At 31.8% G+C, this 70574-nt stretch overlaps 9 protein-coding genes across 12 annotated transcripts in view; 2 read left to right on the forward strand and 7 right to left on the reverse strand.

The window, feature by feature from the left end:
- LOC137828948 (NAC domain-containing protein 30) overlaps nt 1-4137 on the reverse strand; it is a 4677-nt gene extending 540 nt beyond the window's left edge. The window contains exons 1-4 of one of the 2 annotated variants that reach the window (XM_068635717.1): nt 3920-4137; nt 2491-2662; nt 1964-2235; nt 1-371 (exon numbers count right to left, since the gene is read on the reverse strand). The exon at nt 1-371 is cut by the window's left edge and continues 540 nt beyond it. In XM_068635717.1, coding sequence (XP_068491818.1) covers nt 1-371; nt 1964-2235; nt 2491-2662; nt 3920-3940 — 836 coding nt within the window. In that variant the 5' untranslated portion in view covers nt 3941-4137. Of the gene's footprint in view, nt 372-1959; nt 2236-2490; nt 2663-3919 lie in introns of both variants that reach the window. The other variant, XM_068635718.1, reaches the window with a different exon arrangement.
- A 12690-nt stretch (nt 4138-16827) lies between these two features.
- LOC137827788 (uncharacterized) lies at nt 16828-26359 on the reverse strand. Of its 2 annotated transcripts, XR_011083776.1 has the most exons (12): nt 25875-26359; nt 25378-25709; nt 25225-25302; nt 25022-25124; nt 24351-24439; nt 23702-23813; nt 22572-22625; nt 22454-22502; nt 21683-21783; nt 17800-17915; nt 17240-17686; nt 16828-17140 (listed from the first exon to the last, which is right to left on the reverse strand). XR_011083776.1 is itself a non-coding variant. In XM_068634108.1 (11 exons), the coding sequence occupies exons 1-11, from the start codon at nt 26196-26198 to the stop codon at nt 17338-17340; spliced, it is 1707 nt and encodes a 568-aa protein (XP_068490209.1). In that variant the 5' UTR covers nt 26199-26315; the 3' UTR covers nt 17236-17337. The 2 variants fall into 2 exon arrangements, 1 of the variants encoding a protein (XP_068490209.1); XM_068634108.1 differs by lacking the exon at nt 16828-17140 and having other exon boundaries at nt 17236-17686; nt 25875-26315.
- Nucleotides 26360-33302: 6943 nt separating this feature from the next.
- On the reverse strand, nt 33303-34606 carry LOC137827640 (gibberellin-regulated protein 2-like). Its single transcript, XM_068633853.1, has 3 exons — nt 34481-34606; nt 33851-33899; nt 33303-33663 (listed from the first exon to the last, which is right to left on the reverse strand). The coding sequence occupies exons 1-3, from the start codon at nt 34538-34540 to the stop codon at nt 33482-33484; spliced, it is 291 nt and encodes a 96-aa protein (XP_068489954.1). The 5' UTR covers nt 34541-34606; the 3' UTR covers nt 33303-33481.
- A 2625-nt stretch (nt 34607-37231) lies between these two features.
- LOC137827641 (uncharacterized) lies at nt 37232-40198 on the reverse strand. Of its 2 annotated transcripts, none has more exons than XM_068633854.1 (3): nt 39999-40198; nt 39610-39680; nt 37232-37903 (listed from the first exon to the last, which is right to left on the reverse strand). In XM_068633854.1, the coding sequence occupies exons 1-3, from the start codon at nt 40048-40050 to the stop codon at nt 37334-37336; spliced, it is 693 nt and encodes a 230-aa protein (XP_068489955.1). In that variant the 5' UTR covers nt 40051-40198; the 3' UTR covers nt 37232-37333. The 2 variants fall into 2 exon arrangements, with proteins under 2 accessions (XP_068489955.1, XP_068489956.1); XM_068633855.1 differs by having other exon boundaries at nt 39804-40007.
- Nucleotides 40199-40902: 704 nt separating this feature from the next.
- LOC137827857 (uncharacterized) lies at nt 40903-48835 on the forward strand. Its single transcript, XM_068634211.1, has 7 exons — nt 40903-41744; nt 42124-42897; nt 45838-46190; nt 46576-46787; nt 47581-47837; nt 47923-48101; nt 48218-48835. The coding sequence occupies exons 1-7, from the start codon at nt 41492-41494 to the stop codon at nt 48284-48286; spliced, it is 2097 nt and encodes a 698-aa protein (XP_068490312.1). The 5' UTR covers nt 40903-41491; the 3' UTR covers nt 48287-48835.
- An 880-nt stretch (nt 48836-49715) lies between these two features.
- LOC137827859 (isoliquiritigenin 2'-O-methyltransferase-like) lies at nt 49716-51790 on the reverse strand. The gene is made up of 4 exons (XM_068634212.1): nt 51311-51790; nt 50550-50863; nt 50377-50441; nt 49716-50269 (listed from the first exon to the last, which is right to left on the reverse strand). Exons 1-4 carry the CDS (start codon nt 51733-51735, stop codon nt 49973-49975), a joined length of 1101 nt encoding a protein of 366 aa, XP_068490313.1. The 5' UTR covers nt 51736-51790; the 3' UTR covers nt 49716-49972.
- Nucleotides 51791-58876: 7086 nt separating this feature from the next.
- On the reverse strand, nt 58877-59580 carry LOC137828435 (uncharacterized). Its single transcript, XM_068635014.1, has one exon. It carries the CDS (start codon nt 59473-59475, stop codon nt 59014-59016), a length of 462 nt encoding a protein of 153 aa, XP_068491115.1. The 5' UTR covers nt 59476-59580; the 3' UTR covers nt 58877-59013.
- Nucleotides 59581-63672: 4092 nt separating this feature from the next.
- LOC137827853 (dihydrolipoyllysine-residue acetyltransferase component 5 of pyruvate dehydrogenase complex, chloroplastic) lies at nt 63673-69246 on the reverse strand. The gene is made up of 7 exons (XM_068634207.1): nt 68406-69246; nt 67603-67875; nt 66578-66769; nt 66391-66478; nt 64482-64552; nt 64290-64373; nt 63673-64169 (listed from the first exon to the last, which is right to left on the reverse strand). The coding sequence occupies exons 1-7, from the start codon at nt 68973-68975 to the stop codon at nt 64065-64067; spliced, it is 1383 nt and encodes a 460-aa protein (XP_068490308.1). The 5' UTR covers nt 68976-69246; the 3' UTR covers nt 63673-64064.
- A 1119-nt stretch (nt 69247-70365) lies between these two features.
- LOC137828033 (tetratricopeptide repeat domain-containing protein PYG7, chloroplastic) overlaps nt 70366-70574 on the forward strand; it is a 3771-nt gene continuing 3562 nt past the window's right edge. Inside the window, exon 1 of the mRNA XM_068634432.1 lies at nt 70366-70574. This exon is cut by the window's right edge and continues 96 nt beyond it. Coding sequence (XP_068490533.1) covers nt 70522-70574 — 53 coding nt within the window. The 5' untranslated portion in view covers nt 70366-70521.

Consider the following 70574-nt stretch of genomic DNA (forward strand, 5'->3'; position numbering starts at 1 on the left):
TCATCACTACAATATTCCTCATTTGTGAGGCCATTGTGGTGTTGTTGGTTACATTCCTTCATTGCAAAACTTGCAGTTGGACTGTCTAGCTGAGGAAGCTCAATCAGCTGTTTGTCCATAACAGTTTGGTTTGGCAGAATAAAGGGTTGCTGATCTGAGCCAAAAGGAAGACTAAAACTTGGAGCTTCAGCAGGGTGATGATGATGAGGCACATTTGTTTCATTCAAAATATCAGCAATTGATAAGGGTCTTGCAAAGCTTTGATCTCTGAGAAACTGTTGATGGCTACTACTACTGCACCATGCCTCATAACCTTGCCTGTGACTTGGACTAGGCTTCCGAAATGCTCGGCACACAACCCATCCTTCTTCCTGAAACAGGAATTATAAACTGTCACTTTCACCTTTTCTCATCAATCCTCAGATATGCTTCTTCTGTATTACTGTTATTATTATTAACATAATATAGAGTACAAGCGTGTCCTAATTTGCCTCTCACTCTTTGAGCTTTATAAAAGACAAAGTACCTTTGGAGAAAGTGAATATCTTTTCATTACATGTTTGAAATTGTTGGTTTCATGTACCATCTATTGATTCCTAAAGTTGCATGTATATATATTCAAAATTTTACACTCACTTACTTGTGGATGGACAGAAAGAAAAAAAGAGAGAATAATATAGAATTTGGAGTGTGAGAAAACAGTATTCCCTTTTTCTCCAAAAGTATATATTATTAAAATGTGATTGAAAGTAAGAAAGAAAAGGAGAATTCAGTGAAAAGACATTTTATTTACATAATATTTTTATACTCTTTCACATTTTTACAAACAAATGTCACAGATAAGTAAAAAAATAAATTACGTTCACAAATAAAAAAGTCTCTTACAAAAACTGTCCTTTTGTTTTGTGTCATAGAAATAGTAGTGAATTTAAAGAAATGCTATATATTTTTATACATCAATTATCAAATCACGGCGTGTGCATTTTTTAAAAGGTTAAATACCTTTTAATAAGATCAATATGTTATAAAATCAAAAGAAAACTAGCACATCGTTGTTAGATTAAAAATTCCATAACAATGGTATGAAAACTTTGTTGGGCATTGTCTTTAAAAAGTTCATAAGCATGCTTTTGTCATTTAAGGCAAAGGTTTAACTAGTGCAACTACGATAATGATTAAGTAAAATTAAAAAAGATTTACTAAAAGTAGAAGCATTAATTATATTTAAAATAAAAACATTAATTACACACTACAGAATAAAAATATTAATTTATTCAAAATACTAAATGTCTTTAATACTCGCTTAAAGAATCCTTTAATATTCATTAAAAAGTTTACTTACTGAAATCCCCCTGAAAAAGGCAAAAAATTGAAGTGTTATAATTTAAAAAATAAAGTAACTTTATCGACAATTAAAAGTTATCACAGGAAAAGAATAAAAAAAGTCATATAGAAAAAAGAAAAGAAGACTGAGCTTTTACATAATATAAATATAAAACAGTTTTTTTTACCAAAATAAAAAACAGTTAGTAACGTTTTTGTCTAATACTGTGTTTATATAATTGGATTATATATTCACGCAACTTATTTAAGAAGAAGTGAAAATCATATAATTTATGAGAATAATTTCAAACCATCCTAACAAAAAATGCTTTAGAAAGTGGCATATAATGGTGCAATTTGAAAAAAGAGTGTGTATGTTTGAAAATGAAAAGTATGAAACAGGAAAAGTACTGTTTGGAGTAGTGAAGAACAGTGTTGAGGACCCTATTTGCTCAAAATGACATGTTTGCCTTCTCCTTAACTTCATGCATACAAGTGTTTTTTTTTCTTCACAACATTATTAGATTAAGAAAGTATTGGAAGCAACCATTGAATTATAATTTTCACTGTTATAGTTGATTATAGATTACTTCATATTTGATCACAGTGGTTGATATGATTGAAGTGAGAAGAAACTTGCCTGTGGAGGACCATGTTCAGAGGTTTGATGCCTATATTCATGCATAATCCAGTCTGTTTTCCTTCCATTAGGGGCACGTCCCTTGTAGAAGACCAAGGTCTTCCTCATTCCTATGATTCTATTTTTGGACATGACAGCCTTGTCCCTTCCAGTTGCTTTCCAGAATCCAGCAGCAGTGGCCCTGTTAGTTCTTGTTCCTGTAGGATACTTCTTATCTTTATGGCTGAAAAAGTACCATTCATTTTGTTGCTCATATCCTAGCTTGCACCTATCTGCATAATTTCAATTAAGCACATCAACAACTTTCTAACTATATATAATGTCATAAATTGCTCAATAATGTTATGATATGGATATAGTTAACAGATGAAGTTTATCAAGTTTCTGAAGTTGACTTTTGTTTTGAATTATAATTCCTTAAAGATTATTTATGTCCCTTTAATTTAAGAAAATGGTGTGATGTGAAGATTAGTTGCATTGTGGAAATGATATATAACTATCTAATTACTATATTTATATATATATACCTTGTATGTCCCATGGTTCCATTTTGTACAGATCAATCTCAACAATAACATCAAGATCGATTTTCAGGGAGTTTATCTTCCTCTTGAGATAGTAGCCCACAAGCTCCTCTTCCGTTGGATGAAATCTAAACCCTGGAGGCACGCATGATTCCATATCAACTGATGATCTCTCCTGAAAGAAGCAAAGGAAAAGGAGTCATTATGAAAGATCAATTTGACCATTTATGTTTCCGTTTTAATTTGAATATTATGCATAAGGGTTTGTCTTGTTCTCTTTTACGTGCATCAAGAGAAAAACAAATGATTATGAAACGAAAAATAAGATGCTCAAATTCTTTTTGCAAATTTTTCCTGATGGTAAGGGCAGCATTGGAAGATAAAGGAAAAAAAAATGAATGGCCATTGGCTCCGCGTTGCACTTCATCAAAGTCATAATAGTTTACAACCTTATAGCTCTAAAAACCTCTAGGGATGAGAGATATTTTGAAGTAATGATGATGATGATGATGTATAACTTTGGTATTGGACCCAACAATTGTGCAGCATGTGCAATGACAAAATTGGCAGACCATGTGTGGAACCCACCATAATAAAACAAATTAACTAACAAAATAGGCCTATGATTAATCCTAAGAAGCTCTTTTTGTGCCTTTATTTGCATGACATGGAGTTGGCAAAAGTATATTGAACACAAAAGTTGGCCGAAAAGCTTGACTTTGCTGTCACAAGCATGTCACATTTCTTTGAGTGCAGTGCACTCCCAACGCCTGCTGGTGGTGGAGAAAGACCTGCCCTATTGAAAATGTCGTGATCACAATTCACGACCACCAGGCACACATGTAGCCACCATATATGCTACAGATAAAGTTCCACTCATCAGCTTAAGCTAATTTTCAGAATTTTCCAAGGACACAATCACTACCTATACATGGTTTTCTTAAACCTGGACAAACCAGCTAGCCCTAACTAATTAATACTAATGGATTTAATATTCATCTCTTGCTAATGGGGAGACTGTTTCATTGATGCTTTGAAAATTTTCAAATTAATCATATCTCTCTCTTTTTCTACTGTTAAGATCATGATATTCACACGCTCTCAGTTGACAAAAACCAAGATATATCATTCTTGGATTGGTGTCATTCGTGTAAGAAAACCAAAATGTGAAAGAAAAGCAAGCTATAGATCCATTTAACATTTTCAGGCTTGTAGATGGACATGGATATAATATAATAAACCCCAGAAAGCTGTAGTTTCCCTTTGCAAAATAAATTTGAAAAAGCTGGTTCTCTTCAGATAAACCCTCCTAGAGATCATTACCAAAATAGACTCAAGGTGGTTTCAGACTTCTCTTGACACGCTGTTGAGAAAGGAGAAAAGAAACAATCGTCACATTTATGGACACAATAAATATATACACAATACTCACAGGAATTTGGGTTAATGTCATCTTCTTCTTGAGTTTGCTAGTTACAGGCACTGAGATAAGACTAAGGGAGAGGATGGAGAGAGAGAGAGAGAGGGAGAGAGAGATGTGTGTTGAAGTAAGGTGAAGGTGAATGTTTGTCTAAAGAGAGGTAGGAGAGTTATATATATGTATTTGCAAGAGCATGTATCGAAAGGGATGAGAGAATGTTGTAGAGAAAAGAAGCAGAAGAATAATATATATATAAATATATAGACATATAGAAACATATTGTAGATGAGGTTATTGATTGCGCGTGGGGTGGCAGATAGATGGAAAGGTCTTTGTTTGGACGGCGTGACACCGAGTTTTCACGCCACCCCCCTTCCACCGCTATATTGTACCCTAAGCCTTTTCCATTCCACCACTTTAAACAACAATGCTAGCTACTGTACAGTGCTCACTTAGTTTTAACCAAATATATTACTCTTGTTCTTATTATTATTATTATATGTAATGGATCATTCATTCATTCATAGCTTTCATAAACTTGTATTATACTTGGCTAATGTCCTAGATCAGAGGCTCTTCCACTAATTAACAACAGACACAAATAGTGAGTACATGCATGTCACATTCTCCTCTTCCATCCTTCACAATTGAGGTTTCACAATTGTCTGTTTGGTGCGCCGTCCCTCTACATTTGGCACCATTGCTTTTCTTACATGTGGAAGCTATGTCAGACTCCTAAGCTGTCCATATCAATATGTTAATCATTTCTGTCTTCTCGCTTTAGTGTTTTCATATGCATACCATAAGCCCTCCACCATAGTTTATCCGATTGTTCTTTACCACGGTTCTCGTTTTTATTTTTCCATTCTCTGCATTCCATGATTCATCTTCTCATTCTGCAATCAATTTAGTATATCAGATAATCAAACCCATTGGTTTCAAAACATGTACTTTGTTAGTGCCATGCTGCCAAAATCATAATTTTAGTAAGTATAAAAGTTTACACTACCTATCAGCCTGTTAAATTTATAATACCATTATTTCATAACACTAAAACAGTCTCTTATATCACCAATAATTGGAAAATAATTTATAAATATTTTTAGAGATAAAAGTATATCAGTCCTCACTTTTTGTGTTAAAGAGAGTGTGTTAACTCTATCATAAATAGTTAATTTGCATAAATATATAATTCTATACACGAATTAAATATTTTAATATGAAAAAGTGTGTTGAAAAATCTACAATGGAGTAGAGATATTATGGTACACAAAACCACTTTCATTAGACTGAGTGTTGACGAACTTAAGATCTAATTAATGGATTACCGGGACAAAAAGAACAAACTTGGCAGTTGAAGTTAGAAGAGCAGCAGTTTTTGTCTTAAACATTGAAGTTCCAGCTAAATGACTTGATCATTGAGGAAGAATAGAGTTTTATATATTATCCCTTGCAAAAGTAAGAGTAACTGATAACAGGTTTCTTTGAGAACAATGCACTCTTTTGTATATATATTATAAAAAGGTAATGGATGTAGATTGAAAAGGCAATTTCGGGATTTGTATTATGTGTGTGTATATATGAATACTCAAAGGATTAAGTTTATTTGTTTTATACAAACACATAAAGCCTAGATAAACTGGGATTACCAACCTACCATTGTACTTTGCAAGGGTTTATTGTCTTATTCAGAGTAGAGCCATTAATTTAATAAATAAATAAATATGCTGCAAATCTAGTACAGAAAATGCATTTATTATATGAAAGAGCAGTGACCAAAAGCCGAAAGCTTCTATAGAAAGCTTACTATAACCATATTATACATGAGGGTACCCTTTACACCTACTGAATACAACCTTCTAGGGACTCTGTTGCCAGAACAGCAATATTTAACCACCAACTTGTCACCTCTAAATTAAATAATTAATGGTTTAACACTGACATTGACGTCATTTTGTCCCAACACTTGCTTACATATGCTTCTTCTTTTTTTATTAATATCAGTTCACTATGCAGTTTTTATTAATACTCTACTCAAACATTCATTTCTTTATTTACATACTCCTTTTAAATTCACACTGGGATGAGTGGACCATGGTTTGCTGTTTCTGTGTGCCCTTGGATCTCTGTTACAACCCTCATTCAACCCCAGTTCACAAATTTTCTTTAGAATATATTCAACTTCGTGTGAACGCAATCCAAATATGCTGCCTATCTAGTTTTTCAGTTATGATAGTACTAGTGTGTATCATTTTGATTGATTTTAAACCTTGGAATTGCTTGTTTAAAGATTTTTCTTTTGTTTTGTAGTGCTGTTTGCTGTATGAAAACTTCTTAGTTGTCCATCTGATGGAAACCTACCTAAAGCTACACCAAATCTATTCATTGCTTGTATACATTTGTATAAATTTGCTTTTATTGTATTTTATATGCTTATGTGGTTGTGTTGTGTCCCACTATTTTATTAAAAACATGAAAGGTTATAAATTGTAGTAATAGGTTAATTATTATCATAATTAACCGCAATGAAATAACAATCATTAGTGACTAACAAAAGCAGAACTTAGACTTTTGTTTTCACTAATGAGGGATGAAGATTAAGCTCTCTTAAGTGTGTCCTTAATCAACTTGCTGGAACTTCAACTCAAAAACCTTAATTTGCAAAATCAGATTTTAATTTATAATTAAAAATTCAATTCTAATTTTCTAGGAAAATAATATTTTGTATGTGTTTATGCTGATAGCAACACGATTTTAAAGAAGCCACCGAAATATATGTGATCATTTTATTAGCGTTTCAATTATAGTTGTATGATATAATATTATTTTATTTTGACCTAGACTTAGAAGAATGGTGTACATATTAGACCAAATTATTGTGTCTAAACTCTAATGCAATTAATTTGTCATTTGCTTTATATTAGGGCTATAATAGACCCGTGGCTTGATCATATACGCTATTTAACATCTAGGTATTCCAATATGAGGAAAAAGAAGTCTACATAAAGTGACAGAATCAAAGAAAATTAATTTTGAGCACAGAAGAAAAGAAGAACTAAGAAGAAGATCACAGAAACAAACTTATAAGTTTAATTCACATGTATAAACCTCATTTTAGGTTTACATATAATGAAACAAGCTTAGGTTACAGTTTTGTTTGAATGTAGTTTTCTGAAGTGTATATTATATGCTCCACTTCAACAGAAAGGCACTAGGAAGAAGAAGTTAAACAAATATGGAAACATTCTTTGCTTCTAAATACATCTCTTGTATATTTTATGTAGTGGTGTGGAACAGATTGCTTGTGTATGAGCCCTGAAATGCTGTGAATTCGTTTATTAGCTTGCAAACAACTGCACTACAAGCTTTAAAGCCTGGAATATTAGGAACGGTGCGAATTGGTTCATTCTAGAATCAAATTTTGGCTTATTTTGTTTCATCTTTGGTTAATTTAGTTTGAGAAGATGAAGCAGAGGGAAATCAGTAAAAAGAATGTAGAATTGATGATTGTTTAGGCCCCAGACGTGAACTTTTAGAGGACCCACTTAGGGGTTAAAAAGTTCCTATTTGGGAGCCCACCTCCAACTCTCAATGATCCATGATAAAGAAGAAACAAGAATGGAAGAAGGTTTAATAAGATAGATTGGGAATGGAGGAATGTTTTGTTCCCATTGGAAAATCATACCTCATCGATCGGTTTTCATACTCACAATTTTTTATATTATCTATAGAATTTAATAGTTATGCATTAGTCTAAAAAGTTTATGTTCATATAGAATTTAATGGAATAGGGATTAAAAGTTTTTGGTATACTTTTTATTAATATTTTTTAAGATAATATTTTTATTCCAATATTTAATAAATATACTAATTTGATCCGTATAATAACTATCGAATTAACCACGGGTTAATTTATCAAAAGTTTAAATACCATTTTAGTCCTATATTAATGATAAAAAGTCAATTTATTTACCAGATTTTTTAAATTTTTTTTAATCAGCATTTTTAAAATTTTTAATATGATCTCAAATTTTGTTAAAATGATTCAATGTGTTTTGTTAATTGTCCTCATTAAAATAGATTTATCTAAGTGACTCTCACTACAAGAAAATCATAAATAAAAACCAATTTTAGAGACCACAAAATAATTAATTAGTTGCTATACTTACTAAATTAGAGACTAAAAGAATTTTTTGTTTCTATTATTGTTAAATGATTTCTAAATTGATATCTAATTAGTAATCAAGGTTTTTGCTACCAAATTTAGAATCTAAATAATTGGTAGTTAAAACCTTGGTAGCAAATTAGATACCAATGTAGAAACTATTTAACAATCATAAAAACTAATTTAGAAACCAATTATTTGTTTAGTTTCTGACATGGATCTTTAATTTAGTCACCATAGCAACTAATTATTTTTTGTTTCTAAAATTGGTTTCTATTCCATGATTTTCTTGTAGTGTTTGTTACTTCACATCTAGTTATATGTATTGTTAGCACACTCAATCGTTTTAAAAAACGACATTCAACACTAAAAAAAATCATTAAATAGAAATCAAATTTAAAAATAAAAAATAATTAGTTCATATAGTGACTAAATTAGAGATCATTTTATAGACTAAAAAAATTATTGGTTTCTAAATTAGTTTTTATTATTCACAATAGTTTTTAAATTGGTATCTAATTAGCTACTAATATTTTAATTACCAATTATTTAGATTCTAAATTTGGTAGCTAATTAGATACCAATTTAGAAATTATTTATTAATAATAGAAACTATTTATTAATAATAGAAACTAATTTAGAAATCAATATTTTTTTTTTGTCTCTAAAATGATCTCTAATTTAATCAATATATCAACTAATTATTTTTAATCTCTAAAATTATTTTTTATTTAATGATTTTTTTTGTGGAATTTTCTAAAAAGAATTAAGACCAAAGTTGAACTTTTTAAAAAAAGTTAAGACCAAGGTTGAACTTTTAAAAATATTGGAAATACATTGAGCTTTTAAAATTTGATGGATGAAATTGATTTTTGAGCCTAAAAACTGATAATTATAAAAAGTGACATCACACTATCAATGTAAAATTAATATATTTATGTTGATAATAAAAAATATCATTTATAAGGTGTCAATTTTAATATAAATTAATTTGAAAATATCAAAAACTTATTTAGTTAATGAATTAATTATACACTAATAATTCATGTTGATATATACTCTGTATTTTTTCTTAAATTTGGTAATATTGTTAATTTATATATATATATATATATATTTATATATATATATGTATAATTCTTAGTAATTTTGATATCCAAATAGAGTTCATGATAAATTTAATGTATGAACTCTTTTTTTTTAAGGTGAAATTTTAAATTTTTTATGGGATGCAAAGCTAGAAGTTAAATGAAAACTGATATTTTGTGAAATATTTTGGTCAGTTTGATTATTTGGATGAAAAATTTAAAACAATTTGAGAAGATTTTAGGTAGAAAATGAAAAAAAAAATTAGGATTTTCCGTACAAGAAAAGTTATGGCAAACCAAATTTGTTGAGAAACTTAATAAATTTTATATATTCAAGGCACTGAAATCCTACGTAATCAACTCAAACTACTAAAGCTATCATGAGTTTTTTGTAAAAAAAAAATATTCCTTTCTCTTTAGTTAATAATTACTGTCAAGTTTTCTCAAGAGTTGTTTTATTACCTATATTCATGCTTTTTACTTACATATTTTAGAAATTTGGTGGGTTCAAAATTTAGAGCAACTTACATGTTACGTTGCATATGGGTCAAAATTCTGGTTCACACCTTGTTTTCATGTATGACAAATGTCAACTGTAACTATTCATAGACATAGGTGATAAGAAGAAGCTAGACATAAACATTAACCACTACTTGTGGCAGTGATAAAGTGAAGGAGCTATATACAAGACGGTCATGCAGAGGTGGAAAAATGCTGCAACGACGTAGAAAAGAACTTGAGAAATGAGAATTGGTTTTGACATGGAAAGACCTTTAGACTAAGTCTATTCCTGTTATTTTTATTTTCATGATCTACAGACCTGTCACCAGACAAGACATTCATTCGCTAAACATGACGTAAACATCATGTTAATCTGCAATAGAAATAAAGTTAAAGATATGTGAAATGTACATGGAATCAAAGTGTTATGTCCACAAAACCTTTTACCACTTCCATAATTGTCAAATCAGTATCTTCAAATCTGATCGTCTTTCTCTTTTAAGATTAACCTATCCACATCTTCTTAGATAGTCGGTGCTCCATTTTCAACGAAACAAACAAAAGGTGAATCTAAAGTTCAGGAACTTCTATGACCCTATCAACCTTCTACTAGTTTTTAACTATGATATGAGATGAAATGAAACACTGCTTTAACTACCAAGACTATACCTTCTTTACTTGGTCTTCAATTTTAGGTTCACCCCCCAGAACAAAGAAGAAGAAAAAGACTAATAGAAGAAAAAACAGTGGGTCCCGTTTCAATTCTCATAGATCAGAGAAAATCATGAATCCAATCTGAAAAAATCATCACAAACAGATATGATCTACCGACTTTACGTTTTCAATGATATTTTAATGCTGTAATTATTGGCCAAGATATATTTTCCAATTCTAATTGGCTCTGCGTCTATCAAGTATGCCAATCTTTGATTAAGAACTAATGCTAAATGGGTTTGAAATTCAATTTTTGTCTTTAATTATTTCAGATAGGCAAGGATTGAATCAATTAGTACCAAGGTAGCAGCAAGTGAACAAAAAGAGTAATTATGTTGGACAATTAATAATCAACAGGAGCAAAACAAATGTCATTATTATTATGGGCGCGTGTGGTGGAGCTTAACATCTGCAGATCTTATGCTAGATACTGTTCTTGTTGTTGATTAACTTAAACTGTCTGAAAGTGACCTTAGCCCTCCATACCTCACCATCACAAAGTACCTCTGCTACCTATACCAATTGAGGTGGGGCAACCATTTCTTCTTCCAGATGAAGCCTCAAATACTATGATGCAGACACTGCATGTGCAGGACTATTATGTTTTTTCTACCAATACATGACCTTTTATATATATTATATATCTGTTTATAAATTTCAAGTCCATGGTAAAGATCAATTTGTGCCTGTGGAGTTAAAATTCTCAATTTTCATAACAAGCATTCTGGGCTTGTCAGAAAAAAAAGTAATATAATTCCATGCCATATGATCATATATTCATATGTATGTCTTAGTAATTATAGTTTATGTTGTCTCTTGTGGATTATGATGATTGTAGTCATCTCAATCTCTCAAGGGTATTTTGCAAAAGCAATTATCAGCAAAATGACCAACATGTGTCCACCAGGTCCACCACTTGATATTTTTTTGGTTTAATGAGTATAGTTATAATTTCAAGTTGGGGAGAAGGGAAAAGGAAAGAAAATCCGGAATCTAGTTTTCAGTGCAAGCACCATGAGACTTGCGTGTGAACAAGATACACAGTTCATTGGTTGAGAGAGAAAAGGCCCATTATTATTTTAGCATGCAACATAAGGAAGAAGGGATAATCATTGTGATATATATATGTATGCATCCTGTTCCCTGATTTTATTCATTATATGTAGTGTAACAACAAAAATATGTTACGTTTTCCCTTTTGTTATTTCTCTCTTCCACTTTTTCATAGACACAAGGATTCCTGCAATAAATTCAGTCATATATTGTGGCCAAAAGCATGTAACGTACTGTTCACACTAAACTGAAGAGCTGCAGTTTTTGTTGTAGTAAGCCAGCTAGGAGTAATTAAAGTCACACCAACTCAAAAGAGATGAGACATTAACTTTTATCTCAGTAACCACAAAATTCTAACCTAAGGTCAAAAGGGTGGAATAATAATTAAAACCCCATCTCTGTTCATATTTAGTCAACTTCAGACAGTAAACAAAAAATGTGGTTTGAGTCAAAATCCGTAGTAAGTGAGATTGATCATCAATTTGTCATTATCATGGCCGGTAACTAAGTTGTGTCTGTGGTGACCAGTGATATCTCACCAGAGTGGTCTAAATAGGAACTAGCAATAACCTTCCTTCAACTAAATTTGACTTTATTCATTTTGCTTGAAGTTGCTTATTTTGGGTAAAAATATCATGTTGGCAATGATGCTGCAGCTTGGTATGATTGTAGTCTCTAAAACATGGGGTTGGCATTAATTAGAAGTGGCACATAATATATATATTAGTTTCTCAACAACACTCAAGTTTAATTAGTTCTGCTGATATTGAGAACTTTGGTACAAGAAGAGCAGAAGTGATGAAAGAAATTGAAAGCTAAGGAGGTAATAGTTTTTAAAACTGAAGAAAGAGAATGATTCCCTTTGAGTTGTTGTGTTGAGAGTATTTTGAGGTCTGTATGAATGAAGGTGAGGAGGGGAATAGATTGTTGGAAAAGCAGCCGCAGAAAAGAAAGCATTGGAAGGTGAAATGGAGGATGATGCAGCCTACTAGATTAGAAGGCAAATGTCATGATTTTGATAAGGGGTGTGGTGGGGTTGCTTCATCAAAGAAAGAAATAGTGGAAATGAAGCAAGTTGAGAGAAGCATTTGGGGCGGTTTGTGGGACTGCAGAGGAGGTTGGGCTGCTCAGTCCCACATATACATTAAATGTATTTACAAAGCATACATTTTCAACTCTTCTCATTATCTCTCTCTCTCTCTCTCTCTCTGCTTTTCCTTTCATCTTATTTTCTTGCTTACACTATGTGTTCCTCTTTAACAGCAAACCTTCTAGAGACCAAATTTCAAGCTTAACCCAAGTTTGATAATGACATGCCTTGTGTCGCAACCTAACTTGTCTCCCTTTATAAATTTCTCCTAAGATTGTGTCAATACATCAATTCATCATTACTTCTCCTCATTATTCCTTTTGTCTTTTCCTCTAATTTTTTTATTTATATTGATATAGATTAATCATTGCTCAAAAATTAGGTTTGCTATTCTTAAAATGTTTAATAAATAAACTATGACATGTTTTTTTTTTAAATATGTTTTTTCTGTATTTTTTTAATGTGGGATTGATTTTGTCCATAGTTCAATCATTTTCTTCGTATAAATAGATTTAAAGTTTAGACTAAAAAAAATTAATTCAACTATCAATAAACTTAACAAGCTTCTTTGTAGATTATTTAGTATAAAATTAACTATGTTAACTATAAATATGAATTAAGTGATAAGATTGCTTTAGTTTAACCAATTATGAATTCGAATTTAAGAATGTACTTTATTTAAATATTTGAAAGAGGATTTGTTGTTCACAATAGTCTTACTCAATTAAAGTAAAGAAAATTGTTTAGAGTAAAAGATACATGTTGTATACATAAATAAAGTATTTAATAAATAGCTTGAGAAATATTTTATTTGGATTGCTGTATGGCCACCCAGCTCTACCTGAATTATGTTCTATATATGTTACTTCCAATTGCTGCTGACAAACAAATGACAAAGCACTTGCCCTTTACATTAATCAAAGAAAGGTTTTTTTGGAGAAAAATTCTACCCAAGTTTTTATCAAGAGAAAAAAAATCATAAGATAAAATGAATTTACATACAAATTAAAAATTAGATTTTAGAGAAGATAATAGGAAATAGTTCTATAAGTTAACTTATGAATAAGTTATTTTTAACTGATAAAAAAAACTTATTTTATTGTTTCTTCTTATTAAGTGTTTTCAAGAATTTTTTTCAAAATAAACCTAAAATTTCCTTTCAGTTTGCATTTCTAAGAGGCGAAAAAAAAAACACACCAAAGACTTAAGAGTAGACATTTACATATATTTTTTTGCCAAAGTTAATTTTTTTTATTGCAAGAATTCACATTCAATTCTTAGACAAAACTAAAATACAATATTATAGGTTTAGTAATATTACTTTCTAATCAAAATTAACTAATTAACTAATTATTACATTTATCTTAGTAATTTAAATGGCACCATCAACATTGCATTTGTGATTGGAATGTAGCAAAGGTTTTATGAGAGAAAAAGAAAAATGGATTATAAATCTCATCATCCCAGGTTAGGTAATCTTAATCATCATGGCATCAATTTTTAGACTTACTTCCAACTTTTTCTTTTCTATAGCTTTCACCATTTTTGGCACGTCACACTCAGATAGCTAACTTTTTGTTTTTTTATGAAAACCTCTCCTTCTTATACAAGACAAAGTTTTGTCAAAAAGACTTTTGATTTTGATCCTCCTTGCTTCCAGTATATGAATTCAATTCATTGAAAACTCAAATGAATCGAGCTTTAAGTTCTACAAGTTCAATATTAAGAGCCTACAAATAGTTAGAATTTTATTATATGTTATGTATTTTTCTTGTTTTTTTTTTTAATTCATTTATAGTGCAATTACCTGGAGTGAACATATAAGTAAGTATATTACGAAGTGGACTTTAAGCCTAACTCAACCCCATAAAACCGACTCAATGGGGTGAGGTTTGCACCCACTTATATACTATGAAAGGCTCTAATCTCTAGTCGATGTGGGATCTCCAACAAAGTACCTAGCTATTCAAAATTCTAACATCACCATACCCAACCGGTAAACACTCTGATTAATTTTAGGTTTAATTTCCTTTTTTTTTATTCATATAATATTTTTGTCAATATTCAATTCATTATAATGAATCAAATTAGTCCCAAAATGTTTTAAAAAGGTGCAATTTAATCTATTCTATCATGTCTCCACCAATGATGCCTAATGACATCATTTATTCATAGTATTGTGACATTATCTGATATAAAAATTTGTATTTTATATTTTAAGTTTTAGACAGAGTGAAATTGGGGGATTAGAGATTAAGGATTGAATTGAGAACACTACGGCAATTTTGATTTTACTGGGCTGAATTTTGGTGTTTTCATTGGAGTTTTGACGTTTACGATGCAGTTCGTGGTTATCTATTGTGTTTGTAAGGTTAATTGTTATTGATTTTTACTATGTGGGTTGAGAGAATCCTTGGTTTGAGGGTTTGTAGATTTAGGGTTTTTTGTGTGTTTCTGCTGGCGTTAACGGTTCAAGCTGACCTTGGCAGAGGTGCCATTGGAGATCAAGACCCTCTTCGAGAATTACTCTGAGAATGACATCATGACACCTTCGCATTTGAAAAGGTTCCTTGTTGAAGTGCAAAAGCAAGAGAAGGCCATTGAAGAAAAAGTGCAGGCCATCATCAACAATTTCAAAGTAAATTGAATATTGACAAAAATGTAGGGACCAAAAAGGTAATTAAACATTCATTTGAAAATGAGTTTATATACTTATGGAGGTAAAAATGAAGGCGTAATAGACCTTTTCAATGAATTGCTCTTTTGCTTATAATAATGAAAGTGACAGATTTTTTATTTTTTATACTAAATGGTACAATTCACATATATTATTACAAATTTGAACAATTTTTTATTATGCATTTGGTCAAGTCGTGCTAACATGACACGATTTCAAATCAAAAAATTGTACTAGAGCACACGACTTTTGTTCTAAGAGTGGTAAAAAATGAAATCGTGCCCTTGTCCCACGATTTCAATATAAAAGTTGTGTGTTGATTGAACGACTTTGATTAAGTGGATGTTTACGTTTAATTGAAGTTGTGTCAATGTAAGCAAACTAATATAACTGAAGTCGTATCAGGCAAAGGTGTAATAATTTTTTTTTTGTCCAAATAGATAATAACAAGGTGAATTGCCATTTATTTTAAAAAAGCGAAAGTGACATCATTTCCAAAAAAAAAATACATTCAGCTTAATAACAAGTTAAATAGAATAATAACAATTTATTGAGATGAAGAATGGATGTTGAAAGAGTAATCTAGCTTTTATGGGTGTGATATTTTGACAAGGTATAAGGACATGCAGGAAATTTATGGATTTCTATAGGTATAAAATATAGGTCAGAGCATTTTTGTTATTATTGAAGTGCACAAATGGTGACAATATTAATTATTTTTTGTATTAGACACGTATTCATTCCAAAAAAGTTCCTGTTTGAAAATAGAATTTGTCTCCGTCAGTTAATTACAAATTACAAGTTGTGGTACTTGTTGTTGCACACTGATATTATAAGTAATTTTAGGCTAAAGAAGATTGGTATGGGTATGATGTTTGGTTTTGGAATGGCAGTGGATAGTGGCTTTCATATTATCATTATGCAACCCGGGTGCTTATTAAAGGCCACGAAGCTGGTTATTGAAGTTTCATAATCCAAAACTGCATTTTAAATAATGCGCATAATACATGTTAATAGACAGTTGAATATGTGTTAATAGACAGTTGAATATGTTAACACATGCTTTTCAAAACCATGCCCTCTCTATTACCAGGACAGTTGTTTGTTTTATTCCCTACCTCTTTCTTCTCAAAAAACTCCTGCATTAAGGATGTTTCACTTACTATTTCTTCTTCCAATAATATAACATCCATTTTCCCCCCTAAGCCAGTTTTGGACTCTCTTACTATGAATAATAACATCAGATAGGTTGGTCGTCAATATTTTGCTCAAATTCAGTTCCTCATTGACTTTTAATAACTGCTCTCGCTAGTTTTGACCTTATTTAGAGTTTTCATATTCGTGTGTAGTTTAAAATTCTCTCAAGTTGGATTCACTAGCCTATTTAAACCTTTTTTTAAACACAAAGCTTACCAATTGATGCATAAATTAAAAAGAGTTTCATAAAAATTAACCTCGATTCATATAAAAATTGAATTTGATCAAAATGAGTTTTAATATCATTCCAATAATCTTATTCAGAATATCCCCCAAGCCACTGATTATTTGAGTAAAAAGTGAAAATTGTAAAGCTTCAGGTAGAAGATGATTAAAAAAAGGAAAACAAAAAAACTTTTAGTTCACACATAGCCATGATAAAACCTCGTTTTCAAAAGATGGCACTGCTAATGTAACTTGGATACATAAAAAAAAAAAATTAAACTTTTAGCAAGGATGCCGTTACACTAGCTCTACTATTTCTGAAGCTATAAGTACATGTGCCACAAACAGAGATGCTTCGGATAAGCATGCTTGATAGATAATTAAATATACACGGTTAGAAAAATACGCATAGGGCCATTTATTATACAAACTCCTTCGGATAAATTCGCCAGTGATGCAATTGCATAACTAGAATTCTCCGTAGCATTTGAAGCGCATGACTGTATTCAGCACCTACGGGCTACTGCATCATGCATTTGTAGAAAAGAGAATCAGTTAGCCTATGATAGAGTTGATCAAGAAAAGGAAATCAAAATAATTGTAAAATGACAGGAAAACTAACCATCACGAAAAAGAAAAATACAATTTCTCAAAGAAGCACATTGAACAGATGTTGTCCAGGTAAAAGAGGTCAGCAAATGAAACTCGAACTCGCTCAAATCAAAGGAAGTTCCTCTGAAAGTTTCCAGAAGAAAACCTTGAAGATAAATCCTTAGTCATGTTTTCTGAATCAAAATTTACAGTTTTCCTTCCAGCTGTCAGATCCTTTTCACGGTCCCATGGCTTCCATGGATGTTCACCCACCCACTCTTCCTTCCCTGGCTGTTGCTTCACTTGCTTGGACTTTTTCTTGGATTTGTTAGCAACCACTTCTTGATGTTTCTGCACCAATGTTTTTGACCGTTTTGCTTTGTTGTATTTGTCCACCAAGTCTGCATCCTCACTGGCCCTTTTCTTATCATCGTCATTTGAAGCTAGTGCAGTAGCTTCATTGTATGCCTCCAAATAACTGTCATATAAATATTGGTTATAAGGCTCTTGATCATGTGGCGGGCTATACATGTTGCAGGAAAGAGAAATTAACCAACCAAAGCACTCTGGAATAGAATGGAAGATACATACTTCATCTTTGCTTTCTGGGCCCTATCCGAAGGGGTGTCTGTCCAAGCACTAGTATCACCTCTACCTTCCTTTGGGCCCCGACTAAATTTGGTTGAGTGCATAGTCATACCACCAGGCTGAAACACAGATATTTCAATAAGTATGTTTAGCAAAATAACCGAGTTCTTCTTGATTAAATAACTTGCTCTAAAGGTTAAGCATATTTTAGTAAATTAGAATCAGATTTAATAGAGAGAATATTGTTGGAGATTTCACATCAACTAGAGATTTACACCAATTTACAGTATGTGGGAGCAATCCTCACCTTACAAGCTGGTTTTGTGAAGAATTAGATTTGTGAGATTCAACCAATGAAGATGTATTATGATAACCAAGCGGCTCTCCACATTACATTCAATCCAATGTTTCATGAGAGGACTAAACCATTGAAATTAATTGTCAACATCTTGAGGATAAGAACTACGGGTAGGTCGACTACCTTTGCGAATGACAATGGACCAACTTGTGTTATCATGATCAAGAGTTGTGGTATTAGGTGACGATTAAGAAGGACCTGTTGAAGAGGACTCACCTTGGGGTATGGACTAGCAATTTGGCTCCTGCATAGGTAATAAGAGGTAGTGACAATGGTTCAGGAGGATTTTGTATGGATTCTAGGTGTTGGGAGCAGAAGTAACGGAAAACTCAACTAAGGACGCAGGAAGAACATGTTGGAGGGAATTAGAATCCTATGTAGAAGGGAATTGGTTCAATAAAGGTAACATTGACAGACATATATTATTTCTTGGTCTCAAGAGAGTAACATCGATATCCTTTTTGAAGTCTAGAATAGCCCAGGAAGACACATTTTGATGGCTTTAATTGAGAGTTTATCTAATCCTGGGGATATATCATGAACAAAACATACACAACCAAAAACACGTGGAATGATATGAATGAGGAGTTCTTTTGGAAATAGAATGGAGTAGGGAACTTTACTTTCGAGTGAAGAAGAAGGCATTCTTTTAATGGGAAAAGAGGCAATTAGGATAGCATCACCCCAACAATGAACAGGCATATTTGCACCAAACAATAAGGTACGAGCAGTTTCAACTAGATGTCTATTTTTTCTTTCTACTATACCATTTTGCTGAGGTGTATGAGGGCAAGTAAACTGATGCAGAATGTTGTGTGAGCTGAAGAGTTTAGATGAATAAGAGAAAAAATATTATTTAGCATTATTGCTTCGTAAGACCTTGATTACTTTTTCCAACAGATTTCTAACTTCATTAAAGACGTAAAAATAGACAAAAGTTCATAATGATATTTCATTAGATAAATTCAAGTACATTTATAAAACTTATTAATGAACATGACAAAATATCTAAAACCAAAAGATGACACACGGTTTGGCCCCCAAATGTACGTGGATGATAGAAAAGGCAGAGTTACATCCAGACACAAGAATGTTTCGAAAAAGAAGACCTGACATATTTTCCTAATTGACATGATTCATTCCAAAGTTTGGAGACTACTAAGTTCAGGAACCTCTGTTTTTAATTGTCAAATGAGGATGTCCTAAGCATTCATGTAGCAGTTTAGGAGATGCAGATGCAACACAAGATCTAGATGAGCTAGTACCAAAGTAGGACTCTAGATTCATGTCCTTTGGCAATTATCGACCCATACCACGTTCCTGTAACAAAAGAATTGGCATCAAATCTTACTGAACAATTTAATGATTTAGTTAATTGTCTTAAAGAAATGAGACTAAAGGGACAGGTAGGTGCAGATTTTAGGTTTAAAGAGGGAGAAAGAGAAATTTGACCAGTTCGCTTAGAGGCTACTTTAGATCTGTTGGCTAGGTTTATAAAATGAAGTGTTTTAGGAAAGGAGAGACAATAGAACAAGATATTACCAGAAATATGATCACATGCACCTTAGTCAATTATCCATGGATTTTGACTCTCCACAGATTGTTAAATGCAAGTTGTTGACAAATTGGGAGTTATAGATGATTGGGCTAGGCTGCTGGATTTCAACCTTAAATATTCCTAATATTTTTCATTAGAGAACTTTGGCTCAAAACCTTCAAGTTTGGAAATATTGACTCTTGTCAGGAAAGCCACGTAAAGAGCAACAGTTCTCCAAGGTGTGTCCCATTCTCTTACAATATGTGCATTGAGGACCTCACTTACCACCACCCTCCTCTAGTTCCAAGAACAGAAACCATTGCAGAAGCCCAATCAACAGTGGAGGAATTGAAGATGTTCTTAGAACTTGACTCATTAGAAGAGATAAAAAAGAAGTTAGATCAGTTTTATATGGTTGTTTCTTTGTGCAAGGAATCCAGATTTTGATCATGTTAGAGATCAAATTTACTGTAGTCAAGCCCATAGATCAAAGTATATCCTTTAGCCTCCAATCGAGCTTTGATGCCATCAACATCATCATTAGGTCCAACCTTAATGGCATAGACCCAACTACAGCATAATGTCTTCTTTAGAGACAAAAAAGGAACTAACTCCCATGTTTTGTTATGTTCATGAGCCACATTTCAGTAATCATGGTTTGTCACCACCTAGAATAATCAAGTGCTTCTGTCACATTTTTAGGAATAGTAATAAAGAAAAGGAAGAAATAAAGGAATAATAGGAAGGAGACAACATGTGGTAGTAGCTAAGAAAATTGTAAATAGGATGAGGACTACTTTATGAAGATAAAGGGAATACCCAAATCTTTGGGTATTGTGACGTTGATTGGACTGGTTCTCCTATGGATAGCCGTTCTACAACAGGTTATTCTGTTTTGCTTGAGGAAATAATATTATCTTTTGGAAGGGCAAGAAACAAAATGTTGTTGCCCGATTAGCTGTTCAAGCTGTGTATAGAGCAATGGCTTCCCTCCCTTGTGAGCTTGTGGTATCAAAGTCTATCCTAGCAAAATTTGATGGACCTGTTGTGCCACCTGCTATCTGGCACTATCAAACCACTCACGAATATCTAGTCCAATGCACGAGATGTACATGCCTCGAGATTAGGCCACGTGGGGGTGTGTGCTAGAGATCCTACAATTTACAGTATATAAGTGGGAGCAACCCTCACCTTACAAGCCAGTTTTCCATGGATGAGTTAGCCTTAAACTCACTTCTTAATAAATATCAAAATAATGATGAAAGAATTATATCATTCTCATAAAACTAACAAAGAAAAGAAATAGTGTGGGTTGGAACAGAAGGACACTTTCTCCATGTTGATAATGCGCTCTCCTATTAAAGTTTAAGTAATTCTATTAATATCAACCAGATATGTTGATTCAAAAGCTAGAGGCTAGAAGATTTTATGCTTCTAATCACCTTGCGCCAAATGATTATGATTTGTTTTGAGTGTTTAATCTTGCTTTTGGTGTTGTAATTTTGAAGTTTGTTTTTATGTAAAGGGTTTGATCTAGCATATCACTGACTGAGGTTTTACTCAAACAAAATGAGATCCTAAGCACCAGACCTAATTCTTTAGGCATTACATGACCCAAAGAAAAGGGCATTACAGTTCCATTAAATGCTTAGAAATTCATTTCAAGGCTTTAGACCTGTCCTACTACCAATAACATCAATCAATTAAGAAAATCAAATATAAACACTACACCCAAATATAAGAAGCCAAGCAAGTTTACAATTTCTAGCTGGTATATACAAATTACATACCCAACCAAAATATGTCCTAGATCATTTATATAGAGAGCTAAAGTGACTCAATATTATAATTATATCAAAATCATAATTAAACCACATTTCAAAGTTACTATACATTATATCATATAAATGGATTACATTTTCTCAACGGTGTCCAATTGCACTTGTGTAGCTTGCACAAGTGTCCAATATCAAATGATTGACGATACTTACTTTCCTTTCCGGAGGCAGTGTTGTCATCCACTCATCCCTTTGTGGCTCCACTTTAACCTCTGTCTGTGCCAGAAGTTCTTCATCACCCTCCATGGAAATACCTGCCAAAGAATTCCTAGCAATAAGATAACAGTTCGCAGGTAATAATAGTACCCAAATATATGCTCTTTCCTTCCAAGAAAGACATGTATATGGGGTGGGGGTTTCCAACCTAAACAGTTACAAGACCAGCAAGAGGCAAAAGTACATCCCAAATACCACAAATTAAGCACACTATCACCAAATCAACAGGCACTGACACTTTATGTTGGTTTTCAGGAATATGAGTACAGTACCTTCTCCCAGTGATATGGTAGATCATAGCAATTAAGAAAATAAGAATAAAAAGAGGCCTCTAAAATGATTTTAATCATTATGTACAGTAAAACTAGAACATAAGGTAACTTTAAAGGTTGAAACAACCTGCAAATTTTCTCCTCTACTTCATTATAAATACAAAATATTAACAATTTTTCTTTGGCTTACATGAGAAATGATAATATGCTTTACAAACTTAGAAAATGTAATTCCCACACTAAGCTCATTTTGCTCTATATTTTCCTCCACGTCCCTTCCCACCACCTTTTCATGTTTTACATAGGCAATTGGTGCTACAATTATCTCTAACACAACTTAACCCTTTCAATTTCCCCACCCACCTTTCAAATTTTTACCTCAAAAAAGTGACCTCAAGAAACTAGACAAGAACCCTCTCTACATTGTGGAACTCACCTTGAGATCTTCTCCATAGCGCAGCCTCACGCATAGTTTTAAGTTGAGCCTGCAGTCACATGATGATATTAGGGCTTCAATCACTAATAGTATAGCCAGACAAATAAGTTCAAATTACCTTAAATTCCTCTTGTTCTTGCTTGAGTTTGATTTTCTCATCCATTGCTTTCCGCTGCAAAAAGCACACAACATCATCTTGTTAATAAAAAGAATTCAAATATATTACAAAAATATCTAATCTAGCATATGTCAAATGTGAGAACAAAACATCTCCTCAGAAAAAGAAATACATGCCAAAACAAAACAGCATTCTTAATAAACAAAATTCTATAGGGAAAAACCAAAGGAAAAGTTAAAGATACAAGAAATAAATTAAAAGGCCAGTGCTGAAATTTATATAATTACCAAGTTTCGTGTGAAACCACTAATTCATCTTACTAGTGGGCAAGATTGTTTGTTCTAGCTTCTTTTGGGGGATATATTACTCTTTTCAATAAATTTTCTCAAAAGCAGCAAAAAATATACTATTTACCCTAGAATAAGACAACCCAAACATACCTAATCAGCCCCCAATGATTGCTTATTCACTAGCAAACAACACAACACATGAATGTCAGCAATATCGTAGGTCAAATGCAAGAAATTGCTAACAGCTTTTGCTTTTTCAAATGACTTCTTCAGCCATGTCACACTAAATTATTCACTATTCAAGTTCCTTGAACAACAATTCTGCTTCACACACAAACTTTTTAAACACTTGATGATTTTTGACAGATCTGGAGTCCTTAAAGTGCAAAAAGAGCTTATCACTATTTTTCTTAGTTGAAAATAAACAAGTGCCTTCCCTGTTGCTGAATCCAAACAGAGGAAATAAATTCCCTCAAATCATAGGTAAGGATCTGAACTCAAATAAAAATCAATTGTAAATAAAATAAACCCAAATTGCCAAGAACTCTGCCGCTCATAGTGTTCCCACTACCCAACTCAAGAAGGATACATAACTATTCCCTGATTCACATCCTATCTTTTCTGTAAGAAAGGACTTTGTGCTATATTTTCTGTACAAGTTTAAAAAGCTAATATTTTTTACTTTCAAGTGAAACAATCAACCAATAAAACAAAAAGGCAAAAGAAAACCCATAGGTAAACCAATTAACCAAGTGTATACCTTAAAAAGAAAGAGTTGCAAGCATATAGCATGAAAAAAACTTTAACTTCAATAATAAACCACCCTTCTAGCAGGATCACCTTTTCTGGATCTTGTAACTCTTTGAAAGCTTTATTTAACTTAATGAATGCCTGGTGGGCTTGCGGATGAGAGCATTTATCTGGATGAACCAATAGTGATATCTTCCAGTACCTAAATGGCATTAATCAAGACAACATTAGACAACCAAATGATCTTGATCATACGTAGTCATTTGATGGCCAAAGATTGGATTTTTTTGTTGTTATTGTATAGAATATAGAACTTAATATATTTTAGAGACATTTCCCTTTTAGTTCCCAGTATAGATATAGAATGTCTCCCTTTTAGTTCCCAGTATAGATATAGAATGCCTCCCTTTTAGTTCCCAGCATAGATATAGAATGTCTTGGGTACATGCTTATGTTTTTAGTACAGAACAGACTGTTATAGTCCACATTTTGTTTTTAACATGATAATACAATTATACAATGATTTGGATCATGATGATTTACAAACTTCTTTGGAGCAGTAAGGCAGCACAGTTGTACTAAATAATCACTCAGAGAACACCCATTTCCTAACTAACTCTGTTTAGGGTGGGGGCACAACACAGTTGAATCAGTTTTTAAAATAATTAATTCAAACACAAAATTAACCACAAATGCTTTCTTCTTTGATCAATTAAAAAAATCACATAAGAGAACTTACCTTTTCTTAACATTTCCATCGGACATATTATGATTGACTCCTAGAACATCATATGGACTATCAGCCTCAACTTCCATTATTCTGGTCACCTGAGAAATAAACAGACAATAACTTGTACCTCAGCATTCAATTAGAGATAAGTATCCAAAACCTAATTCAGAAATAAAGTAACAAGTAATCTGAGAATTAAAGAGTTTCTCCCCTGAAAGAAACTCTTTAAAAAAAGATAAAAATTACAAAACAGATATAACCAGTTGTAAAATCAAAAAGATTAAATGGAAAAATATAAAGATTCCTGCGTTCAAAGAGCCAAACTACCATCAACACCACCCCCAAAAAAATCTGAGAGATGAACAACTGGAGCTTCCCTGGAGACTCCATGATCAGAGAAAACCAAACTATCTTTATCCCATAACAAAGCAGACAGTTAAAGATTAACCCAGAAGTTCAAATACATCAAACGTTAATGGCTTGTCAAATTCAGATGACAGATTGTTCAGTTTAGCTGAAGGAATCCAAATTGAAGAAGTTATTTCTCATGTCCCCCAAATAAAATCCAATCTTATAAGTGGAAAACCAATACATCATATATCAATCATTAAATCTAAGTATTTTATTTTAATATTTGAAGAAAGAAAAAAATCCTGATTAATGACACTGGGATTAAATACCTCTTCAAAACGTTCTGCATCATTAGCTGATTCTGCTTCAGAAACCATAGCTGGTGGTGCAGGTCCAATAAATAGTTCACTATCATCATCCAATTCGGCCTCTCTAAAGACATTAGCATTAAAAATCATCCACCATCATCAGACGTAAATTGACTCCATTGAGACAGGAAACATAATCAATAGGAACTTAAATGGGTTGGCACCTGAGCTCAGTCTGCGCCTCTGTTAATTTGGCAGCAGCAGCCAGTAATTCAGCTGATGGCATTGCAGGGCCAATCATCCTGCACAGTAAAGTAAGCAATAACTTCAAATAAATAAATAAATAATGTCAACAAAATGACAAAAAGAATTGTCACCTTTTCCTAGGACCTGCAGAATGATCATCTGGAGATGCGAGCACATGGTCATCCACCATCTGTTCCTTTTCAACATCCACTGGAACTGAACCGGATTCAGGCACCGGTGCAGAAGCCTCAGCTTGCTCATTTATTATGGGATTTGTGTAGGAGAGAATGAGAGGGCCAAGAACATCCAAAGTAGGGCGAGCTTTAGAAGGCAGCAAGAAAACCCCATCTCCGTTCTCCTTAAGGTTTAATGAAAGAAACAGCTTCTTCAAATGCTTCGCCAAAGATCGTTCTGATATACCCTTTATGTCAACAGCTTGTCCATCATCAATCATTTGCAAAAGCTAAACACAACCACAACAACAAAAAGACCAGTAAGAACCAAGCATATATTGTGAAATATGCAATATAATATAACCAATTTCAATTTAAAACACTAATCTAGTGTTCACAAAAAAAACACTATCAATGAAATTGGCAAAGCATGGGAAGAGAAATGAAAGTGAAACCTGCTTCAAATCGTTGCCGACGTTGGGGAACTCTATCATCATATCGGTTATCACAGTTTCAGGCAGAACCCTAGGTTGTTTGTCTTCATCCTCCGAAGAGTTGGAGGAGTCATCGGAATCATGGAGCCTCTTCCTCTTTTTCTTCTCTCTGTCTCTCCTCTTTCTCCTTCGCTCCTCCTTCTCCTCGCTCCTTCTGCGCCGCTCCTTTTCGCGTCGCCGCCGCCGCCGCCGCGAAGAGCGGTCAGAGTCCGACGAGGACGACGGAGAGGATGAGGACGTAGACGAGTCATGTAGACGACGCTTCTTCTTTCTTCTGTCACCCATTTTGGGAATTCACCGATTCGCACCAAAAATCTGAATATGAATTATCACAAACAACGAATCAATCATTACTCTTGTATTTTACCGCTTTCTGCACTTATTTTTTCCAAACTTTTTTTAAATGTACTCATACATAAATGCCAAGAAAACAAAAGTAAAAATGTGTTAAGAAATATTTGCTATGGATATTTAATTTATTTTATTTTAATTTATTTCTTTCTATTAAATCTTGTTTATGTATTAATCCTTATATGATTTAAAATAATTAAAATAAATAGTTTAATATTCAATATAACATACTTTTTTTAATAAAAGCGTCCACCATCAAATGTAATAATATAATTACATCTTTAGGAAGTTGTGTTAATAATTTGAAGTTGTTGTTTTATTAAATAAACAAAAAATAGTATCTGGTGATATTATTATTAAAAAAACAAACACTCACTTTTTATAAAAAAAAAAAAGTAGGTTAACAAGTTATAATTTTAATTTTGTAAAATTATATAATTTGTAACTTCTTAAAATATTTTCTAAGAGTATTAACTAATAAAGGTTTTTTAGCATGCTATAATTTACATATTACATGTGTTAACTATTATTAGTGTAAAATGTAAGATATTCCAATATTACCAAAAATATTCAAGTTTTCATTTTTTTTATATTTATATAAATAACATGTGACTAGTATGTTCACTTTTTAAGCCAAGTTGTGATTCTTTATTAAAAAAATAGTAACTTCATTGTAAGTATTATTACTACAGCTATAGTAATACTATATATTGTATGCAATATATAGTGTAAATATGTTTGCCTACTTTTAAAATGTTTATGAATCCAAACATGCATGTATTCTTATTTATTTGTATTGTCCATGTTTCTAATATTTTAAACATATCGAACACATTACTGAAATCAATACTCTAAACACTAAGTATATTAACATTTGCTTGCAACTATAACAAATCCTATGATAGTTTGATTCATGAAAAGATCATTCTTATTATCCAGAGATGGCTTTATTTACTTCTAATATAAGAGTCAAAAATAGTATTGATAAGAACAAATTTCTAATACTTAAGTGTATAACACATGTAAGATGTAAACCATTTCATACATATTTTCTTTCTTTTTTTCTTGTTAGCAATTCTTTTTTATTTTTCTTGTTTTGTTTGAAAAACAAACACAATAAAGTGATGGTTGATTTTCCCTGTAACATATCAGTCTTGATCTTATCATAAGAAATTTTTTATTTACTCTTACTGATTTAAAAGACCTTTTAGAGTTTATTGAGCACATTTCATATCCATCACTTGAATCCTCGTACTTATGTATAGCGACGATGACACGCGAAGAAGAACTGTCGTTGGAGAAGAAAAGTGGTGGTTGTCTTGCTAGGATGGTTGTACTCATCAAAGAAGAATGTAAGTTTTTCGTGAACCTGTTGAACTTCGGATATGTATATCCGAAAGTGAATTTTGTTATGTAAGTCTTATGCGAATGTTGAAATTCAGAGGTTTCCCGGATGTTGTAATCTAGAAGCACAAAGTAGGAGTGATGACTTGTGGATTTGGATATTCGTAAATATTTTGGATACGATAATCCGGAAGCCAATGCTCAGTGATTTTTCTGGATGCATAAATCCATAAGTGTGTTTCAGATATGATAATCCAAAAGTAATTGTGTGTGTGTTTTTTTTTCATTTGAGGTCATTTTATGAAATGCTTAGGAACATGGTGAGGACTAGAGGAGGAAGATCTTCTAATGTGGATCGCATGCGACTAACTGCATCTGTGAGAAGAAAGTGTGGTGGTCCTAGTAATTCAGTTGCAAATGGGGACTTTGAATAGAATATTGAACAAGAAGAAGTGGAAATTGAAGACGAAGGCTATCCAGGAGGGTCAGTGGATAAGTCATTACTAATTAATTATGAAGATCATGTGGCGAGACAGTTATGAATGATTTGGTAAGTAATGAACATTTTATATGACTGGTTAATTGAGTGTGTTATGTATGTATTTGTTGATTATTGTAGGATCGTGGTGAGCTTAAGGTGGTTTCTCATGGGAGAAAGGTCAATAAGTTAGGAGCACCACACAAGAGCACAAAGGCTGCAGTAGATATGTCTGGCTTAGGTGGTTTCATTCATGCAAATTATGAGAATTTAGACAGAGGATTGTTTTGTGCATTCGTAGAGAGGTGGCATGTAGAGACAAACATATTTCATTTACTTATTGGGGAGATGATCATCATTATAGATGACATGTCAAATTTGTTGCATCTGGCCATTGTTGGACAATTTCATACGCACTAAACCTTAGATGCAAATAAGGCGAATGACTTGTTGTTAGAATCCTTATGTGTTGACCGTGGAGCTGCAATTGAAGAGACATGACACTAGCGAGATGACTCTAGTAACGTTGGGCCTATTTACGTTTTGTTTGCCCAAGCGAGCCCATTAGCGCCTAAGCGAAAAGTCACTTGAGTCCAAGCAAAATAGGTTAAATAAGAGGTTTTAGGCACAACCCTAATGTGCAAGATTGAGAGGAAAACACCATTGAGTGACTTGTGATCCAATTGGGATAATAGAAGGTGTTAGAAGATGTGTGGCTAATTCTACTCTTTAGGATTGAGAGTAATTTGCTCAAACTTTAATGTATTGAGATGATCTCTGAACATAATATTATGTTCTTGATTTATTATTGGTATTATTGTTTTGCATCTAATTCTTGTTTTTAAATTTGATTGGAAAGTATTTTTAGGGTTCTGACCTAAACAATAATAGTTAACATATTTGAGTGTTAGGAATAGACTTGAAATGTTAATTGTTATCAACGTATGATCTGAATTCTAAGTTGTTTTTATAAATATGCGAGAAATCAATATTTAAGAAGCATCTTAATAATTTTATATGCGAGGAATCGATATAAATGATTTTTATACGGATGTCAATATCAATCAAAGGACATAATATTATTAGGCTAATCAAAATATACAAGAGTGAGAAAGATGAAACTCAATCCCTATTTTTCCAATTGAAGCAACAACTTTTTGCCTTGTTCTCTTCTTAATCATTGCTAGCACAACAAATTCCAACAAAATTTTATTATTTTGTTTTATATTTAGTGAATGTTTTACTTGGTTGTTCAACTGTTCCTTGTGGGTTCGATATTTGTCCTTAGGGACACATTATTACTTCTGACAACGTGATGCACTTGTCATAAAAAGTCATCAAGTTTTTGGCACCGTTGCCGGATATTGACTGCTCCAGATCAACATCGTCTAATCCATCCCACACATCAATCTCCCCTGAAATTCCCATGTGTGAATCCACGAAATCCATTGGCACTACTGTATACAAAAAAAGAACATATGTCAGGAACCTTTACCTTTCGGATATCCATATCCGTAACCCAAATTAGGAAGTTTCGGATATGCAAGTCCATAACTAATATGTCACTTTCAGATATGGCCATCCACAAGCTTATATGGACAAACATTAATACCTTCTGGATGCCAAGATCCACAAACCTATTATCTCATTACAGATATGGAAATCTGAAGTACACACTACATACTTCCGAATTTCTGCATCCGTAGGCAACTTTCTGGATCCTGATATCCGGTATAAACTCAACATCATTTGCAAGTGAAAAGCACACGGAAACGATTTTCCTTACCTCAAAAGTCAACTGCACCGCATATAAAAGTAATGTCTTGGCCTTCACCACCACAACAAACCACTACACCATCACCACTTCTACTCAAAACGCCTTCACCACAATAAACACCTCTTCTGCAACTTTTTTTGAAAATAAAGATGACATGGGCACTTTGGAGTTTTAAAATATATGTTGGATGCACATCAGAATTGAAATGGTGTAGGGAGAATTAGCCTAAAGTGATTTCAATAGACGAAGAGACATGAACTTATTGATGTCCATAAATTTTGATCAAAATGAAGTGAGAAGGAACCAAGAAAATGAGCAGACATGATAACATTTTTTTATGTCATTGGCCAAATTCATTTATTCTTTTAAGAGACTTCATTTTTTTAACATTTTACATCAATTTTTCAACGATCGATGTAGAATCTTCTAACTATAACCATGTAGAATCTTATTTTTATGTCACTTTGATAATGTAATAAATCGTAACCATGATGAATAATCGGTAGAGTAATTCTTTTACAAAAATAACCATTTTATGAAAAAAAAATTATCTTGAAAATAAATAAATTGTATTTCAATATATGACTTTTTCTTTTATAAAATTGTGTTTATGCTTACAACTTCTCTTTTATTTTACTTTTTTTCTCTAAATAGTCTTGGTATTTTGGACTTTTTATCTTCCATTTTTGGTTATGGTAATTAGAGTTATCAATTTGACCCATGATTCATGGGCTAACTCCAACCCATTATACAAATAAGCTCTTTTTTTTATTTTCCTACCAAATGAGTAGGTTGAAAAAGCCATAATCCGCAAAACTCACATTAAGTGGGTTAGAATCAGTATTAAAGTGTGTGAGACTTACTATAAGACTTCAATTAATTTTTAAATTATTTTAGAATCATATGAGTCTTTAAAATATTCTAAATTGAAAAATGATCCCTAAATACTTTACATTAACTATAAGTTGGTCCTTAATTAATTTTCATTATTTGTAACTTAATTAAAAAAGTTAGGGTCCAACCAAATTGCTGATCCATCATTATTTTACATGGGTCTATCCTTGGCAGACCTTGTATTAACTTGACCTAACACAACTCAATCTCAACTTGGCCTAACATGGATCCAATTTGACTTGGCCTCAGCTTGTCATGAACCTGAAATTACTCGACTCAATGCAGTCTCGACACAACTTAGTCTGACATGAGTTTGAGTCGACTTAACCCAACATGGGCCAGACTTGACACAACCTGACATGGACCCAACTTAAGTCGGTCCAACCTAGATCATACTTGACTCGACATGATATGGGCCTTACATGACTTGGCTCGAGGTGGGTCTGACTCATCTCGACCTGAGCTAGGCCCGAAATGAATTGACCCAAGGTGGACCCGAAATAACGTGTCTTGAAGTCAACCTATTTGACTTGAGCCCAACCCAACCTTGCCCAAATTGACCTAGAATCGAATTTAGAAAACCTAGTCTCTGCCCGACTCAATCTGACCTAGGCGTGACTCGACTTGGCCAACGTAACTACAACTTAACTTGGCCTAATATGAGTTGAACCTTTGTCAAACTGACTTGCCCTGCCTGAAACTGGACTCAACCTGACCTGGACTTGGTTTGACCTAACTTGTCCCAACTCATGCTCAATTTGACTCAACATGTCTTAGGTCAGGTCTAACTTGGTTTGAATGAACTTGATCTGTCTCAGCCTAGCCTAGACTCAACCTGATTTGCGTCCATCTCGGTTAGTTAGATATGGTCGGTTGACCTAACATGACCTAAGCTTGACCCCACTTTGTCTTTGTACTAAGTTTGGATTTTGATTGAGTGAATATTTTTTATGTGTATAAAAAAATTTAAGTAATTTTTTTTTCATTTTTATTTTTAAATAAGATTTTTTTGCTTTAAAAAAGTGGTTGATGGTTGACCTTGGGGCATTGAGCTTTTGTTGACATTTTGGTCCTATGAACTTTTTCTTGTGTAGGATTTTTGGTCTTGTGGACTTTTTAACCCTAGCCCATATGAGTTAGGGACAAGTCGTTTGGCCAAAGCTAAATTCAGAGGTCTAATGGTAGTCTTCATTGATTTATTTGGATGCTTTCTTGAAAATAATTAATGAAATCACTTTTATCGTAATAGTTTTTAACTTTTCAACAACAGATAACAAGATTTAATTCAAAGCTTTCCAAGTTGTTTAAAAGTAGACTTAGTAGAGTTAGTTAGGGGAATTGTTGGTTTGAAAGTTTGGGGAGAGCCTATGTCTCTCAAATATTTAGAATAATAGGGATGATGTATTATAATCCTACATTACTATTAGAATCTTCTTTTCTCTTTATAATCTTTTATATCATATAAAGGTTCTTTTTCATAAGTGTTTTGTTTTCTTTCTATATTTTAATATAGTCCATAGTCCAATTACGGATGTGGTTCCAAAGGCTTGGAACCTTGGTTTCATGAAATTTTTATTTTTTGTTTTACATTGTACATTTAAGAGAATTTATGTTGAATATTATGCATCTTCACTTTTTCAATAATGAAATCCTTAGATGGTACTAAATGGATAATTAACATGGTAAATGTTTATGACTTGAACTCTGCTTAATCTTGGATTTATATTTCTTGTTGATGAATGAGATCTTATGTAAATTTTGATCCCACGAGATGTATATTGGGGATGAACATACAAAAGGATGAGATGGTTGAGATACTACGTTTGTCTCAACAGGGGTACTTGTAAAAGGTGGTTGAGAGGTCTAGGATGCATGAATTTAAATCTCTGGGGACACCTTTTGGACACCATATGAGGCTCTCAATTGCTTAAGCTCCAAGTACTAAGGAGGAAAGGAGGAAGATGAAGACTACCATGTATGCTAATGAGCTTGGTAACATCATGTATGAGATGGTCTGTAGCAAATTAGATTTGACTCATGTTGTTAGCAGGTACATGACGAATCCTGTATAAATTCATTGGGAGGCTTTGAAGTATGTGTTGAGATATATAAGAGCAATAACATTGTCTGGTTGAGTGTATAAAAGGTCTGTCCATGACAAAGTTGTTATAGAAAGGTATCTGGACGTTGATTATGTAAGAAATGTTGATACCAAAAAGTCACTTTCTAGGTATGTATTTATCTTGGGTCCTGTAGTTTGTTGGAGATCTAGTATGCAATTAGTCATGACTTTATCTACTATCCAAACATAATATATCGCACTCATAGAAGGGGTAAAGGAGGAACTGTGGTTGAAGGAGATGATTGGAGAGGTGGATATTGTGTAAGACTATGCAATTGTTTATTGTGATTGTCAAAACACCGTACATTAAGTTGATTAACAAATTTACCACGGGAGCATGAAACAAATAGACATCATACTGCATTTTGTAAGAGACATTATTGAGTCTATAGAGGTTAGGATCGAGAAGATAGTATTGAAAGAAAATCCAGCATATGTATTTACATAATTCTTCTCAAGATCGAGGTTCATATGGTTAATTTTCTGATTAAAGAAAACGGAAGTTGGAGTTGAAGTTGTTCTATGATTTGGAGTCAATATTGCATCTTTATTTAAGTGCATATATGGTGTGGTGAGTACATTATAGATTATTAAAAGCATGTTTATGGGCACTTGAGTTTTCCTCCATGTGTGGTGAGTGCAGCATAGCAAGGGCACAAATCTTGGTTCCCAGAAGTTCCTGGTGGCACGCAGTTGCACCTCTCACAGCAACTATTGCACGCCCTTATGCACATTTTGTACCTCTCAGCCTTCCCACACCTGTATTTGCACTTCCCATCGCAGTCTGCACCATTTAACCACATAATTATTCACCCCATTTTAGAGGATTAAAATCCAATATTATATTATATATATACTGATTAATTACTAGATTTCGGATTATTTGATTCATCTGAGATATTTTATAGCATCAGTAACTAATTAAACTACAAACACTACAGAATATGTAAAATAATAGTTTTCAATCTTACCTATCTTGTTGGCAGCGACCATGTGCTTATTTCCACTGTGGATCCCCAACTGAAATTTTTCCCATAATTAAGAAAGAACAAAAAAGAGAAAAATAGCAAAATAGCAAAATAATTTTTTTCATATTAGTCAGAATCTTAGGTATCTGAGTTTAGCTTGCTGCTATATATTGAAGAGGTTCAAAAGTTCTTCCTAGCTAGGAAATTAGACAACATTGAATTATTGGCTTTTCCAAAAAAATATGCATTTGATTGGAGCTTGTCTCTACAAGGCTTCAGAGGCTACATGTTTTATCAAGGAGTTTTTGAGTTTTTTTTTTCTCTCATGTGTCAGGTGTAGCAAGAATGGCTTGTTCTAACATGTGATGTGATCTATCTTTTATGAGTTCAGTCTTATAGAAAGGAGCACATTCTTTTGTGTTGATGTTACATACTGTAACAAAAAACTGGTGTTTGCAAAACTTTGTACATGTTTTTGTGCTGGTTTTGCCTCTTCTTTGGTAAGATTTTTGCTTACAAAAAATGAAAAAGGTGGGAAAATATAATGGCCAATTAATAACTCATGATGAATGGATAAATAGATTTGATATAGCAAGGAAGTAATATTAACACGTCATGAATGAACCACTTAACCTCATGCATAAGGATGAAGCAGAAAATAGCCATGACCACTGTTTTTCTGGTGAGGGCCATAGTTAAATTACCTGCAACTTTCACAAGAAAAACAAGGTTTTAAGCAAGACAAAGAGACAGTGACAGATAGAGGTAGATTCTGGGTCTGAAGCTTTGATCCCAGCTCTCACTATTTATATGGAAAAGAAAAAGGTAATTTTTGAGAGAACAGGTTCCAGCTGTAGCAAGATAAACCACCCCATTCGTATGCATGCACTTTGAAAGTTCTATTGCCGTGAAGGCAAGTAAGAAAACAATAATTTTATTTATTCATAGAACATTTGCTTCTTGTAATGTCTCATATGTTGAAATCTTATTAATAAAATAAATGGCTATGTTTTAAGATAATTTTTAAAAATACAATTTAATTAAAGAAGAATTGTTTTATACTGTTTTATCGATTGTTAAATTTTTTTATTTCACAATAGATTTTTTTTATTTAAAGTAAAGGACATGTTATTATCTGAAATTTTTGTTTGCCTCACACAAACCTATTGGCTAATCTATTTAGTGGAATTTATTTCAATAACTATTTATTATAGCAGAGGTTGCATGGCCTTGAATTTTAGTTCAATAAGGCATTAAAAGGTCTTAAATATAACACCAACGTTATATATACCAGGTAATCCTTGTCGTCACAACAGGCCATTTATATGTGAAAAAAAACTTGACAGTAAATATCTAGTTAGCCATTTAGTGAATGTAAATACTTAACTAAAGTGTTTTGATTTCTTATCTAATTTTTAAGAATTCTTCAAAGTTGTTTTGTATTACATTATAATACTACTTTTGCAAGGGTTTTATAAAAGGAGTATGAAGTCACACATTAGATCATAAAAGTATGAAGTCTTTTAAAAATAAAAGACTACCAAATCGAATCAACACAATCTAAAGTTGTTTGAAAATAAACAACCATCAAATTGGATTTTTTTTTGGGTATTCTCAGGATACATTCTCTTTTAATAATGTATTTTTTGGGTATGCTGAATAGTTTCACATCACTTAAGAGTTAAGGTCAAGAGAAATTTAAATATATTTTTTTCTATTGATCATCTAAAGTGTCTTTTATAGACAAAACAATGTTAGAACTCCGAGCTCAAAGACAAACAATACCTTAGATGTGAATGTTATCTCAACGGACTTGAGTCAAAACATTGACACCTTATGTGAGATTGAGAAGAAGTTTCAAAGACAAAGTCTCGTTCCCTTAACTTTTAACCGACGGGGGAATGAAAAAGTGATTCCAAAGACAAATCTTTGTTCTCCTTAGAACTCGACTGAAGGTTTGTTTCAATATGTCCAATAGTTTTATATTGCTTAGGAGTCAAGGTCAAGGACTATTTAAATACACATTCCTCCCTTAATCCTCTGATGCGTATATTAAAGACAAAATCGTGATGAAGTTTTGAACTCCAAAGTAGACAATACTTTGAATGCAATTATTTTTCTTATCATTTTTAACTAGAGGAATGAAAAAATTGTTATAAAGACAAACTCTCTCCCCGTGGAGGATTTGTTTGGTACGCTCAATATTATTTTAACATACTTAAGATCAAAATATAAATATATTTCTTGATTTTTTTTTTTAGTTTTATTTACTTAAAGTTTTATTTAAGATTTAAAGGTTGTTGAAGAGTATATACTTATAGAAAAATTATGAAAAAAGAGTATATTTACTATCTTTTAATTTAAAGGTCTCGATAAACTACTAAAGTTGGGATAAATCTCAAAACTGAATAAAGTATGAAGAGACATTCACAAATTAGTGACAAAATTAATAAGAATCAAACGGATGTTTTTATAAAATATGAACTGTTGTTTGTCGATTAGATTAATCTTTATTATAAAAACATTATTAATACTTTGTATTGGTTTTCACTCTTATGCAAACACCAAATTGACGTAAGATTTTTATCTTGCCACCACTTTTCTTTCAATAAATTTCATGTTGTTTTCTTTTTGTCTAAGCAGATCCGCCACCAACTGTATATATAATGAATTATGAAACATGTTAGTTTCTTTTTCAGTTTGTATGAACCACTTTTTAAGCATGAAATTAGGGGTGTGAGGATGGATTAAAAGTCAAGAGTGGTTACTCTAATTTATACTAAGTCTAAAATTAGTTGAAAGTTACAACTTTAAACTTTCCCATGATTTTATAGTTTCTAATAAATTTGATCTATAATGATGCAAATAAACTCTTGCACAAACTGAACACAAATACCTACCTGCTGACAAAAACAAAGGTGTAAGTCATCCCCTTTATGCCATCTTTCAAATTTAATGATGAATAAAATTAAATATGAGATAAATTAAGGTTTATATTTAATATTTAGATATTATTATGATAGAATAAAAGCAAAACAAAGAAATATCCATCTAAAACCCCAAATTGGAAAGAAAGAAGAAGATAAGTATTAAATAGAATTGAATACCTTACATTACTTCATGTTCATTCCTTCTTCTTGTAAGCAATCCAAAAAATAAAACCTATTGATAGTTTTATTTTATTCCACTTCATCATATCTCTTTCTATGGATTTTAAAGGAGAGCAAATTTGCATTGAAGTTGTAACTTTTTCAATTTGGTATCAAATATTGTTTATAGCTCATCAACAACATTGAACTTCTTCCAACACAAGAACATGATTTAGAAACCACCTATTAGTTGGGACACTACTACATACAGCAATCAACAATTCACAGTAGTGTCTAAATCATAATTGCTAAACAATCCTCTTCAACTTGAGAATAAATTAGTTATTGGGATCCTAGAAAGTGAGAACATTTCTTCATATACAAGTACAAATGTCATCTAGAAGCGAGCCCAGCATCTAGTGCATTGTGCAATACAGTCTCCCTTGCAGTCAACATTATAACCCAAAACTTTTGGATTTCTAAGAAGAAGTTTCCTAAGAGAATTTCCGTCGATACCCCACTTTTCCTCCAGGATCTTTACATTTCCTTTCAACTCTTCTTCTAAATTACATCCAAGAATTTCTGGAAACTTTTTAAGCAACTTAGACAGATCATCATCAGAAAGATTTAAACTACTTAAATAGTCTAGTATTCCATTTACTGTCTCAAATTTGGGAACTTCTGTCTTACGTTCTTCTCCCCAATAAGGGGAATGAACAAGACCAAATGCTTTCCCAAGTATCTTGTCCTTTTCTTCATCACTAAAGTTAAATGCAGAAAGAGCTTGTTTACATGCTTCCCACATGCTTTGATCTTCATTACTTGTGATTATATTTTCTATCTGCACAGTTGAGCGCAATATCCAATGTTTGGTACAAAGATTTGAGGTCCATGTTGCTGTTGTTACACTTGGTGAAAATCTGATATTTGGCAGTGGAATACTTGATGATGCAGCAGCAAGATCAGCCTGCAAGATTATATGCAATTTTCAGACTTGGACGACCATTATTAACCTTGTCTATGAAGTTTTTATATTCTTGTTAAATGTTGCATTTCAACTCTGTCCATTGCAGATCCAAATACGCATTTTAGGACTGATGGTGCTGCGCATAAGGCATAAAAAACACAATGTGTGATAATGTTGACTGTAAAGACAGAATAAATAGCCCCATGATTAAATTCAAACCTCTGCACAGTTGTAACTCAAGGAGAACTGTCAAAGCCCGGGTTTAGTACAGTTTTAGAAAAGGTTTAGATATATAGCGTGCGTGTGTAGGAGCTCAACACTTAGTTATTCAACTCTGATATATAATTCCTCAAGATGCAGGATAAGGATAGGACATCATAGAACAAGGAACAGTGAACTTTACTTTTCTGGAGCTCTACTACAATATTTTGATTTGGTTTAGTTGTTAAAAATTAGTATTCTCTAGCAGCATATCGAAGTCTTCAATTTTCAGTTCTGAATCTTCATATATTACTTATATTGTGCAAAACAATAAAATAAAGTTCCTTGTTGAATAGGGAGTAAAAAATGTAACATATGCTAGATAACCAAGCATTTAGTATCAAGTCAACCATAACAAAATCCCCACATGTCACAATGACCAAATTGTAAAACTGTCCTTTTGTATTTTCTACTCAATTCTATTCCATGTTTCCTTACTAAAGTAATTTTAGTATCAAAGTCAACCTTCAAAATAAAAAAAAAATATGTTTTTTCAGTTCTCGTAGTTGGAGACAGTTAATACATATGCTAAAATCATAGCCTTCTTTACCTCAGTCCAATTCCACCAACAAAAATACAAAACCATGAAGCATTCTAATATACTTCTATCCTAGAAGGCTTATGAGAAATTAAACATGTTAGCACGGTAATACTTTTCAATACCACAATCCCCCTGATGATTAAATGAATGCATACAGACAAAGATGTCTCTTTTAGGACAAAAGAGCATTCACTCTTCAGTTTATAGCATAAACTAGTACCCATTCTTTGAAGAAATAACTGTCCGAAAACATTGTAAAACCCATCATTGGACCAGTTTCTTGGATTATGTACAGTGAAAAGCCTAACATAACATGGTCCTCTCCAAAAGATGGCAAACTTTACACTCTTGACTAGCTGACTGCAAGCATTTTTCCTATCAACAGACTTCTCTTTAATTTCCACAGAGCAAGCAAACACAATAACCAATCCGACAAAACTTACATGTAGTTTTTAGTGTGGTTCCCAAATCAGAATTGAAGTTTCTTCTGGGTAGTCTATATTAACCTTTGTTATAAACATTAGCTAATCATGCAGATCATCAATATGAAACTCCAATTTTGATAAAAAATAACATCAGAAGTGCTATTGGAATTCCATCTAACTTTTGTCCTAATCGCAATTCAAACAATATATCTTCTACACTTGCCTACCTCTTTACTATTTACATTTTCATTGCTAAATGCTGACAAAACAAGGGAATCCCCCAAAATTTTCTAACTGTAGCTGACTTTTTTATAGACTAGCACCGATTCTTAACTTTTTATAAAACAGATTTCAGTCCTTCTTTGGAAAGCCCTATAATGTAAACCTAAACATGAATTCTGTTTTATAAATAATTCGGGACAAACCATTTCCTGACAAACATTTTCATAAAACTAGAAAAATGTTAAAAAAGCATTTACCTTGCAAGAGCAAAAGTGTGCAGCAGAATCAATAGTAAGTAAAGGAGAATTCAACCGGTTCCCTAACATCCCTGCATTTGCAATATAACACATAAACATCTGATAACAGTAAACTTTAGCAAATTAAATATGGGAGAGAAAAGAAGGTGAAAAACAAAAAGGGTACCCAGGAAAAGCAAAAACAACTTTCCCACCTACACCATTAATTTAAAGCAAAGTCCACCCTCTAAAAGAGTCACAAAAATCAAGGACACCCAAAAAGCAAATTCCTCATATTTCTCGTGCTGAATTGAGATTTTGAATTTGATAACAGAACCAGAATTGTCCAGGGACAAGAAATGAATGAATAGCAGAAAAGAGGAAGAGAAGGATTGAAAAATTGAATGTACCAGAACGTCGATAAGGAGACAGCACCAAAGATGCAAACTTGAGACTCTCCATCAACGCCCTTATGCTTCTACGCTAATTGGCTTACCCAACACCATCACTGAAAAACAGTGTTTTTGTGGAGTCAAAGGTTCCACATTTTGGTGGTTGAGAAAATTGCAAGCAATTAAACCCTTTTGAAAATATAATTTTAAGATTGAATATCTCACATTAAAGATAAACTTTATGGTAATATAATTCTTCACAATAAAAGAATATTTTATTTTTGACATATTTTCATCTCAATCTTTAAAACATATAATAGTTAGTTATTGAGATAAATTGTCAAATTTGGTTGAAAAATAGTAGTGACAAAACCTTTGGTACTGGATGCAATATTTTTTCTATAAACTAATCATTATCGACTTAAAACATGTTTTTAAATTGTGAGTAAAACTAATCATTATTCAGTATTTCTTGTAAAAATACTTGAAAACGGAGAATAAATTAAAAAAAAAGATACATTTTGGACAGAATATTTTAGACTACAAATTATACATTAATGATAAAGTGTGAATTAAGTTTTTGTAAATAAAAAAAAAGTGGTTAGTAATAAATTTTGTACTTTAAACTTGACTAACAGAATATTTTATGAATGAGAATAAATGGCATTACTCGTGACAGCATTATGTTAACATTGCTCCTCTGGCTACGCGTATAGCATGCAATGTCTTGGGAAAATTCCCTTCCTTATTTATTATCATTCAAATCAAATTTTAAGTTTATAATCTATTTATAAATCATCAGTAATGTGAATTTAAAAACAATTATTGTAAAATTTAACATTCATAATTTTGCAATTGAGTAATTATTGTGAGTAAATGGTAGTTCTTTTATGAAACATGTGAGATCTTCTAAAAGTGGATCAAACCATGCTATAATGTGTGAGATCTTCTAAAACTAGATCAAAACACAATCCAAGTATGGTTAATGGAACCCAACAAACAATCAATAATTAACAGAGTAGAGTAATGAAATCATTCTTATTTGATATTTTTCTCTGTTGTATGGAAAAGGAAAAGAAGAAAACAGAAAGTTTAACCCAATCTTTGAATCCCAATCATTAAAAAGATGATATACTTTATTGGCCTCTAATTTCAGGGGGAAAATAAAACCCATTTCCGCCCAAGACTACGGCGGCGCACCGTCGCCGGCCACGTTTCTCTCTCTTATTTACTCAACCTCTGCTTACTGTCATACATATCCATCTTTTTTTAGATTAATAAAAGAAATTGAAAACGGGGTAACCATTTTTTTTTTCCCCAAATCACAGAAAATCAAACTTCAAACCATCGCTTGCTTCACACTCCTCTTCACCTCGTACCCACCTGAAATCTACACCTTCCCATCACACCAAAGTGTGGAAGTTTGAATCTTAGAGGAAAAGGAGCACGTGGGCAATCGGTGCTGGGTAGAGAGAGAAACAGAAACAGTGTGTGCGCATCATTGTTATGGTATGGCTCAGCAGAGGCAATCGGGAATGGAGAGGCTTGGGGTGAGAGTGGGGCCCCACGATCTGCACCACACCAACGGCGCAGGCGATCACCTCGCTGTTGGGATTCGCGGTGGCGCCGCTCACAAGCAGCAGCGGTCCCGGCGATCGGCGCGATCCGAAAGGGGCACGCAACTGTCGGTGGTGGCAATTCTTGTTTTCCTCTTCCTCGTACTTGTCGTTACTGTGCTCGTCTTCTCTTACATTTCTAGAGACGGTGAAGTTCTGCTTTTGATGAGTCTTTTATTTCTTTCTTTCTTTGATCACAATGCCTTTGTTGATTTTGGTGTTCTTGAGCACCCATGTGATGAACATTGTGGGTTTTGCATGAACTTGAGTGTGATTTCTTGTTTGGTTTTTGAATGGGAGAGGGTTTTCGAATCTGTAGTTTTTCTTGGTTAATGTTTGGTTTGGGCTGTTCAGTTGGTTGATTGGGGTTAGGTTATTTAGAAAAGTAATAGATTGAGTTCTTGGTTTCATCTATTATGATAAAATTGTTTGCTGTTGCTTCAGCATCGGAGTTCATTTTGTTCTTATTGTTACTTTTTTAGCTTAGTTTGCTTCTGGCTTTTAAAGATTGTCAATCTGTGTTGCAGAAATAAGTAACAATGGCGATGATAGTGTTGATTTAAAGAGTGAATCTGATTTTCTTACAAATGTACCTCGGATACAGAAGAAGAAAGTTCTTGACTTTGGGCATGGCTCTGGAGGACATGGCCGAGATTCAAGATATTGGGATAAGGATGATAGGAGAAGGGATGGTGATTATGATGAGGATATGATGGAGCAGACAGGTAAGGATCCTGGAGATGAAATTGCTGAAGAGGATGATGCTGTAAAGAAGGACCAAGATACCAAGTCTTCTCATGATGGCTTAAAGCGGAGAGGCGATGGCTTATATAATGAAGCTGGACGTCATGAGTTGAAAAGATATGAAGCAGAATATGAGGCTTCTTTGAAGAATCTGAGACACTCCACTGAAGATGATGGGAAACTGTTGCATGAGACTGACCTTGAAAAGAAAAATGCGTCGGATGACATTGACGATGAATATGATGATTTTTTTGATTTTAATGATGTTCAATTGGAAAACACTAGCTATAGCAAAAATATGAGAGGCGAACATTCAAATGCAAATGTGTTAGGCTTGGACAATGAAGTTCAGAAACAGAAAGAATCTAATGATTCTCTTGCTGAGGAAAACAATGATGATGTTACTTCTGAGGATATTGAAGGGGCGTCTTCCTTGAATAAAAAAATCCTTCTTGAGGGAAAAACAAATTCTAAACATGCAAGTAACTTTAATGGACAATCAACTAGAAAATCACATCCTGAAACAAAGAAGAAAGTCAGGCGACGTAAATTTTCAGGTGAAGTTCATTCTTTCTGATTTTTTTAGTAGATCTCCCAAATTATATCTGTTGCATGGAACTCCTTCTGAAAGTTATTTGCATCTGTATTCAGTATCACCATTTATTTGTTACCCATACTACTGTTGGTCATGAAGATAGAGTTGCTGGCAAATATTGTAGTTCTGTTCTGTTGCAGTGCAGGTCTTTTCGTAGTTTCTGAATAAAGGATAAAATTCTTAACCTTTTCTAACAGTTAATCTTAAAATGGGGAACTGTCTAAACTCGAGGGCTTCTTATGGGTTGGAGTAAGGGGGTATTGTCTAGATGTGTTGGGAATATAATTTGAGATATCCTTTACGTGTTGAATATGTTGTTTCTCATTTTTGTTTCTTTTCATTCTGGTGTTCTTGTTGTTTTAACTTTTAAGCCCCTCATTAGGTTACACGGTGCCTTTTCACCCCCTAATTTCTCAAATTAAATTATAAGGACTTTTAAGCATTTTTTTATCATCATAATGACCAATAGCTATTTACTCACTCGCCTGGGGGTTGGGGGTTCTGCTTTGTTTTCAGAAGGGAACCTCGTCAAACCAAACCACAATTTATCTTTCGCTGGCCTTGACTGAACCAATGGACTTTTCAGTTGGAAGTGATTTATCTCCGAAGTAGTGAACCAGTGAATACTTCACTACTTGGGTTTGTGCAACCATAGAATTAGAGTGTGGCAGCATCATAAACCACCTTTTGAGTTTATATCATTAGATACTGAAACTGAAATAATTGTTCAAATGCTCTGATTAAAAATGAAACAGTCTACATTCAAGATCACAGCTTGTGTTGCTTGGTTCCTCTTGGTTTTCCTTTTATTCCCTTTAATGAAAAGAGCCAGGGACATGGGGGATTTATGTAGACTATAGTTAGTTTGACGTATTATTTGGTTTAATGGTTACAAATTTTGTAAATGAACTTGTACTAGGCTTCCCCAAATGTGCTTCTACTTTATTTATATCTTCGGTTGGCTAAGGAATTAATAGAGCGATGATCCCTGTTTTTGATGATTTCCTGCTTTATGCCATTTGGTGAGTTACTAACAATGTTGATCCGTTGATTATTTGTCTAATCTCCTGCTTACAGTGTATTAAATTAGTATAATACTCGTGGTCTAAGGATGTAGTGGTTCTGATCAATTTATTAATGACATTTGAACACTCGAAGCCAAATATTTTAGGCTGATTGGGTGTTTGTTTAAGCTTAAAAGTAATGTGCTTTTGAAAAAAATGACTATTAATTAGATATGTAGCATGAACACTGGGCATGACACGGACACCGGGCATGACACAGACCAGATACTGACACATACACCACACAGATACTATGTGTGTATTGAACATCATTATGAATTATTTAATTTGACAATTAAGATTAGTATATTTAAAATTATCTGTAAAAAGTTAGTCAATATAACAATTTGAACATATTATTACCTAATACAAAAAAAAATAAAAATCCATCTATCTAAAGTCCAAAAAGTGAAAAGAGGATATAATTTATTTAAGAAATTTCACCCTCTTCTTGATCATCGTCATTCAAAAAGACACTCTAGACAAGGTTCATCTAAAGACAAATTAACAACTTCAAAAATTCCACAATATATGAATATATGATATGACAATAAATAAAAACATTCCTAATAATACATATATAATCTAAATATTCATGCCACTCCTAATTTTTAAACTACAATAGAAACTTAACCATTAAGTTTCTGCCTTTCTAACTTATAAAAGAAATCGTGTCTGCCTTTATTGATGGTGTGTCGTGTCTTAGTTGTGTTGGAGCTGTGTGAGAGGTTTTAAATTTGACATTTCAGCAGAGTATATGATACATGTTTTACAAGTGTCATAAGCGTGTCAGCGTCCGATATGTGGTGGACACAAGGACAAACCATTGAAGATGCTTCTCCGAACTTCATAGTTAACTAGTGATTCTTGTAAAAGCAGAAGTTACTTATGTCTGCTCTTAATTAAAAAAAAGTGTAGTTTCCATCCATGATTTTGAAAACAGCTTCAGGACTAGATTATTTCAATAAGCTAAAAGTAACTTGTCAAAATAAGCTGTTTCCTGCTTCTTTTTTGGCTTCTGCTTTTCTAAAAGAAGTTTAAACGAACATCTTCAAAAAAATATAATGTGTTTTTTCTGTAAAAAAATTGTTTTTTTTTTCTTATAAAGGATCAAACAAACTCACACATTAGCTGTAGAAAAGCAGCAAGTTTCTGGTTTTTTATTTCATGTCTAGGACTAAATATATGAATACCTATTAATGTTTTAAGATGTGCTTTGGACGTCTTTGATTTATGGTCTATCAACCAGGAGATGATTATGTAGATATGGAAGTCAAGATTAAATAACATTTAGAATATAAGTTTCAATTATATCTTATATCTCCTGCAAGATTTTGAGGGCGGGAGGGCATGTATATTTTATTTAAAAACAGATAAATTGGACATTGAAGTTGGTTTATAATTTGTTAAAAAATAATAGATAATATTTAAAAAATGTGATGTTTTTTCTTTGTTTAATAAATTTCTTGTTGAAATTGATTCCATAGAAATCTCAGATCTGTATAAACAGTTTATGTGTGATTACTTTTTTTGTCTTTTTGCTTCCTGCTTTCACCGTTTTTCCTCATGTATCTAAGTGTGAGAAAGATTTACTAAATGACGTTCTTAAAATTGATTTAAGACCTGTTTACAGACTATTAATATAGTTTATGAATATCTCCAACTTTATATAGACATATCTAATTGTTTTTGTTTTTTTATTGTTTTAAGCCCTCTTTGGACTTTCTATCATTCCTAGAAGTGGTTTTGTTCATAATATTTTCTCTATCACCACCACTTTTATCACAAGTATAAAATATAAGAAAGAAGATTTTGTTGACATGTTACCTATTTAACAGGATCCTGTGAGATGAAATTGTTAAACTCAACTTCACAGCTTGTAGAACCCCTAGAAAGTCGAAAATTTGCAAGATTTAACTTACATTACACAGAGATGGAAGAGAAGCCCCTTGGAGAAGAACAATGGGTTCCCAGATTTGCAGGCCATCAGAGCTTAGAAGAGAGAGAAAGTTCATTTTTGGCACGTGATCAGAAAATAAACTGTGGTTTTGTTAAAGGTCCTGAAGGGTCTCAAAGTACTGGATTTGACTTGACAGAAGACGATACAAGTTACATCAGCAGGTGCCACATTGCTGTGATTTCATGCATATTTGGAAATTCTGATCGTTTGAGGATCCCAGCCACCAAAACGGTAATTGGTCTACTTTATCTTTTAGTTCAGTTTGTCGGTTGGAGATGCATTCGGGGGTTAAGAATCACTTATGAATTTTCTAGTAAAAATGTTACTCTATTCAAAGTTCAATTTAAGTATGGCAGTGCTCTATTCTCTGTGAGGCATCTATAATCTATTATATAAAATTAATAATCTTTTATTACCCAAGGATAATAGTTTAAGGTTACCAACTGATATAATCTTTTACTTTATTTTCACAAAATTGCATTTTTTTATTCGCATTGAATGTTTTGGTTTTGACACTGAGTTGTTGGAACTATTGGAAATTTGGGGATAGTCATCAACTTTTGATGTAATTGCCAGAGTATGTTTTATTTATTGATCCAAATCATTGTGGTTTCAGGTCACTCGATTGTCGAGGAAGAATGTCTGCTTTGTTATGTTTACTGATGAAATTACAATACGGACACTCTCTTCTGAAGGGCATGTGCCTGATAGAATGGGTTTCATTGGCTTTTGGAAGTTGGTGGTAGTGAAGAATCTACCATATGATGATATGCGAAGAGTGGGCAAAATACCTAAGTTGTTGCCACATCGACTTTTTCCTTTTGCAAGGTGAGACTGATATGAGAAAGCATAGGTGGTGTAATTTCGAAATTAACAGTAATGATGTTTTAAATTATGATGACTGCTATGTGGCATTAAACACCACAAAAGATGTGTTGATGATGTTTTCACTTTAAGATAAAATGGTAAAATTTTATTTAGCTGATTCTAACATTTGATTCTTTTATTATGCACACCAAATCGTTGTGTTGGAAATAGTGTATTGTAAAGGAGAAACTAAAGAGTGTGACCATAGGTTTTTATTACCAATAAAGGGCCTTATAACTGCACAAAGGTTACTGCTTGATAAATCTTTGATGGGGTTGAATGTTGAAAGAGATTTGTGTGGAGTATTATATCAAATTTTAATTAATGATTTATTGGCTTGAACATACTTGGGATTAAGGCTTCATTATACTTGTGGATGCTACTGTGTGTTCCAATGTTTTATAAGTTGGAGGTGTTTCAGTAAAAAATCTAGACTGCCTTAGTATGTAATACAACTAATGGCTTAAATTATAGTGATTCTTTTAATTCCCCAACCTTTCTAGCCTAAACCAACTTAGAAAATGAATCTTTGTGCATTTCCTTATTTTAGAATTTTGGGTTTTGGAACATTTAAGTCCTTATTGCAATGGGGATTAACAAAAATGTGAACTTATTTTGTATTTAGTTCTGTACATAGGTATCTGAAATCTTTGGAAAGGGTTCTTATTGATTTTCTTTGTTATTAGTTAATTATTTAGTTACTGTTTGTTTCATGTATAATTTTCTTTTCTTAGATTTTCAATTTTCATTTCAGGTATTCAATTTGGTTGGATAGCAAATTACGGCTGCAGCTTGATCCTTTACTTATCTTGGAGTACTTTTTGTGGCGAAAGGGTTATGAATTTGCAATATCCAATCACTATGATCGGCATTGTGTGTGGGAAGAAGTAGCACAGAACAAGAAATTGAACAAGTATAATCACACAGTTATAGATCAACAATTTTCATTTTACCGGGCCGATGGAATGGAAAGATTTGATGCATCGGATCCAAACAAGCTTCTTCCAAGCAGTATGTTCTTTTAAGTATTTATTTTCTGTCAATTCTCCGAAGCTGTTGATTAAATGAACTGAAGTGATTTACAAAATCTTGACAGATGTACCTGAAGGTTCTTTTATTATTAGAGCGCACACTCCAATGTCAAATTTATTTTCTTGTCTTTGGTTCAATGAAGTTGATCGGTTCACTCCTCGTGATCAGCTGAGTTTTGCATATACATATCAGAAGCTGAGAAGGATGAATGCAGACAAACCTTTTCATCTGAATATGTTCAAGGTGAGGCAATATAAGCTCAGCTACATGTAGAAAGATTATTGGTGGTGCTGTAACAGTAGATGGTGGTCGGCGATGAAAGTAGCATTAATGGTTTTTTGTTGTTCTTCTATGTCCAGGACTGTGAAAGGAGACACATAGCCAAGTTGTTCCGTCATAGATTGGATGAGAAGAAGACACATCATTAAAATACACCAGAATAATGCCAGTTTTTATCAACATTTTTATGATATGACATGATGTACTTGGCCAGTGTTTTCTGTATCTGTTGAAGTTGTGATTCCCTGCTGCTGAGCATCTGCTGCAGAGTGTGACAACAACATGATGATTCAGTGACTTGTGCTTCAGCACAGGTGTTTGCCATGAAAGTGAAGTGGTGTTTCTCAAAGTATGATCTACTACAGTGCTGCTGCTGTGTCACAACATAATTTTGTGGTTATGTTTTATCATATTACCTGTATCCGTCATTTGTGACATAATTCATTTATGCCCTGGCAGACAACAAACAAAGCATCAAATGACTCACTCCCTCTCCATCACTTCCAGTATCTCATTTTTCTTTTCTAAATTGGGATTGTTTGTATGTATAAATTTTTGATAGGCCATTAACACTCACCTTAGAAATCTCACCCGTCATTCTTATTGATTTTATTATAATTAAACATTTCATTACTAAGCACGGATGAGTTGTTAAATTAAATGTGTAACACTTTCTCTACTACTACATAGTTCAAATACCTCTCTGTCTCCCTTTCTTTTTTTGTTACTGGAAACATTTGCTTTTCTTATGAAAAAGATTATTTGTTCTGCTTAAATCTTGTACTTTCCAGAGAAACATTTTGGACCTTAGTTTTTGTTTCATTTGACATTGTTCTTTATATAAAAGAAAAAATTAATATTTGGAACTTTGATTTGTTTATTATCTTTTCTTAATCTTTGTAATAGCTGATTGTTTTTAGGATGAGTCGGTTGAAAACTGTTTCATCAAATCAACTCAAGTTTTCACAAATTTCTGCAGATAAACAATGTATCATTTATCCATCTATACAACAGCTGTGAGTGTTTTCAATAGTACTGACAAACTGATCATGTGACCTGCTATTTTTTATTGTTTCTGTAAACAGGTCAGTAGTATCCAAGGTTATCAGTCCAATAAATCCAATAAACCCGACTCGTAAACTCGACTCGTAAACTCGACTCGTAGACTCGTAAAAGCCTATTTCACACAAAAAAAAATTTAACAAAGACAAAAAATTCATCATACAATTTCATGAAGCATCAGTTTCATGCTTCCATTCAATATCTATTATATCGGTTGTTTACCATCGTTTTTTGGGTTAATGTTCAATGAATCAAAAGACAACTAATTAGAATGCTTTTGAACCTACAAAAGACTATCTTTCGTGATTACCAAAACATGAGGAATATGAAAATCTTCAAAAAATAAGTACAACTTTTGTATTTGTTGCATCATAATTAAAACATAAAAAGTATTTTCATTTAAATATGTATTTACTTGTAAATTTGAGGTTTTTTAGTTTCCTACGTTTAAATTCATATCTATGGTTTTTATAAATTAAAAAATTTGTGTCAAGATCACACTCCATATTAAAAGGATGGTTATAAAAGTATGACTGTAATAATTTATTTGAAATAAGTTATACAACCAACAAATAAATAGTACTACTGTCTTCAACAACAACAAAAACATAAATAACACTGTCCTCGTGAAGAAAAGTTGCCAATCAGCTGAAATTCAACCATATTTTTGAAAAGTAGAGCTGAAGTGATGTAACATCTTATTGGTAGTTTTATTAGCTTCAAAGAAGGTAGTTTTTGAACTACCTAGCTCTGTTCATTAATGGAAAGCAAATTTATTTGTGAAATTCCATGGTTCCTAAGGCAGAAAACGCACGACAGACAACTTGAAATCTTGAGAATCCAGAAAGCTTGCACAATTTCTCGTACTCCTCTTCACTTCTTTCCTTCCCACCACTTGTCATATACATGAGGCTGTCGAAGTTGGAAAGAAGCTTTGATACATTCGACTCTGAAGCTTCTTCTGGTGCTACAAATTCTATCACAATCACCTTTCCATTCTGTGGCAGTGCATTGTGACAGTTCCTCAAAATGCTTAAGCAGTTTTCATCTGACCAATTGTGCAACATAGCCTACATAGAGTCAAATAAATAAAAATTGAGTTGAATAGAATCATCGTTGGATAGATCAACCATTCTCAAACATAAAATTTTAGTGTCAATAAAAAGTGTTTTCTAACCTTTAGAATCATGGCATCACCCTTTGGTACACAATGGTACATATCTCCTCCAACATGCTGTATCCCTTAATTCATGCAATTTTAGACAATGTCCAAGTCAACTTCTGGTAAAAATTAAAATTAAAACTAGCATGCATCATCGAACACATGACTTGTGCTAATGGCATATATACCTGGGTAAGATGGCGCTTTTTCGACGACTTGGGGCAAATCAAAGTTAATACCCTTAATTGTAGAGTACTTGGAGATTATCATGTGGAGAGTTTGCCCTGTACAACCTCCCACATCAACCAGATTTGACACTCCTTCAAATCCTTTATACTCTTCAAGAATCTTATTCATTTCTATGTTGCAAAGATTAGCCATTGAATCGTTGAAAATGTAACTCAGTTGCGGATCTCTTTCAGTGCATTGGTAGAAAGACATTCCATGAACCTTCTTGCATAGGTCGTCCTCAGAATCAGTTATTACATCCTTAAAATTCGGCCTAAAGTCACAGCACCACGACAAGGTAAATAAATTATTCCTTAAAAGGCAATGTATATAAGCACAGAGATTTTCACCAAACATTATGTTGGAGATCCCACGTCGACTAGAGATTAAAGTTTTTCATTGTATATAAGTAGAGACAAACCTCAACCTCATGAGCCGGTTTTATAGGGTTGAGTTGGATTTAAAGTTTACTTCGTAATATGGTATTAGAGTTGATTTTATGGGTTGAGTTAGGTTTAAGTCCATTTCGTAATATGGTATCAGAGTCATCTCGAGTTTATCCTAACAAGTGTTTGTTGGGCTTATCAGGTCACCCGCTATCGGACCGGTGGGTGCAAACTTCACCTCATGAGCCGATTTTATAGGATTCAGTTAGGCTTAAAGTCCACTACGTAATACATTACCATTTAGATTATTGTATAAAGCAAATAAAACAACATACCAAAGTTTTAGCACTGTAGGATGTTGGCAAAGTGTTGTGAAGGAACCCAAAGAACCCCTAGTTTCATCATTGACAAAGTATTTTCCAACAGATGAGAGTCCATAGGTTCTCTCAATGCTACCATCTTCATTGGTGTGGGTGGAACAAGTGAGCAGAGAATAGTTAGCAAGCAAACGCAGCATGCGCTTGAGCCTATCTAGGTGTTGGGTTGGTAACTTAGATGCAATATCAGAGGCTGACATGGGTGCATTTGGTGGTGTTGCCTTTGCTACGATCTCAAACAAGTTAAGCTCAATAGCAGCATTGAGCATTGAAGGAAACACCTGACTAGTGCAAAGTAACAAAGCATAAATGACAGCCTCATCCTCTCCTTCTTTGGGAGAGGTTGTCACAACTACATCACCACTTGCACTGTAGGAACTCATATTTGCTTGTCCCTTCTCACTACTAAATCTGTTCAACTTGTTTTCTTCTGTGCGTATTCCCTATCCCAGTGCATGTGGTTTTTATAGCCAAATCTGCATTCTGGTTACTCCACAATATAAAAACTTAACTATGTTGTTACATTAAAATGCAAATTAGTTTGGAGTCACATATTAGGAATAACAAATATGTGTTTTGTTCTTATTCAAGAAGTGGTGATGCATCTGCAATGTAAGTAAAATGAATAAAATACATCATCTTCCTATGAGTATTGAAGTAATTATAGACTCATGCGTTTAAGTAGTAGATGTTGTGGTTTTATCCTTAAAAAACATCGGATAAACTCTCTTTTAACCTCAACTCTAATAAAGTAGAACTATTTGATCTGATTAAGTTTTTGTACTTGTTCTACAAAACTTGAAATTGATGTTTTTGTACACACATGCTTTGGAGTTGATGTACACACATGTTTATGCTTCCACTTTTTTTTAATAAGTTTTGTTGTCCTGATAAAAGATGGAAGGATTGTGGATGAGAATAAGGTTTTTGCTTTCAGACAATAAAGATATTTATAATATCTTATAGAATTATTTATTGAATTGGAAAAATTCATGGGTATGCGTAACTTCTGTATCTATGCCTTAGTGTGGGTTTGTCCTTTTTTCTTTTATTATTTTTGGCCTTTTCACTTTCTGAATTCTGGTTCTGATTAATCTGCATTTAATCTCGTTTTTTATGTGTTTTTGGTTTAGTATTAATTATGGAAAACGTAAAACACAAGCTTTTTTTGTGATTCTTGCATTCTATTTCTGTTTGATTATTGTTATTAATTATTATGCCAAAGAAAAGAAAAAATATACAAAAATCAAGCAAATGATTATAAAAGTATACAATTTTATAAATCAAGATGATATATGTGCATAAGAAATCTTTGTATTTATAATAGTATCTAAAATTATACATTTACTAATATATATTAAAATAATTACAAAAATATAATAAAATTTCTTGTTATAATAATGTAAAATTATTAATTTAACATCCGTCTAAGTATGGATTATTGTACTAGTAATTATAAAATAAAAAGGGGAAAATTACAGTATTCTCAGTTTGTAAAAGATTTTTGGAATTTAAATAATTTGAAGGGTAATTTAACTGTGATAAGTGGATTATCACGTAGGAATCAAATACGTTCTTAGTAAAATTTTCAGTTTCAGTAAAACAACAACAAAATATTCTATCCTCTTGTCACAACTATAATTATCTTTTATATCCTTTAGTTATGTCATGTAGAAAGTGTCATGAGAAATATTAATAACGTCTTAATTAATTAATATGAAAAAATAGTTATATTAATACCATGACACGTAACTTTGTATTAAAATAAGAAAATTACTGACAACAAGTGAAACTCACTTAAATTACATTAAAAATGAAAAAAAGAAGTGAAATATTTTTCTTGATTTAGGTGTAAAAGACTTTATCTGTCTATTATAAAGGAAAATAGTTATTATAAGCTTTTTTTATACAAAAAGTATAAACATGTAATAAATTAATATGTTATCCACATTTTCGAATAGAAGCGGCACAGTTAACTAATATAACTAATATGTTATTTGACACTTTAATAATAAAAAAATTATTTTTTAAAATAAATATTATATTATAATAAATAATATTTAAAAAAAAAATAGATGAAATTAGTGTTAAGGTATCAAGACAAAAGCTACAGCAGATTGTAAGCAAAAAAAAGTTAAAAAAATAATACGATTTATCATTCTACTTGTCTTGTTTTTCCAACCTTCTAAATACAATTTGTCATTCTAATTAGTACTTTTAAACCTATGATAAGTTATAATAATAAGGGTGTTGAAACATTGATATCGTCCACATAAAAAAAAATCTACTTAATATTCTAGTAATTAATATTGATTTAGTTGATGTCAGTTATGTTCATTGTGTACAAAGATTGAATTCTACACTACTTTATGCAATTTTATAAATTGGAATTTTAGATGCTAACAAATTTATTCTGTAATAATTCTGCATCCAAGATAAAATATAATGCAAGTCATTTTATAAAAGTAAGAATTAGTTAAAGGTTTTTGAAATTTCGAAGACTTACTGCACATTTGGATTGTGTGAATTGTGATGTATGGATCAATTTGAATGGAGAATTTTTTTTGAAAATCTATTAAATGGAAAAACATGTAGACGTAGTTTATTTGAAACACTTGTATAACATCATTTTAATCATTTCAATAAAATTGTATTGGTTTGATCCATTAAGAAGAGGTGCAAAAATGAATTCTAAAAATGATATTGTGAATATTTGAATGGAAATAACACTTGTCATTTTATCAATTTATCATTGCACATGTGGCAAGTGTATTATGTACCATACCAACATTAAACGATAAAAATGTGGTTGATATGTTGCAATCAAGACAAAGTCCTCAGGTTACATAGAAGAAGATGGTGAACAAATGGAAGTGTCATATAAAGTAGATGAAATGTCACATGTCGATGAAGTGATTAAAGTTGAAGAAGTTTTTGGATTGATTTAGAGACTAATCTTGAACAAGTGGACATCACCAACGTGTAAATATTTTAAGATAAAATGAATGAAGAAACAAATAAATGGAAAGAACATAATGAAAAGAGAGAAAGTGAAGATGACTCTGGAGATGACTATGACATCTCTAGCTCGGAATAATTTAGGCATTTTGAGTTTTGTGTTAATATATTGTAATGAACTTGTATAATTAATAATATTAAATGTTATTATTATATATAATTATCCCTTTTTATTGTTGTTTGCTTACCTTGGAATATAAATGCTAACATTTATTTTGTATATAGAGATGTCATTAGGAAGTTTTTTACCTCTCTTGCCTTATCACCTCATGCCAACAAAGGGAAGGGAGAAACATTACATGAAAAAATTATTATCACGGAAAAACAACTTACACTCACTATCTGCTTAACTCACTACACATTCTTCATCTTCATTTCTTACCCGTTTAGCAATTGATGTTGGCGACCAACCTTTGCTATTGGATCCACCCCATCCTCTTTCCCACTTGTTGCTTCTAATCGATCATACACTACTCCTAATCTTGCAACCTCGCCTCTCCATATCCCAGTCACACACTTAGCTTCAATAGTCAATCACTACTACAAGAAAATTATTAAATAAAAACTAATTTTAGAGACCAAAATAATTAGTTACTATTTTGCTAAATTAGAGACCATTTTATAAATTAAAAAAATTATTGGTATCTAAAGTAGTTTCTATTATTAATAAAAGTTTATAACATAGTTTCTAAATTGGTATCTAACTCTTAGCTACCGAGGTTTTAACTACTTACTATACTTTATGTTCTAAATTAGTCTCTATTACTCTTTTAGACACCAATTTATAATCTAAAATATTAGTAACTAAAACCTAGGTAACTAATTTAGATATCAATTTATAAATTATTTTATAAATTTTTATTAATTATAGAAACTACTTTAGATATCAATAATTTTAGTCTCTAAATTATTATTTATTTTATTTTTATTTTTTAATATAATAACTAATTATTATATTTTTTAAATTTAATTGTTATTTAGTAGAGTCACATGCAACATTTGGATCACATGTCACACTCAAAAGAGGAGGTCCTCCTCGGTTGGTGAACGTACTATTATTCAACTTGTTGGAGAAATATAAGAAATTAATAAACTTAAATATGTATAATTTACTATTAATTAAAACATTTTATTATCTAATAAAATAATATGAATATGTTTTGGTATATCCGTAAAAAAAATACATCGAAAGTCATCGCATCTACCATTAAATAACAATTTAGTGAATCACGTCTGACATGGAAAAATCCCAATTGTGATCAAGATATTTTTTTTCAACATTTTAACTAATCATGATTTTTCTTTTGATTTTATTATTGATATGTTTATGGTTTCTTTTCTTCCCCAATATGTTGTTAATTCTGCAACCAAAAGTTTTGGTTCAAAGTGAAATTCTTATTGTTAGTGAAATTGTGACCTTGTTGTTGCATATATATTGTGTTGGTGTAATTATGTTGTTCTAGTTGCTTTTCTTTATGACATTGATTGTATTAAATGAAATGTAAAATTATTTGTGGTCTTCACCCAATAGTTTATGAGAGTCTGTGTAATGCAATGGTCATGATGAGTCTTCATTTTATAAAAGATATTTTGTTATATTGTTGTCTTTTATCATTGCAACCAATCAATTCTACTAAAGATGCCTTCATTTTCTAAGAAAATTGATTTCTTTTCACCAAAGTTTCTTTAATTTAAAATCTCTCAATCATAGAAAACTAGGACATTTAATATACATTATAACGTAATTACTAGCACTACAAAAAATTATGAAATAAAAATTAATTTAAAAATAAATAAAAATTAGTTATTATAGTGACTAAATTAGAGACCATTTTGAAAACTAAAAAGAAATTGTTTTTAAATTAATTTGTATTATTATTAAATAGTTTCTAAATTGGTATCTAATTAGCTATCAAGGTTTTAATTACCAATTATTTAGATTCTAAATTTGGTAGCAAAAATCTTGGTTGCTAATTAGATACCAATTTAGAAACCATTTAACAATAATAAAAACTAATTTAGAAACCAATTTTTTTTAGTGTCTAAAATGCTTTCTAATTTAATCACTATAACAATTAATTCTTTTTATATTTAAAATTGGTTTGTATTTCATGATTTTCTTGTAATGTAGTAACATAATGCACACTGGAGTGTCACTCATACCTCTTGGGTGGATTGTTGTGACAACTTTGTAAAAACAAATAAATGTTACACATTATTTTAATCTTTATTAGCAATAACACATAAATCTAATAGTAATAAAAATCATGAAACCAAAATTATACCCTTTATAAATATTCAACCTTGAAGTTCCTTAAACCCAATGATTAAGAAAAGCTAACTTGAAAAAGGCCTTAATAATAACAAAAGTTCTTACATTTGCAATCACAACAACAATGTTTATATAAACAAGTGTAAGAAGATGGACAACAACACTAAGTGACTATTAGTGTATTAACAAACTAGATGAGTATTTATTGCTTATATGTTTTTCATTATGGTTGAATTATTGTGTTATGTCTGAATTTTTTTTACTTTACATTATTAAACTTAGATAATACTTCTTTCAACATTTATTACTTGTTGAATGACATTTTAAATATTTAAAAAGTTTCCTGAAAATCTACTTATCTCACTGAGTTTTTTTTTAAAAAAAAAAAAATCTTATTCATATGTCTAAATTTTATATATAAAATAGAAAAGACTCATTTCTATTAAAATTGCAAAAGAAAAAGTTTTCTATAGATATTTTTGTAAGTAATACCATACTAAATTTGGTATCCGTTCGTAATAAATCACATATGGAACCTACATATATATCACATATGGATATTTTTTACATATATGATCGTTTTTAATTTATTTGTGAATTTTTAGAATCCATATGTAATAAATATCTAAAAGTGATTTTATCTAAAAATTTGTCTGTAAGTAATTTATAGATAACTTAATTTTATCTACAAATTTTTTTATATTACCTATGAATTTCTGTAGAAGGTAATATCTTTGTAGTTAAGAAAATGAAAATTGAGTAAAGAAAAAACCCTTTAAAATGCCTTCCGAATTTTTCATGCTAAAAATGCAAGCATGTAGACATGTGTTATGCATCATTTTCATGCAAGAAAACAACGTTAACAAAGCACCAAGAGAAGCACATTTGAAAATTCATGCAAAGTACTTTAGAGAGTGGTTTTTTTCTTCTTCAATAATTTAGAGAATGCTTGGTGAAAACAGAAAAAAAAAAAACAATTAGTGAAAAATAGTAGTTGTTAGTTTGAAAACAAATTAAGAGAAAATAGTGAAAAATACTTTTTAAATATTTAATTTAAATTAAAATAAATAAATATCAATTTATTATTATTCTTAATTAATAATAACAATGTTATTATGAATTATTTGTTTTTAAGAGAAGATTGCACTTCATATAACTAAATAAAACTCACACCACATCTAATTTTAAAAAAGTCTCACAACATTTTCTTATATTTATAATAAAATGACACTTATGTCTCAGGTTTTAAATATAATTTTCTAATTCATACTTTTTTAATAAATGATATTTACCTTTCTTATTTTTAAATAAATATTTATCTTTTATATATTTTTAGATGGCACTCAATAAAGCGACTTTCTCTTCTCTTATTTTATCTAATAATGAAATATTGACTAAATTTTAAATTCAAAATTATGAAATTTTGTATTTAATAAACTCTTCCATCCACCAATAATTCAACAACATCCATCAATAAAGTAGCTAAATGTCTATTTTAAAAGTAATGTATGTGAGATGTCAATTTGTTTTATTTCATTGATTCAGAGACTAATTTCTTGTACAATAATTTGATTGTCTTGTCAATAACCACATGACATTATATTAAAAAATGTAATTAAATCTTTCAACTTCTTTTTCATAAAAAAAATCCTTAATTTTTATACTGTTTGCCATTTTTATTAAAAAAAATAAAAATGGGTATCAATTATTAGAAATAAAATAAAAGTAAATTTCTATTTAAAAAAATTAGAAGATATATATGTCATTTCATTAAAAACATGAGGAAAATAGTTTTTTTTTTTATAAAAAAAAGAGTGAATGTGAGTGGCAGATTAATATTATAAGAAGGAAACACAAAATATGTTATTTAAGTGAATGCAAACTTCATCTCATGAGTCGGTTTTATGGGCTTGAATTAGACTTAAAGTCAACTTTTTATCGACTTTATGGGGTTGAATTAGACTTAAAGTCAATTTCTTAATATGATATTAGAGTCATTTCGAATCTTTCCTAACGAATGTTTGTTGGACTTATCAAACCACCCGCTATCAAACTGTAAAGGAGTGTGTTTGTAAACCTCATTTCATAAACTAATTTTATGGAATTGAGTGATTGAAAAAAAAAAAACTAATTTGTAAAAAAAAAAATTCTAATGAGTGGGAAAAAAAATGTAGAATAAAACATAAGCATGTAATTATTGATTAATCAAAAGCTAATAATGGAACTCGTATGAATAAATCAGAGAAAGACAATATCTGTAATTTATATTTACTCTTTTATACACATTACATGGTGAGAGACAGCATCTCATGCAATAGAAAGCTTAAAACCACCTCCTAATTAACCAAACAATTAGAGAAAAATCTTACTTCTAGTCTGATTGCCAAAATAACTTGATTTGAGAATTGTTGAGGGAAAAAAACTTCTTGAAAACCTTAATCATCAGCACCATACCATACCTATTCTTGGTTTGAACAAGAGCAGTGCTTGTCTTGGCAACTGTAGCACATCTGAATTCAACCATCTCCCTTGAAGAACAGCTACCAAACTTTGTTGCTGAAGACAACTCTTCATTCAAAACCTCCCACAACAAGTCCATTGGAATCTCTTCATCATCATCAACTCTTTTCATCTTCTTTCCACTTTCCACAAATGAAAAGCTTTTCCTGTGGCCCTCAGAGACCAGTTTTGCTTCAAACCCTTCTTCTTCATCTACTTTGCTTCCTTCTCTAAGAACTTGGTTAGAAGAAGCCTTTGGTGATGTAGGAGGTGAATCACTGCTATAAACACAAGTGTCACACATTTTGGAGAAGCTCAAGGCTTCTGTATCCATGGCCTGGCTAGTTAATGACAAATTTTTCTGATATTAGAGAGATGGAATGATGTCTGAGTGTGGATTAGGTTAGGTTTGTAGTATGGGTTTGGACCAGATTATTGTTTTATGGGTAGGGTTTTAGTTCAACTGCTGCACAAAGCTACATTTATTGTCACTACATATTAAGTATGAGATTTATTCATTTGCCATGAAAGCCTAAACCAATGTACCCATTTCTTCATCCACTATGAAATCAATAATAGGCAAAAAAACAAAAGTTATACAGGATTTTTGTTTTACACAAGTATTTGAGATTGTTGATTCAATTCAACATTTAACAGGAACGAGAGACTATGAATTTATTGATAATTATTTTTATAAATAAAAAATAATAGTATTTAAGAAATATTCAAATTGGTTCTATCGAACTACAACACCATTTTAACTAGCCAAAACCTCGTGATGATAATAATAACTCCAACAGAACCTAACACTTGGAGAAACTTAAAAGTACGTAACAATACTATATTATTGTGATGTAATGTTTGAAGAGATTCTCTACACACAATTTGTGTGGATATATTTGATAAAAGCACATGTGTTTCCAATAATACTAAGAAACATCGTGTGACATGATATTTTTTTTGTTTTGGGTTAATTTTCAGTTAATCAAAAGACAACTAATTAAGAATGCTTATGAACATATGCGCTATAAAATATTAATAGTTAAAATATTAGTAGCTAAAAACTTAATAGTTAATACACTACAAAAAAAAATCATGAAATAGAAACTAATTTTAGACATAAAAAATAATTAGGTATTATAGTTACTAAATTAGTATCTAATTAGTTATCAAAATTTTAACTACCAATTATTTAGATTCTAAATTTGATAGCGAAAACCTTGATTGTTAATTAGATACCAATTTAGAAACCATTTAACAATAATAGAAATTAATTTAGAAATCAAAAATATTTTTAGTCTCTAAAATGATTTCTAATTTAGTCATTATAACAGTTAGTTTCTAAAATTGGTTTCTGTTTCATGATTTTCTTGTAGTGATATTTAGATATTAATTTAAAAATTATTTTAAAAACTTTTGTTAATAAAAAAAATTACTTTAAATATTTATAATTTTTAGTTCATAAAATGGTCTAGTAGTAGTGTTTATAGTGTTTAAGGCATGTAAAATTTCTCCTCCATACACCTGGTCTAGTAGTGTTTAAAGTGTTTAAGGCATGTAAAATTTCTCCTCCATACACCTAACCCACATTCTCTAAATTGACCAGTATAATGTTTAAAGAAAATAATTAACATAAAAGTATATGTCATAATTTGGAGATAAATTGTTATGTATGATTAAATGAAATAAAAAAAAATCAACCATAAAGTAAGTTTATGGATAATATGACTTTTTAAAAAGTTAATTAACATACGAAACAACTTATAAAAATATATCATAAGTTTTTTCTACAAATTTTAACTTAAAATTTATATCTAAAATTCAAATATTTTAGACTCAAATTGTAAAACTTTAATGAAGAAAATATAACTTCTAATGTTTAACTTGCATTAATAATATGCTTAAATTAATTAATTAAAAACATTAATTATCAAATAATGTCTATGATACATAAGAAATGTTTAAATCTATAAATAAAAATTAAAGTAAACTTAAATTAATAAAGTTGTATCATCCTTTTTATGTTTTCTCATTATAGTCAGATTAGGAGTGACCACCAAACGAGATGGTTTGACATTTTTTTTTTAATTATTTTGTTTTGAATCTATTTACTTGATTGTAGTTATTAATATTATTTTTTAGACAATAAAAATATAAGAAAAAATAATAAAATTGAATCAAACATTAATATTTCAATAAAAAAAGGTTTAATGGCTAACAAAATAAAGTAAATATCAACAATATTTCAATGAATAAAATGATGCATAAATTTTCTTTATGTAAATAAAATTTTATATAACTACCATCAATCTTAATTCCAAAAGCATAACATTTCTCTTTAAAAGTGCAATAAATAAGAAAGGGTCCCCGCCTCTCTGACCTTCAGGCGGTTTAGGCGGACGCAACTAATATGATTGACTGATTTAAAAAAATTAACCTACTTCACCTAAATGAAGTCGGTTGGGGATCGACCCGTTTTGTCATCCTTAAATCAAATCTTATATTTTTTTTTTTCAAATTTTAACCTAGCATATATAAATGATTAGCTCATTGCTTAAAATATTTTATCCATTGTATAATCCTTCATATATTTTCTCCATTACCATTAATTTTTATTTTTTTTAAGTTTTGCTTTAATATGTCCATATTTCTTCTCAACAAATATTGGGCTAAAATAATTAGTGATGACTTATTTGATTTTGGAAAAGAATGTTATAAAACTATTTGTTTTTGTTTCGAGTTTTTATGTTAATAAACTCTAAAAGATTAAATATTTTGGAATTTAATTTTAAAAATATCGTTATGTATAAAATATAACAGTAAAAGAATAAAAAATGTAATTTTTTTAAGAAATAAAGATAAATTGTAGCAACTAAATTTATCTGTAAAAAAAGCATATCAGAAAAAAAATTACTCTATTTCACTAACAATTTTAATGACACTATACATAACACAAAAATTCATATTATTATAAGGGTTTTATTATATACCTTGTTTTTTTATTGTATGTTTCATTTTCTTTATTTGAAAATTGAGACTCTTTTTCTTTTCCCTTCCTATTCTTGGTGTGTTTTGGTATTTGAAGATTGGGCTAAGTTATTTCTAAGGGTGGCTTAAGGCTGCTTCTTCCTGCACACCATATTTTCTTCAGGCACCCATAGTAAATATGAAAGTACCTTTTTGTCCTTAAAATCTTAATAACTTTTCACCTCACTCTTTCTTCTCTGTTCTCTCATCCCGCGGCACCCCAATCAGTTTTCCACCCCCATGTCTTTCTTTCTTCTTGACACATTATATTTAGTAAAAATTTCAATAATATTTATCAATATTTAATAATAAGAAGAATAATATGTTTATATGTAGAATAAAAAGAAAATATTAAATATTTTAGGCAATTTTACTTCATCTGTTCATCGATCAGAAAAATCGATCTAAATCAATGTTTAAATAGAGTAAAAAAATTTAAATTAATTTAACTAAAACTATCATTTTTCCTAGGTGAGTTATTAAGTATAAAATATTTTTTTACACTAATTTATTTTAAAAATAGTTGTGTAAAGTAACATAATATTTCAAAAATACCATAAAAATAATATAATAAACATTTACAAGGAAAAAAATAATCTCACATTAAATATGTAAATGATTTCTTTAATGTATTAATTTTATTATTTAAATTTCTGCAACATAAAGTTTTACATTTTTCAATCTTAAATATCAATATATTGTGTTTAAGTAATGATGTGATATATCATGATCCTATGTGATGTAATGTCATATCTAAGTGACATGGTATTTCATTTTTATGATATGTAATGTCACATCTAAATGATATGGTATTTTGTGTGTCAACTCATCGGTTAATAGTAAAACGTTATAAAAAAATTAAAATAGAAAAGTTTTATATTATAAGAGCTAAAATAACAAAAAAAAAGTAAGAACCAAAAGGATAAAATAAGTACATTTAAACTTTTGAATATTCATGTTTACTGTGTATATCATACAGAGTTCAAATGTAACACATAATATTTGATCCGATAAATTTTAGTAAAAAGAAGTATAATATTTTTCATCAGTCCAAAAAAAAAAGGAACTTGTGAACGAGGTACAATGGGATAAATTTGTTAGTACAATAAAAACTTAGAAACAAACTTTTAAGAGGTTCTATTGGTTGTGTTCTTTCTTCTTGGAGATGTACTGAGACTACTTAAATCCCTGTGTTGTTTCATCATAGTTTGGGGGCTTCTAATCCTCCTTTTTTAATTAAAAAAATACATAAACAATTTTTTTCAAGAACTAAAAATAATACAAATAGCATTTCAAGTAACCAACTTGAATACGTATTTCTCTTCTCATTTTACTACCAACCTGCAAAATTTCTGGACAAGTAACTCAGACTACGGAGGTTTTTCCATTGAAAAATATTCAATACTGAAACAAGTCTAACTTTCCCTCAACTAAGTGCAACCATATTTTCTATTATTCTTTGCCATTGAATCAAAGTGTTATGACAATCATATTGCAGCAGCAATTTTCTTCATCACTAACCTTTCCTGGTTCCATTCCATCACATAATCAATGTTCAATCCTTTGAGTTTCACTTTTCCAGATTTGGAATCCAAAAATAAGTTGTATGCTTACATAAATTATGTGCATTATTAGACAATAATGAACATCCCAAATAAACAAAATAAAAAAAAATCAGGTAGCATTAAAAGAAAAATGTAAATGGCATTTTCGACTAAAAATATGTTATAAGAAACCACAGCTCAACTTTTCTACTCAAAACTCTTGGCAAAATCCCGAGTGAAGAGTAATTGACTCCTCAATTTCTGCTTGTCAACAATTAATAACTTCACAAACCTGATGAGAGGAATCACACCCAGAATTGGAATGCTCTTTCACTTTGTTAGGAAAATGAGACTAGAAAGTAAGATCTTTGGGATCCTCAATAATCAGTGAAAGTGTTTGCAAGAACGAAGCCAAATCAGCACCATAGATGACTCGATGATCGGCTGTAACATTGACCTGCAAATTTAAATTTCTTCTATTATAGGAAACAAGTTTGGAACTGGATTTATGTTTTTCTAACAATAACTAAGTCATACTCGGATACTCCTATATATACATATGTTACGACTCTCGCACCTGCATTTGGTTCTTCATGCCAATGCGACCATCCTTGGTAGCCACAACAGCTGGCTGTGATGCTCCAACAGCCATTATTGCTCCCTACACAAATAAATCCAAAGAATGATAATATTCGTGTTGCCCATCACTAATCGAATTGGAACATATAGCCAATCTCTTGCAATATTTGACCACAAGTAAAACACTCACAGTTCCAGGTGGCAGAATAGCATCAAAGCGATCAACACCAAACATTCCCAGATTGGAAAGAGTGAAAGTACCTGTAAAAATAAATAATAAAAGCAATCAGTGAGGATGAACAAATATCCAAATCAGAGTCCTTAATTTGATCCAATTGGATGTCAGTGTTCAACCATTAGAAAGGCATAAACTCTTCACCGTAAATAAAATAGATCTGTATCCTTCTTATTCAAGAGATCCCCATAACAAGAATAATAGAAAGCAAATATATCAGGCAGAATTGAACTAGTCAGCACTAATAGTCCACACAATATGGGCCACTAAGACACCAGCAGCACCATGAATTCCAGTGGTTCCATTAAATTGCCAAGAAAATCACAGAATGATAATAAAGTATGGCCTTTAAAAATATTTAAATCATTGGTTGTAAACCTTAATATTCAATTATAACAGTGTAATGTCTCCTTAATGGGGGGGAATCAATGCCTTATACTTGAGTAAAGTCAGAACTGAGATTTTAAGATTGGTGAGAAAAACAGAGTTTAGTATTCCCCACATAATACCAGAAACTTTGCAATTTAGGTATCTCGGATCCATCTTGGTATTAATGAGAGTAAAAATAAGTGAAGTAAAAGAAAACAGACTATGATGGATGAGGTAGACAGACAAGAAAATAAAACTTGGACTTGGACAAGGATATGGCCAAAACTCATCTAAGTGATTTGGGTATGTAAAAAGAATATCAATGGAGGCTCTAGTGAATAGCAGAGTGGATCAAGTGAAAGATAGTACAATTAAAATTGGTAGGTAAAAGAACTAAGAAAACAATAAGAAAAACTATCAAGACCTTGTGCTAAATTGTTTTACGAAAATTTTGATCTTTAAAAGAGTCTGATGGCCTTAACTAATATATCATCCAAAATGGAGGGCCAAACTTAGTGAGATAAGCCTTTGGTTGTTGTTATTTGTTTTTAAATTGTATGCCTTTTTTATTCCCTCCAACTTGTTATTTATCACACCTCGCTGTTGAATAATGATGATCACAGCATCACTAAACTTCACATTCTCTATTCATTGAACTTTTTTGCATCCTTAGTCTTAGGTTAACTAAAGCCCCCGTAGTGGCCAGATAATAGAGGATATATCCTCTGCTCAAAAATTAATTCTAAATCATATTTGTCAATCCTCATGCTTAAGGACTCATTTATCTTCCTTAGTCTTTCAAGCCCAATGTATTCTTTCAACCTTAAACATCATTGCAATTGTAAACCTAAAAGAATACAACTACGGAACATCAAAACCCTCCAGAAAACTGATCCGTACAGATTTTCTGGTATCAAAATTCATACATCACTTCAACTTACACTAAAAGAAAATAGATAAACATTCAGATACAATCTTCAGCTTTGTCAGTGAATTACCCATATGAACAAAGATTTTTCTTTGGTATATAGTTATAAACTACTGCAAGTGCTCCACAAATATACTTTACGCCTACATGATTACATTTCATGCCTAAAACCAACTGTTCAAATATATAGCCCATGCATATGTATAAAGTTTGTGTCATATATTCATTGATTTCACAGTTGCAATCCAGTCAAAGAAGACTAAGTAGATGATAAAACATCAAAGCATCCCAATCCAATTTTCAGACTGAAATTAACTTTAGACAAGTCTGCCCAGTGCACACATTAATCAAGAACTTGAACGCCAATATTGTCATTCATATTTTGAAACTTTGTTTCTTTTCATTCAAAGATATCTCCTAGGTATGTAGTGATATACTTCTGAACTCTAATAATATGAAGTAAACTATCAAAATTTCTAGACCCTACCTACAAATTTTAAGGATTCAATAATAAATTTTAAAATTTGCTAAGATGTAGAACAAAACCAATAAAATGCATGTAAGTACCAGTGTTGTATTCATGAGGTTGAAGCTGCTTGGCCCTGGCCTTATCGACCAACTCCTTCCACTTTCTTGACAATGAATATACATCAATCTACAATTTACATCAAATATACCTTTTCACAATTAAGAACCATCTTACACTAGAGAAGAGGGGATTAGAAGCTGATCAAATTAGAGTATAAAAAAAAACCTTATCAGCATTCTGAAGCACTGGTGTAATCAATCCGCCATCTATAGCCACAGCAACTGCAACATTGATGTTGCTATTATATGTAAAGCTATTACCATCTCTACAACTTGAGTTGATAACAGGGTGTTTGGCCAGTGCAAGCGCAGTAGCCTTGGCAAGCAATGCGGTCATAGTAACTCCCTTTGACTTTATCTGGAAGATTTTAACATAGAATTAATGAATGAAAAGATAATAACAGTTTGGGTATGAATCCAGAACTCCAGGGTGCGCGGTACAAATAATTTGAAAAGGTGAAGATATCAAACTACCATGAACTGCCGATAGCATGTTCAAATCACAAGTAAGAACATCACAAAGAATACATGGCTAGCATTTTTACACTTGACCCCTTATGGTAATAAATTCCTTTCCAGCTTTTTTGACTCCTTTTTGAGTTATGTGAAGATCCTATAGAAAAAAAATGGGAACAATACTTGCAATTGACTCTGTCAATTAATAAACCCCCATTCATTACACGGTCTAAGAATATTATCTTATGAAACAAACTATCGAATATGCAAATTGGATAAAGTGCTGTTATATATTAAACACAAAGGTCACAGGAATCCATGTGATATTCATCTCGCATCAATCATAATCATAATCACAACCATATCTAATGACTTAGTGGTAGAACTTTCATATTTAGTACCATATACAAACTACAAAGTATGTGAATTCCCCCCTTATCACCCTTTTATGAGTTGAGTGTTAATCTCTAAAGGCACCAAGCTTTCAACAAAATGCAGAACCTGGGAACAGAGTTTGAAAACATTTAGAACATTTCAAACAGTCAAAAAACCAAGCCAAAGGATCTGTAATAATAGTGTGACCTCTTCCCTACACAGTATTGCAACATCAAACTAGCAAAAAAAACCATAACAAACATTGAAAAGAAAACCAACATAATCTATCAATGTGATTTAGTCAACTAGAATAGCAACTCAATACAACCACATTTAATGTATTGCACATTCAAAGCTCACCTTCTTGTACAAGGCATCAAGTGCATCTGTGGTGATGGTGTAACCAACCCTGAACGTGGGAACTGCCAAACTCTCCACCATGTTTCTACTCACAGCACCCTGCATTGTGGTGAAAGGCACCACAGATCCCAACTCCACCCCTGCAGGTGCTGCACTCTTGCCTGGTGCTGGTGATGCAGCTGCTGCAACATTTCCAGAAGCTGCAAATGCCTCAACATCTTTAGCAACAATCCTCCCCATTGGTCCAGTTCCCACTACCCTCCCCAACTCCACCTGTTGGAAAACATGTCAAGAGTCCAAACGAACAGAGAGAATGGAAAGAACAAGAAAATGCAGAAGATGTGAATGTGATAGATGAGTAAAGCTCTTACAATTAGGCAACATGTAATGGACAAAATGCAACTAAGACCTTAATAGATTAAACTTCTTAATAAATACTTATAAGAGAAAAATATAAAAAGGTAAAATGACTTAAAATTCTCTCCTTAGTTAAAATCAATTAAACATCTCTTATAACATTTCTCTTAAGTTAAACTTCAACTCATAAGAAAACAAAATCATAAAACAAAATAAACATCTCTTATAACTTAAACCTACACACGCACTTCAATATTTATAGAAGCTTGTCTACCTTCTCTAAAGGTCTCTAAATGGCAAATGTTGAGCAGCATAAGTTAACTTTAACAAGTTTGACTCATTTTGTGCATTATTTTCTTCTTATATAAGTATTCAGCTAGAAATTTATGTAACTATCTAACTCATTCACAACCGTCTAACCAAATTCTAACTAACTATAAAATCACCTTCAATTCCTTGGCGAGCTTCTTCGCATAAGGTGACGCAACAATCCTCTTCCCTCCCTCCGAAGCGGGATGACTGGACACTACGACCGGAGCCGGAACCGCAGCTGCGACGGGGGCCGCAACCTTCTCCGGTTGAGACTCAACGGGCGGTGCTGGTGCAGCTGCAGCTGCAGGCGCGGGCGCGGAAGAGGAAGAGGAGGCTTTGGACTTGGCTTGAGCAATCTCATCCTCGGTCTCAGCGAGGAATGCGATGGGGGATCCGACGGCAGCGACACCACCTTCCTCGACGACGATGGCGGCGAGGTAGCCGTCGTAGAATGTCTCGACGTCCATGTCGGCCTTGTCAGACTCAACGACAACGACGCTGTCGCCCTTGGAGAGCTTATCGCCCTCGGATTTGGTCCAGGAGACGATTTTGCCCTCCGTCATAGTGGAGCTGAGTGCCGGCATGAAAATCTCCCGGATCTTAGCCCGAACGACCAGGGGAGACGTCGTTTTGCGGTGGGTAACGGCGGCGCGGCGGAGCGAGGAGGAAGAGGGGATGAAGGGAGTGTGAAGAAGGTGAGCCATGGTTGAATGAATGAAAAAATGAGAATGGGTTTTGGGTTGGATTCGATTGAAGAGAAAGAAAATGAGAAGAATGAGTGTGTTGTTCAGTGTTGTTAAGTAGAGAGCGATTTCCTCGAATTCATCGAAGGAAGACGGAGGTTCCAACTTCTAACTCTAACAAAACCAAACCAATCAACCACCGTACCACACCGCCAATGTTATGTGTTAATGTTAGTAACGTCTTTTAAGTGTTAGTTCATGTTTCTTTGCACTTTAGTAACAAAGTCGTGATAAAAAAAATATAAAATAAAAATTGCAATTTAGTAAAAAAAATGGTGAAGTAGTCAAAACTGTAAGAAAAATAGAAAGTGATTTATTTATATATCAAAACATTGTGTTTTTCAATGGTTAACTTTAAAAATATATTTCTACTTCTCAAATTCTCTTTATTTTAAATATTAAACTAAGGAAATGTATTTAGTAAATTATAACTTAAAACATTGTACTGGAAATATATAATTATCGACCAGCCACAACTTCAAATTTAAAAATCAACAAAATTACTTAGTTGATAAATCATACTTGTGTTACGCAATAGAATTAATTAAACATAAAATTTGTTAAATTATCTATTTAAAAATAATAATGAATAGACATTGTTATAAAAATGTAGTGAAACAACAAAATCAAGATCTATTTGAAAGGGAGAATTGACTTATTTATAAGTATATATAGATTATTAGGATAAAATGAGAGAATACAATAACTAGTTATAAATATTAATTAATATAGATTGAATAATTAATGGTAAATTTTAACATGCAGTGGAGGAAGAGATTGAGTTGGATGGCAACAATAAGCACCAAAGATTTCTAGCAAAAGTATGTTGTAAAAAAGTAGGGTTTTTTTTCAATATAATTTTATATAGTCAAATATTTACAGAGAAATCATATTAATTGAATTATAATAAGAATAATAATTAAAATTGCACATCAATAATGTGATATATTTGAAAAAATATTCTTATAAATAATTATTATAATAATTTTAAGACATTTTTTTAAAAAAATTTATGACATATTATGTATTTTTATTAGAATTTTTTCTTTTAAGTCTAGTTATAATGTTGGTCTCTATAGTTTCATATGTGAATAATTTTATATTTATAGTTTTGTACTCCATAAATTTATAAAATAAATAATATTGATTATGATGATTTTATTTGTTAAATTTGGTTAATATATGTAAATAATGAATTTGTTACATTATTAAAATCAGATAATAAATTACTAAAAAAATATTTTCATATATATCAACTAAAATTAGACCATTAAAACTAGAGATTAAAAATATTATTTTTAAAATATTAAAGTCCAATCAATAAAAGCAAAAATATATATATAAAGTGATAGAACAATATATGTATGAGATTTAGTAAAGAAAATTGCGAAAACTAAAAAGGATAATGGAAAAGGTAATGTAACCATGATGTTCCCGTCCAAGGTGGCATAGGTTGGTTGAGCAGGATAACCCCAACTGGAACAAACCCAAGAAGCAGAAACAGAAGATGGGTGGTTCCATTCTCCCTTCCTCTTCTCCTCCCTCTCTTTCCACTCTGTT

The sequence above is a fragment of the Phaseolus vulgaris genome, chromosome 7 (assembly GCF_000499845.2).
Source record: "Phaseolus vulgaris cultivar G19833 chromosome 7, P. vulgaris v2.0, whole genome shotgun sequence".
Classification (NCBI taxonomy): domain Eukaryota; kingdom Viridiplantae; phylum Streptophyta; class Magnoliopsida; order Fabales; family Fabaceae; genus Phaseolus; species Phaseolus vulgaris.

What these genes read in the sequence shown, in the direction of transcription:
- LOC137827788 (XM_068634108.1), bottom strand. Translation starts at nt 26,198, where the DNA reads ATGGGTGACAGAAGAAAGAAGAAGCGTCGTCTACATGACTCGTCTACG. An exon ending in GATGGAAATGTTAAGAAAAG is followed by an intron (nt 23,814 to 24,350) that starts GTAAGTTCTCTT and finishes AATGCCATTTAG; the next exon opens with GTACTGGAAGATATCACTAT. An exon ending in GCTATGGAGAAGATCTCAAG is followed by an intron (nt 21,784 to 22,453) that starts GTGAGTTCCACA and finishes ATTCTTTGGCAG; the next exon opens with GTATTTCCATGGAGGGTGAT.
- LOC137827640 (XM_068633853.1), bottom strand. Translation starts at nt 34,540, where the DNA reads ATGGCCCTCACCAGAAAAACAGTGGTCATGGCTATTTTCTGCTTCATC. An exon ending in GCTTCATCCTTATGCATGAG is followed by an intron (nt 33,900 to 34,480) that starts GTTAAGTGGTTC and finishes GAAAAATTTCAG; the next exon opens with TTGGGGATCCACAGTGGAAA. An exon ending in GGTCGCTGCCAACAAGATAG is followed by an intron (nt 33,664 to 33,850) that starts GTAAGATTGAAA and finishes TAAATGGTGCAG; the next exon opens with ACTGCGATGGGAAGTGCAAA.
- LOC137827641 (XM_068633854.1), bottom strand. Translation starts at nt 40,050, where the DNA reads ATGGAGAGTCTCAAGTTTGCATCTTTGGTGCTGTCTCCTTATCGACGT. An exon ending in GTCTCCTTATCGACGTTCTG is followed by an intron (nt 39,681 to 39,998) that starts GTACATTCAATT and finishes TTGCAAATGCAG; the next exon opens with GGATGTTAGGGAACCGGTTG. An exon ending in CACACTTTTGCTCTTGCAAG is followed by an intron (nt 37,904 to 39,609) that starts GTAAATGCTTTT and finishes ATAATCTTGCAG; the next exon opens with GCTGATCTTGCTGCTGCATC.
- LOC137827857 (XM_068634211.1), top strand. Translation starts at nt 41,492, where the DNA reads ATGGCTCAGCAGAGGCAATCGGGAATGGAGAGGCTTGGGGTGAGAGTG. An exon ending in GGATCCCAGCCACCAAAACG is followed by an intron (nt 46,191 to 46,575) that starts GTAATTGGTCTA and finishes TTGTGGTTTCAG; the next exon opens with GTCACTCGATTGTCGAGGAA. An exon ending in AAACAAGCTTCTTCCAAGCA is followed by an intron (nt 47,838 to 47,922) that starts GTATGTTCTTTT and finishes AAATCTTGACAG; the next exon opens with ATGTACCTGAAGGTTCTTTT.
- LOC137827859 (XM_068634212.1), bottom strand. Translation starts at nt 51,735, where the DNA reads ATGAGTTCCTACAGTGCAAGTGGTGATGTAGTTGTGACAACCTCTCCC. An exon ending in CCTACAGTGCTAAAACTTTG is followed by an intron (nt 50,864 to 51,310) that starts GTATGTTGTTTT and finishes CTGTGACTTTAG; the next exon opens with GCCGAATTTTAAGGATGTAA. An exon ending in AAAAGCGCCATCTTACCCAG is followed by an intron (nt 50,442 to 50,549) that starts GTATATATGCCA and finishes GCATGAATTAAG; the next exon opens with GGATACAGCATGTTGGAGGA.
- LOC137828435 (XM_068635014.1), bottom strand. Translation starts at nt 59,475, where the DNA reads ATGGATACAGAAGCCTTGAGCTTCTCCAAAATGTGTGACACTTGTGTT.
- LOC137827853 (XM_068634207.1), bottom strand. Translation starts at nt 68,975, where the DNA reads ATGGCTCACCTTCTTCACACTCCCTTCATCCCCTCTTCCTCCTCGCTC. An exon ending in CTATTCTGCCACCTGGAACT is followed by an intron (nt 64,374 to 64,481) that starts GTGAGTGTTTTA and finishes TTATTTGTGTAG; the next exon opens with GGAGCAATAATGGCTGTTGG. An exon ending in GCATGAAGAACCAAATGCAG is followed by an intron (nt 64,170 to 64,289) that starts GTGCGAGAGTCG and finishes TTAAATTTGCAG; the next exon opens with GTCAATGTTACAGCCGATCA.